We start from the raw sequence: 69,670 nt of genomic DNA on the forward strand, positions 1-69,670 counted from the left end.
CAGGAGAGCTGGGGAGGGACTCTGGACAAGGGCTGGGAGTGCCAGGCTGAGGAACAATGGCTTGGAGCTGGGAGAGTAGAGACTGAGCCTAGAGATGAGGAAGAAATTGTTGAGAGTGAGGCTGGGGAGACTCTGGCACAGGCTGCCCAGGGAGGCTGTGGCTGCCTCCTGCCTGGAGGGGTTGAGGGCCAGGCTGGATGAGGCCCTGAGCAAGCTGGGGCTGGGGGGGAGGTGTCCCTGCCCATGGCAGGGGGCTGGTTGAAGGTCCCTTCCAACCCATTCTGTGATTCAAGGACCTTGCTGTTGTTTGAAGGCATGCTGTGTGCCCTCCTTGAGGTCTCTGCCTGAAGTTCCCAAGCCCTTCAGGTCTCGGTGTCCTGGGGTGCTCAGCAGCTTGCTGAGCTGCTGGCTGCCAGCTACACAGCACATGCCTTTGCCCTGCAGGGCTTTGCAGTGTCGTGGCTTTGTTTCTTTCTGCTGTCCTGTGGTGGACAGGAATGTCATTGTCGTTGTCCTAGGTGTCCCTTCCTTGCCACTGCCTGCCCTGGAGGCTCTCTGCTCCTGCAGGAGTGCCTTCAGAAAGCTCTGCGGCCCTTGGCAATGAGAGGAAGTTGGCATTCAAGTACTTAATTTGTATGGCAGGTGGAGATCTGCAGATTGAACTTTGTGTTCATTGAGCTGCTGGAGTGGGTCTAGAGAAGCTGGTGAAGGGTCTGGAGAGCTGAGGCCGTGTAGTCTGCAGGAGGCTGAGGAGAGACCTCCCTGAGCGGAGGCTGCACTGAGGGGGGGGTTGGGCTCTTCTACCTGGTCTCAGGTGATAGAAGGAGAGGACATGACCTGAAATGGTGCCAGGGGAGGGTTAGGCTGGAGACTAGAAGAAACTTCTTCCCTAAAAGCATTCTCAAAGCCTAGCACAGGCTGCCCAGGGAGGTGGCTGAACCCCCATCCCTGGAGGTGTTCCAGAGAGGCAGAGATCTGGTGCTGAGGCCATCAGCCGTGGCAGAGCTGGGGAATGGTTGGGCTGATGCTTTGAGAGGTCTGTTCCAGCCAAGACATTTCTGTGCTCCATGCCTCTTTCCAAAGGCAAATTTCCAAATGGAAGAAAGGCGAGGCAACCCATGGGATGTTTAAAGAGGTTGCTAGGGCATGTAGAAGGAAAATTAGAGAGGCAAAAGCACATTTGGAACTCAAATTGGCCTCTGATGTGAAGGACAACAAAAAGTCCTTCTATAAATATATTAACAGCAAGAGGAAGGGCAGGGACAACCTCCACTCCTTGGTTGACATGGAGGGAAATGTTGTAACACAGGATGAGGAAAAGGCAGAGGTACTTAACACCTTCTTCACCTCAATTTTTACTAGCGGGAAAGAACGTCTACCAGACAGCTGGCCTGCAGAGCTGGCAGAAGGAGCCAGGGAGCTGCATAGTTTCCCTGTGTTCCAAGAGCAAGTGATAGGAGCTCTCCTCAGCAGCTTAGACCCCCACAAGTCCATGGGACCAGATGGGATCCATCCTAGGGTGCTGAGAGAGCTGGCAGATGAGCTGGCCAAGCTACTCTCCATGATTTTTCAGCAGTCCTGGCTCACTGGAGAGGTCCCAGAGGACTGGAAGCTGGCCAACGTGGTACCCATCCACAAGAAGGGCCGCTTGGATGAGCCAGGGAATTACAGGCCTGTCAGCCTGACCTCAGTGCCAGGAAAGATTATGGAACAAGTCATCCTGAGTGCAATCACTCAGCACTTAGAGGATGGCCAAGGGATCAGGCCCAGCCAGCATGGGTTTAGGAAGGGCAGGTCCTGCCTGACCAACCTGATCTCCTTCTATGATCAGGTGACTGCCTGGTGGATGTGGGCAGGCCTGTGGATGTAGTCTACCTGGACCTCAGCAAGGCCTTTGACACCGTTCCCCATAGCAAACTCCTGGCCAAGCTGTCAGCCCATGGCTTGGATGGGAGCACACTGCGATGGGTTAGGAACTGGCTGGAGGCTGAGCCCAGAGAGTGGTGGTGAATGGTGCCACATCCAGCTGGCAGCCAGGCACCAGTGGTGTGCCCCAGGGATCAGTACTGGGCCCCTTGCTCTTTAACATCTTTATTGATGATCTGGACGAGGGCATCGAGTCCATCATCAGTAAATTTGCTGACGACACCAAGCTGGGGGCAGGAGTTGATCTGCTGGAGGGTAGAGAGGCTCTGCAGAGGGACCTGGACAGGCTGGGCAGATGGGCAGAGTCCAAGGGCAGGAGATTGAACACATCCAAGTGCCAGGTTCTGCACATTGGCCACAGCAACCCCATGCAGAGCTACAGGCTGGGGGCAGAGTGGCTGAGAGCAGTCAGGCTGAGAGGGACCTGGGGGTGCTGGTCGACGGTAGACTGAACATGAGCCTGCAGTGTGCCCAGGCAGCTAAGAGGGCCAATGGCATCCTGGCCTGCATCAGGAACAGTGTGGCCAGCAGGAGCAGGGAGGTCATTCTGCCCCTGTACACTGCACTGGTTAGGCTGCACCTCGAGTCCTGTGTCCAGTTCTGGGCCCCTCAGTTTAGGAAGGATGTTGACTTGCTGGAATGAGTCCAGAGAAGGGCAACAAGGTTGGTGAGGGGTTTGGAACATAAGCCCTACAAGGAGAGGCTGAGGGAGCTGGGGTTGCTTAGCCTGGAGAAGAGGAGACTCAGGGGTGAGCTTATTGCTCTCTACAACTACCTGAAGGGAGGTTGTAGACAGACGGATGTTGGTCTCTTCTCCCAGGCAGCCAGCACCAGAACAAGAGGACACAGTCTCAGGCTGCGCCAGGGGAGGTTCAGGCTGGATGTTAGGAAAAAGGTCTATACAGCAAGAGTGATTGCACATTGGAATGGGCTGCCTGGGGAGGTGGTGGAGTCGCCATCACTGGAGGTGTTCAGGAGAAGACTTGACGGGGTGCTTGGTGCCGTGGGTTAGTTGTTTGGGCGGTGTTGGATTGGTTGATGGGTTGGACGCGATGATCTTGAAGGTCTCTTCCAACCTGGTTTATTCTATGTATTCTATTCTGTTTGCATTCTGTACTACAAAGTAGGTCACTGCTCCCCAGCACTGCCCAAAGGATGTGCCCTGGAAGTCCCCCTGGGGCTGCTCCCCCCCGCCCCCCCCCCCCGGGCTGCTGCTCCCCCCCTCCCCCCCCCGGCTGTGCAGGGCTGCTGGAGTAGGGCAGGACAGGGGCAGTGGAGCTGTGGTGCATTTCTGGCTGTGGGCATCAGCTCCTGGTTGCTTGAGGTCACTGTCAATGGTTTGTGACTAGAGCAAGGCCCAGCTGCTGTGGCAGTGAAGGAGCTGCTCCAGCTGTGGGACAGCCCTTCCCAAGAGGCACAGCTGGAGCAGGAGCCGGCCCCGAGTCACACAGCAGAGAGTGTTTTGGTAGCCTCTTTCACCTGAGCTGGTCAAAAACGTCTCCTCTTGCCCAGTTGCTCTCCAAGTAGATGCAGCATTCTCCAAGAAGAGCCCTTGCTGTCTGCTTGGGAGCTCCTTGCTGTGTCCTGGAAAAAATGCAGCACAGGCAGCAGGCTCTGGGGAGGAGGAGGAGGCAGCTCTGGGAGCCTGGCTGCCCAGTTCAGTGCAGTGCAGGCCCTGAGCTGCAGCCCAGGTGCCTGTGTCCCTTTGGGCATGAAAGGGGCACCTTCTGTGGCTTTGTGTCTGCCTGACCAGCTGCCTTCTGGGAGCTGCTGTGAAGCAGCCAGCAGTAGGAACCCAGGCAGAAGATGAGTTGGTGGCAAGGGGTCACAGCTTTCTGGGCTCCTGTTAGGGAGGCTCAGGCTTTTCACTGGGTTCCTCCTTTCTGTGGCCATTTGTGGTCTTGTGCAGAGGATTTGGCATGAGGATGGAAGCCTTGTCTTTAAGAACACCAAAGCCTACAAATAAAGAAACCTTTCTCTCTGGGTGCTTTGGAAATGATGAACACCAATGAGCATGGCAGAGTCAGGAGGTGATTGATGCCTGCTGAGCTGTTTGCCATGTGGCAGTACCTGTCCTGTTGGCCTCTTCCCTCTGCTCCTTAGGCTGCATCAGCAGTGACACTGAACTGGGGGGAATGTTGGTCTGCTGGAGGCCAGGAAGGCTCTGCAGAGGGACCTGGCCAGGCTGCATCCATGGCCTGAGGTCAAATTGTGTGACATTTAACAAAGCCAAGTTCTGGGTCCTGCACTTGGGTCACAACAACACCGTGAAGGCTCCAGGCTTGGGGCAGAGTGGCTGGACAGCTGTCTGGTGGGAAAGGAACTGGGGGTGCTGGGTGGCAGCAGCTGGAGAGGAGGCAGGGGGTGGGCAGGGGGGCAAGAAGGGCAGCAGCAGCCTGGGCTGGAGCAGCAGTGGTGTGGGCAGCAGGAGCAGGGCAGGGATTGTGCCCCTGGGCTCAGCACTGGGGAGGCCACAGCTTGAGGGCTGGGCTCAGCTTTGGGCTCCTGGCTGCAAGAAGGAGCTTGAGGAGCTGGAGCAGGGCCAGGGAAGGGCAAGAAAGGTGGGGAAGGGTCTGGGGAAGAGGGCTGGGGAGGAGCAGCTGAGGGAGCTGGGGGTGGGGAGTGTGGAGCAGAGGAGGCTGAGGGAGACCTCCTTGCTCTCTGCAGCTCCCTGAGAGGAGGCTGCAGCCAGGGGGGGTTGGGCTCTGCTCCCCAGGAACAAGGGCCAGGAGGAGAGGCAATGGCCTCAGGCTGCCCCAGGGGAGGCTCAGGTTGGACATTAATGCAAGGGGGCTCAGAGGTTGGAGCAGGCTGCCCAGGGAGGTGGTGGAGTCCCCATGCCTGGAGATGTTCCAGAGCTGTATGGCCAGGGCACCTGGGCCATGGTTAGTGGCTGTGGTGGTGCTGGGTTGATGTTAGACTGGATGAACTTACTTAGAGGTCTGTACCAACCACATCAGTGCCATGGTTCTGCATTTCTCTCTGCAGTGTTTCACAGCAGCTGTCTCTTAGGCTCTTCACTGGAAGCAGTGTTTTAGGTTTGCTGCTTTTGACACCTGAATTCCCAGCTCTGAACGTGCTGAAGGTGCAGCCTGTGCTTATCCCCTGTGGTTTTCAGTGGCTTATGCTTCATCCAGCTGCTCCTGGGAGCTTGGCTGCTGTCCTGGACTATTTGGTCACTTTTCACTCTGCATTGCCACAAGAACCAGTGGAAGACAAACCCCAAACTACCTTCAGCTTCCCTTTGCAGCACAGCTCAGAAATGCCCAAGGAAGATGCAGCAGTGTGGCCTCAAGGCTAAGAAAGGGAAAGATAACCTGGGGGGCAGGAAGAAGAGTTTGGCCAGCAGGGCAAGGCAGGTTCTTCTCACCCTCTGCTCTGCCCAGGCAAGGCCACATCTGGAGTCCTGGGTCCAGTTCTGGGCTACCCAGTTCAAGAGGGAACTGCTGGAGAGAGTCCAGGGGAGGGCCATGAAGATGATCAGGGTCTGGAGCATCTCTCTGATGAGGAGAAGCTGAGAGCCCTGGGGCTGTTGAGGCTGGAGGGCAGCCTGAGAGGGGATCTGATCAGTGCTGCTCAACAGCTAAAGGTGTTGGTCATGGGGATGGGGCTGGGGTCTTCTCAGTGGTGCTCAGTGCCAGGACAAGGGGCAGTGGGCACAAACTGGAACCCAGGAGGTTTCACCTGAACTTAAGGAAAAACTGCTTTGGTGTGAGGGTGCTGGAGGCCTGGGGCAGGCTGCCCAGAGAGGTTGGGGAGTCTCCTGCTCTGGAGAGCTTCCAACCCCCCCTGGAGCCATTGTGCTCCTGGGCAAGCTGCTGTGGATGCCCTGCTTTAGCAGGGGGTTGGACAGGATGATCTCCAGAGGTGCTTTCCAACCTCACCCTGCTGGGACTCCAAGGTTTTCCAGTTAATTGCTAAACTGACCACAGCCAGTTCCTGAACAGGACATTTAATGGTCCAAGTCAGAAGCCAAGGAGGAAATTGGTCACTGAAACCCAGTGAATTGTCTTCTGCATCATGAAGTGCTCACAGAACCCCAGCACTGAGGACAAGTCTTTCCTGCTGACTGCTTTCTTAGTGGCTGTCCATGACTGACCCTAAGCATTCCAGTTTACAGCCATGGACAGCAACAGCAATGGGAGGAAACACAGTTACTCAAAGCCCTTAAGAAGAAAATTGGCTTGGAGAACCCTTTCAGGGAAGAAGTTTCTTCTCCTCTCCAACCTAAAGCTCTCCTGGGGCAGCCTGAGGCCATTTCCTCTCCTGTCTCTTGTTGCAGTGCCCATCCCTGGGGGTGCTCCAGCAGCATGGAGCTGCTGCTTAGGGCCATGGTTTGGTGTTGCCTGCACTGCTGGGCTCAGGCTGGCCTGGGGGAGCCTGGAGGCCTCTGCCCCCAGCTCTGTTCTGTGATTTCAGAGAGTCAAAGAGGCTAAGCTGTGATCTGAGGGCAGGGGTACTGCCCATCATCTGCACAGTGAGGAGTGTCCTCTAGAAACCACACAGACTGCAAGTGGTGGGAACAAGGCTTTGGGAGAGACCTGAGATCCACCTCCCTTTGCATCCCTGGCTCCCAAGCTGTGGTGCAGCACTGGGAGAGCAGCTCTGAGTGACCAGCCTGGAGCACAGCTTTTTCTTTTTCCATCTCTGTGCCTTTCCAGGTGCAGGCCTGCACCACAGGGTCCTTGCCCTGCTGTGCTGCTACAGACAAGCTCTACCTAATGGCTCTGCAGCTCCAGGGAAGCCTTGCAGCAGTCTGCCAGCAGCTGAAGGGACCTCCAGAAACTCTGGGGGTGGACTGAGGAGCAGCTGTAGTGGCAGGACAAGGGGCGATGGTTTGAAGCTGGAGCAGGGGAGATTTAGGTTGGACATCAGGAGGAAGTTCTTTCCTGTGAGGCTGCTGGAACGCTGCAACAGGTTGCTCAGGGAGGTGGTGCAGGCCCCATCCCTGGAGACATTCAAAGTCAGGCTTGATGTGGCTCTGAGCAACCTGCTGTAGGCCAAGCTGTCCCTGCTGCCTGCAGGGGGTTGGACCAGACTTTGAATGGTCCCTGCCATCCCAGTGCATGCTCTGGCTCTATGCAGTGTGGGGTTTCGAGGCACAGGAGAGGCAGGGATCATGTCTTTCAGAGAAGTGAATGATGTAAGAGCCGTTGGAGACTTTTGCCTTGGGCATGTTCTGTGTGTGTGGGAATCAAGTGAAGCAGAAACCCACAGGTCTGACATGAGAGAGGAGAGAATGGCTCTGCCTGTGAGCTTCCCCTGGGGCTGGGGCAGCCTGGGCTGCTAGAAGATCCATAGAGTTCCAGAGTGTTCTGTGCTGGAAGGGAGCTCCAAGGCTCCTTCAGTCCAAGCCCCTGCCCTCAGCAGGGACATCCTCCACTGCAGCAGCTTGCCCAGAGCCCTCTCCAGCCTCCCCTGCAAGCTCTCCAGCCATGGGGCCACAACCACCTCCCTGGGCAACCTCTTGCAGGCTTCCAGCAGCCTCCTGGGGCACAACTTGTTCCTCACATCCAAGCTCCAGCTGCTCTGCTCTCATCTCAACCCATTGCCCCTGGGGCTGTCCCTGCAGCCCTTTGGCAGCAGTCCCTCTGCAGCCTGCTTGCAGCCCCTGCAGGGACTGGCAGCTGCTCTGGGCTCTGCCTGCAGCCTTCTCTTCTGCAGGCTCAACACCCCCAGCTCCCTTAGCCTGGCCTTCTGGCCCTCCTCTGGAGCCTCTCCCTCAGCTCCAGCTCCCTTCTGTGCTGAGGGCTCTAGCTCTGGCCCCAGCCCTGCATGTGAGGTCTCCCCAGGGCAGAGCAGAGGGGCAGGATCCCTCTCTCCAGCTCTGGCCACCCTGCTTTGGGTGTAGCCCAGGCTGCCCTTGGCCTCCTGTGCTGCAGTCTCTCCCTGCCTGCTCCTGGCCAGCTTCTCCCCCCCAGCACCCCCAAGGCCTTCTCCTCAGGGCTGCTTTCTCTGCCCTCCTCCCCCAGGCTGTGCTGGCAGTGAGGATTGTCCCAGCCCAGGGCCAGGACCCTGCCCTTGCTCTGGTTGAGCCTCAGCAGCTTCCCCTGGCACCACCTCTGCAGCCTGCCCAGGGCCCTCTGGATGCCCTCCTGTCCCTCTGGCCCATGGACAGCACCACTCAGCCTGGTGCCAGCTGCACACTGCCGCTGCTGCCTGCAGCCTGCTGCCTGCAGCAGGGATGCAAATATTGACCAGCACAGGGCTCAGACCCCTGGGGGACACCACTGCCACTGCTCTCCAGCTGGGCTTGGAGCCCCTGAGCGGCAGCCTCTGGATGTGACCACCCAGCCAATTCCTTACCCACTGAACAGCAAATCCACAGCTCTCCACCTTGGCCAGCAGGATGCCGTGGGAACTTGCCAAAGGCCTTTCAGAAGTGCAGATAGATCCCATCCAAGAGGTGTCCCTGCCCCTGCCTTGGGGCTGGAACTGGCTGATCTTTAAGGTCTCTTCCATCCCAAGCCATTCTGTGAGAGCTGGAGGTATAGGCTGCTGTCATGGAGTGGGGTCTTGTGGAGGGGAGAAGAGGAGGGATCTGCCTCTACTCCCTACCACAGTGCTTAGAACAAGGGAAGAAGTTAAGGAGAAGCAGGAAAAGCAAGTCCTGTTCAGTCCTCTCCACAGCTCCCTGAAAGGAGGCTGGAGCCAGGTGGGGTTGGGCTCTGCTCCCTAGTGTCAGGTGCCAGGAGGAGAGGAAATGGCCTCAAGTTCCATCAGGGGAGGCTTAGGTTGGGCATTAGAGGAAAACTTCCCTGCAAGGGTTCTGCAAGCCTGGCCCAGGCTGCCCAGGGAGGGGGTTGGATGCTCATCCCTGGAGGGGTTTCAGAGAGGCAGAGCTGTGGTGCTGAGGCCATGGCTCAGCCCCAGCCTGGGCAGAGCTGGAGGATGGTTGGAGTGGAGGAGCTCCAAGGGCTTTGTCAAACAGAACCATTCTGTGATTCTGTTTCATGTTGCTTTAAGATCAACCTGTTTGCACTCTTTGCTCAAGAGCAAGTTCTGTGCAGCTGCTGTGGTTGTGTGAGTCTGGGGTTGGTGGGAATGGACAAGGAGAAGGAGCAGGGATCTGTGATGAGGAAGCTGAGCCTGAGAAACAGCAGCAGAGTGGGGGTGAAAGAAGTTCCCAGCACTGTTATTTCACAGTGGCCAGAGCTGTTAGGAGATGATGAATCTGAGGTGGCAGAGCAGCCTGGGAGCTGTTTGGGATTGTAAGGAGATGAAGTGAGTCAGAGAGGGAAGGTGGAAGCTCAGGCCTGGGAAGAGCTGGAGACATCTCCCTGCCCTTCTGTGCCAGGGCTGAGTGCAGCCTTGGACTCCTTGGGGCTGGGGCATTAGGGGTTGTGACATGAGGACTGAAGTCAGTCAGCAACACCACCAGCATTGGCTTTCCCTGAGGGAAAAGGAGTCCTGACAGTCTCCTCTTGAGTGTCCTGCTGCCTGTTCTGCCTTGGGGTTCCACACAGCTGTGCAGGGATCCATTCCTGAGGGATCCTCAGGGAGTGCTGAGGAAGCAGAGCAGTGCTGGGCTCATGCATTCTGTGGCTCCCCAGGAGGCTGCTGTGGCTCAAGCCCTGTGCTACCAACCTCTGTCCATTGTACCAAGGGATTGTGTTCTCATTCATTCAATTTCCCTTCTCCCCCCTTCATGTGGCATCAAACCGGAAGATCCTTTCCTTATTTCATTAGAGGTTAGTTTGAGGTGCAGGTGAGGGAATGTGTAAGAGGATTGGAAGGTGCTGTTCAACTTGTGTGTGTCCTGTCTCAGCTGGAGTATTCCTGGAAGCTGTTTCTGAACTCTTAAGTCCAGAGGAGGGCACCAAGATGATCAGAGAGCTGTGGGGCCAGGCTGGGAGAGCTGGGGCTGTGCAGCCTGGAGAGGAGAAGGCTCCAGGCAGAGCTCAGAGCAACCCTGCAGCACCTGAAGGGCTCCAGGAGAGCTGGGGAGGGACTCTGAGCAAGGGCTGGCAGTGCCAGGCTGAGGAACAATGGCTTGGAGCTGGGAGAGGAGAGACTGAGAGTGGAGAGGAGGAAGAGATCCTTGAGAGTGAGGCTGGGGAGACTCTGGCACAGGCTGCCCAGGGAGGCTGTGGCTGCCTCCTGCCTGGAGGGGTTGAGGGCCAGGCTGGATGAGGCCCTGAGCAAGCTGGGCTGGTGGGAGGCATCCCTGCCCATGGCAGGGGGCTGGGGCTGGCTGATGTTGAAGGTCCCTTCCACCTTAAACCATTGTGTGTTACATTCCTCTGCTCGGTTTAGGAGGGTGCCTTGAGCACAGCAGGCAGCATGCCCCCGCTGCTGGGCGCTGGGGGCGCTGTGCCCCCGCTGCTGGGCGCTGGGGGCGCTGTGCCCCCGCTGCTGGGCGCTGGGGGCGCTGTGCCCCCGCTCCTGGGCGCTGGGGGCGCTGTGCCCCCGCTGCTGGGCGCTGGGGGCGCTGTGCCCCCGCTGCTGGGCGCTGGGGGCAATGTGCCCCCGCCGGGCGCTGGGGGCGCTGTGCCCCCGCTGCTGGGCGCTGGGGGCGCTGTGCCCCCGCTGCTGGGCGCTGGGGGCGCTGTGCCCCCGCTGCTGGGCGCTGGGGGCGCTGTGCCCCCGCTGCTGGGCGCTGGGGGCGCTGTGCCCCCGCTCCTGGGCGCTGGGGGCAATGTGCCCCCGCCGGGCGCTGGGGGCGCTGTGCCCCCGCCGGGCGCTGGCCTCCTTGGGAGCATTGCTTGGGGTCCGTTTGTCTCCTGCAGCCTGCAGCTTCCCTGGTGCAGCCCTGTTGTGTTCTGAGAGGGTAATGCAGCTGCTGTCAGGCTTGCAGGTAATGCCAGTGCCTCTGAACGCTGCCTTTGACCTGGCAGCCAATAACCTCTGCCTTGTGCTCTTTGCTGTGTTGTGGCTCTTTTGTTTGCCATAGGAAGCAGAGCTGGAAGAAGGACTTGTGGGTTTGGATCTTAGGAATGATTCAGATGTTCCTGATGTTCCTCCAGCCACAGACAACACTCCAGAGATCCTTAAGCCTGCTTTGTCAGGCTTGTCTGCCAGGTACAGTCAAACACAGAGCTCTGCAGTGTGAGAACTGCTGCCTGAAACCCTTACAGGTTGTGTTGCATCCTGCTTTCCATTGGCATGTGAATCAGAATTCAAGGGTTAATTTTATGGGATGTCCTTGATTTATTCCTGCTGTGACAGTCCCTGCAGTGTAGTATTTGTTACCTGAGGCTTGCCCATTGCACACAGAATCACAGAGCACATCTGTTGCCCGAGGCCTCCAAGCTCATCTAGTCCAACCCTTGACCCAGTTTAGGGTCAATCCTAAACCGTGGCCCTAAGCAGCAGCTCCATGCTGCTGGAGCACCCCCAGGGCTGAGCACTGCAGCACTGCCCTGGGCAGCCTCTGCCAGGGGCTGAGAACCTTCCAGGGCAGAAACATCTCCTGAGCTCCAGCCTGAGCCTCCCTGGGGCAGCTTGGAGCCATTGCCTCTTCTCCTGGCCCTTGGCACCAAGGAGCAGAGGCTGCCCCCTCCTCACTCCAACCTCCCCTCAGGGAGCTGCAGAGAGCAAGGAGGTCTCCCTCAGCCTTCTCCTCTCCAGCCTGAGCACCCTCAGCTCCCTCAGCCCTCCTCTAGCCCAGGGGCTCCAGGCCCTTCTCCAGCCTGGCTGCCCTGCTCTGGACAGGCTCCAGCCCCTCAGTGTCCTTCCTGCAGGGAAGGCCCAGAGCTGAGCACAGCACTCCAGGGGTGGCCTCCCCAGTGCTGGGCACAGGGGGATGGTCACCTCCTGGCCCTGCTGCCCACCCTGCTTCTGCCCCAAGCCAGGAGGCCTTTGGCTCTCTTGGCCCCCTGGGCACTGCTGGCTCCTGGTCAGTGACTGCCAACCAACACTCCCAGGTACCTCTCCAAGCTGCAGCTTTCTGCCCACACATCCCCAGGTCTGGAGCTCCCCATGGGGTGGTTGTGACCCAGGTGCAGGAGACCTGGCCTTTGGCGTTGTTGAGCTTCACACAGTGAGCCTTGGCTCAGGTCTGACCTCTCAAGGTCCCACTGCAAAGCCTCCCTGCCCTCTAGCAGATGGGCAGAACCCCCATCTTGGTGCCCTCTGCACACTGGCACACACTTCTGAGCAAGCTACTGCAGTGCTTAGCTGCAGGTGACTTACCTGTTTGCCATGGGCACTGCAGTCAAGTGGGCTGTGGGGCACTCACTGGCTTTGACATCCAGCAGGACTGTTTCTGGGGCTTAAAATCAAACTGTTTCATACCCCTAAGGGCAAGAGGTGGGCAGTATTTGTGTATGAATGGAAAGGGGAGCCACACAAACTCTCTGGGTGAGCTTTGCTAGCTTCTTGTGGCAGCATTTCCACTCCAGAGGATTCTTTTTTGCAGCTTCTGTTTTCATACTCTCTAAAGCAATGTTTAATTCTTTTTCCTGCCCTCTCTTTTCAGACCTAGAAACCTGGTGCCTCCAAAGCTTGTTCCCAGGAGCTTCAGGACTAGCAAATGCCTCTGGGGTGATAGCTGTTGGGCCCTGCACATGCATGGGGCCAGCAGAGCTCCTGGCACTGCTTCACACAGTCCCTTTATAACCCTTGGCCTGTCAAACACTCTTGGGGTGGCAGTTTGCACTGCACTTGAGGGAATGACCTCAAGCTGCACCAGCCAAAGGGCTGCCCAGGGAGTGGCTGAGCCACCATGGAGGGATTTATATGGCACCTGTGGACATGGTTTAGTGGTGGGCTTGGCCTGGGCTGGAAAGGAACTCCAAAGCTCCTCCAGTCCAAGCCCCTGCACTCAGCAGGGACATCCTCCACTGGATCAGGTTGCCCAGAGCCCTGTCCAGCCTCCCCTGCAAGCTCTCCAGGGATGGGCCCCAAGCACCTTCCTGGGCAGCCTGTGGCAGTGTGTTAGGTCAACTGTTGGATTCAGTGACCTGAAAGGGCCTTTTCCAAACTGAACGACCCTTGGCTCTGTGGGAGCAGGGATTTCTGTTCTGCTTTCTTTGCTGGCCATAAGCAGCTGCAAAGGTCTAAAAGGGCAAAAGAGTCCAGCTGGCTTGACCCACCCCTCCTTGGCACAGGTGTTCCTGTCCTGGTTCCAGTGCTCACACGAGCCCAGGGCTGCCTTCAGCAGCTAACCTGCTGGGGAGCGAGCGGCCTCGCTGCCGCGGGGCGTTGGTGCAAGTGGGTTTGTGGGGCTGTTCCTCTCTTTGGGAGCGTGTATGAACCTTGGCAGAGCTGGGCTCCATCAGTCTGGCTGATGCTGTGATGCCTTTGGAGAGCTCTGCTGGATTTGGACAGCAGTTTGGACACCAGGTTGAATAGCAAATGGCATCTGGGGCAGGGGGAAGAAGGGAGGTGACCTGAACTGCTGTTGTGGTGTGTCCTGTTGGGCTGGCTGGCTGATGCTGAGTCCCTTGCTCTGTGTTCCTTAAGCCCAAACACTGCTGGAGCTCCCCTGTGCCCGATGCCCTGCAGCCCTCAGCAGCAGCAGTGTTGGGGGCTGGCAGCTGCCTGCTGCTCATTCTCCTTTTGGTTTTCTTTTTTAATAGATGGCAGAACTGGTGGCTGCGTGGGATTCTCACTCTAGCCATGATTGCTGGCTTTTTTCTGATCATCTCCCTGGGATCATTCATGCTGATGCTGCTGGTAAGTTTGGTGCTTTCTGACATACAAGAGCTGCTGGATCCCTTTGTGCCCAGGAGGGCAGAGAGCAAACTGCAGAGGCAATTCAGAGCATCCTCTCCTGTGTCAGTGTAAATCCTTCTGGCAAGCACTGGGCTGATTCCTTCATTCAGAACTTTCATTGAGTCCAACATTAACCTAACACTGCCAAATCCGTGGCCCTGAGTGCCACATCTACATGGTTGCAACATATCTCCAGGGATGGGGACTCCACCACCTCCCTGGCAGCCTGTTCCAATCCCTGATCACCCTTGCACTAAAACCATCTTTCCTAATGTCCAGCCTAAGCCTCCCCTGGGGCAGCCTGAGGCCATTGCCTCTCCTCCTGGCCCTTGTTCCTGGGGAGCAGAGCCCAACCCCCCCTGGCTGCAGCCTCCTCTCAGGGAGCTGCAGAGAGCAAGGAGGTCTCCCTCAGCCTCCTCTGCTCCACACTCCCCACCCCCAGCTCCCTCAGCTGCTCCTCCCCAGCCCTCTTCCCCAGACCCTTCCCCACCTTTCTTGCCCTCCCCTGGCCCTGCTCCAGCTCCTCAAGCTCCTTCTGGCAGCCAGGAGCCCAAAGCTGAGCCCAGCCCTCAAGCTGTGGCCTCCCCAGTGCTGAGCCCAGGGGCACAATCCCTGCCCTGCTCCTGCTGCCCACACCACTGCTGCTCCATCCCAGGCTGCTGCTGCCCTTCTTGCCCACCTGGCCACCCCCTGGCTCATTTCTGTCACCTAGCACCCCCAGGTCCTTTCCTACCAGACAGCTGTCCAGCCACTCTGCCCCAAGCCTGGAACATTGCTTGGGTTTGTTGTGTCCCAGCTTCAGGACCCAGCACTTGGCCTCAGGCCATGGATGCAGCCTGGCCAGGTCCCTCTGCAGAGCCTTCCTGGCCTCCAGCAGATCAACACTGCCACCCAACTTAGTGTCATTTGCAAACTGGCTGAGGGAGCCTCAATCCCCTCTCCCAGGTCAGTGATAAAGTCATTGAAGAGAACTGGTCCAGTGCTGAGTCCTGGGGAGCACCACTGGTGCCCAGCTGCCAGCAGGAGGTCACTCCCTTGCCCACCACTCTTTGGGCTCAGCCATCAGCCAGCAGAGCATCCACCCACCCAAGCCATGAGAAACCAGTTTCTCCAGCAGGATGCTGTTGGCGACAGCCTCTGGAGCTGTCCTGAAGGCCAGACAGGTGCATCCCAGCCTGCCCCTTGCTCACTAAGCCAGTCACCTTGGCACAGAAGAGAGAGCGGTCAAGCAGGACCTGCCTTTCAGAACCCCCTGCTGCCCAGGGCTGGAGGATTTTCTTTGTGTGAAGAAACCACCAAAAAGCCCTTTGAAAGTGTCAGCATAGAGATGATTTCTGTTCCCACACTCCCTCCTTCAGTGGTCTGTTACACTGGGAAGTGGTGACACAGGAAAAGGGACTGAGCAGTCTGTGTGTTTGCTGCCTTCATGCTCATCCTCAAAGCTGCCCAGTGGTGAACCAAAGAGTGCTGAAGTTAGCATAGAAATGGAAGGGAGTTTCCAGGGCCAGGAGGAGGAGCAGAGGGCTGGAGCTGCTCTCTATGAGCACAGGCTGAGAGAGTTGGGGTTGTGCAGGCTGCAGAGGAGAAGGCTCCCAGGAGACCTTCTGGTGGCCTCCCAGGAGCTGCAGGGGGCTGCAAGAGAGCTGGGGAGGGACTTTGGAGGGGGTGAGGGAGGGATAGGAGTGGGGGGGCTGGAGCAGAACTAGGAGTGGGGGGGCTGGAGCAGAACTAGAAGTGGGGAGATGGAGCTTGGCTGTGAGGAAGAAGTTGTTGGCCAGGAGGGTGGTGAGAGCCTGGCACAGGCTGCCCAGGGAGGTGGTGGAAGCCTCCTGGCTGGAGGTGTTTGCAGCCAGGCTGGAGGTGGCTGTGAGCAACCTGCTGTGGGGTGAGGTGTCCCTGCCCAGGGCAGGGGGCTGGGGCTGGATGAGCCTTGAGGTGCCTTCCAGCCCTGCCAGTTCTGTGAGTCTGAGTTCTTCCTCTGTTCTGCCATCAAGCAGAACCTCTCTTTAAGCTGTTCATGAGCTCAGCATTTGAGATTGTTGCAGAAGGAAAAGGGAGGGAAAAAGTTTGATTCATCATTTCATTCCATGGGAATCAAAGAGTTCCCATTGAAAGCAGAGCTTTGGCTAAACCCAAGCCTTAATACTGAGACTGAGAATGCCCTGAGAGCTGTAGGAAGGGCAAGGCTGGGAGTCGAGGCCTGAGGCTGCTCTACAGAGCTGGGAGACTGCTTTGTGTTTGCCTTTGGAGCACAAGCACTGCCCCTGTGCCTCACTGTGAGCGCTGTTAGGGCCAAGCAGCAGACAGCAGGAGGGGGGGAGCTGCCACATGAGCTTGCTGTGGGGGGTGTGGGCCTGGTGTAAAGTGTGTGCAAAGCTGGAGCAAGGTTGGCTCCTGGGGGATGCAGGGGGGGATGCAGGGGGCGAGGCGACGCTGCGGTGCCCAGCGTGCAGCGGAGGCAGCGGCTGTGGGCGGCTCCTCGCTGCTGCCTCTGCACAGGGTTGCTGCTGCCTGGCATTGGGCAATGCCTGCTGCTGGGCAGGGTCACCTGCCTGGGCACAGAGCTGGCACAGAGTCCTCTGGGCAGCCCGGAGGCCGGCGGGATGAAAGGGCAGACGTGCGCGGGCAGGCCCCGGCGGGGTGAGGTCGGCAGCGCTCAGTTAAGGAGAAGCCTTCAAGCCCTGGGTTAGATGAGCTTTGCTGCTAATCATCAATGCTAATTGCCCCTAATGAGGTGCTTGCAAGAGGAAGCCCTGGCTGTCCAAAGCTGTGTCACACCTGGGGTTTCCATCGGGCCTGGAAAATTCCTTCAACTAAACTGAAGGACAAAGCCAAGGCAGAAGAAATGGAAGAGTGCTCCGGAGGAGTGCTGCTCCCAGCTGCTGACAGCCTGCTGAGCCAGGAGACTCCTGGGATGCTTTGGGTTGGAAGGGACTTTAAAGATTATAGACTCCCAGCACAGCTCAGGCTGGAAGAGGCCTCAGAGATCAGCTGCTCCTACCCCTGCCATGGACAGGGACACCTCTCAGCTAGCTCAGGTTCCTCAAGGCCCCATCCAGCCTGGCCTGCAACATCTCCAGGGAGGAGGCAGCCACAGCCTCTCTGGACAATCCACTCCAGAGCCTTGGCACCCTCCTAGTGAAGAAGTTCTTCCTCAGATCCAGTCTAAAGCTATTCTCCTTCAGTTTGAATCCATTTCCCTTCTCCTATCCTTGGACACTCTTGGGAAAAGTCTCTCTGCAGCCTTCCTGCAGGCTGCCTTCAGGTCCTGGCAGCAGCTCTGAGGTCCCCCTGGGGCTGCACAGCACCAGCTCCCTCAGCCTGTGCCCACAGCAGAGCTGCTCCAGCCCTGGCAGCATCTCTGTGGCCTCCTCTGGCCTCTCTCCAGCAGCTCTGTGTCCTTCTGCTGCTGGGGACCCCAGAGCTGGAGGCAGGATTGGAGCTGAGGTCTGAGCAGAGCCCAGGGGCAGAATCCTCTCTCCTGCCCTGCTGCACACCCTGCTCTGGCTGCAGCCCAGCACACAGCTGCCTGAGGGCTGCAGGAGGCACTGCTGGCTCCTGGGGAGCTGCTCAGCACCCAGCAGCCCCAAGGCCTTCTCTTCAGGGCTGCTCTCAGCCCACTCTGTACCCAGCCTGGATTTGTGCCTGGGATTGCCCTGACCCAGGTGCAGGACCTGGCACTGTGGCTGGCTGAACCTCATGCAGCTGGCACTGGCACATTTCTCCAGCCTGTCCAGGTTCCAACCCACTGCCATGACACCTTCCTTCAGACCAGGCTGCTCAAGGCCTTCCTCTTGTTTCAGGACCATGCTCTTGGAGCCCAGTGTGGGTTTTTATCAGCATGCCCAATGGGTTTTGAGGGTTTGGGGGTTTTAGAATGGAGCTTCAGATTTTCTTGGCCTTGCTTTGAAGCTGCCTATGTGGGACTGGGATTCAGAATAATGCAGGTTGCAGTGCTGCTCAGTGCCTTTGAGAAGCCACTGACAGGTGTTTCCCTCTCTTATTTTAGGTGCTGAGCATCCAAGTGAAATGCTACCATGAAATCATTACTATAGGTTACAGAGTCTACCACTCCTATGACTTACCCTGGTTTAGATCCCTCAGCTGGTGAGTAGCAAGCAAGGGTGTCAGGGAGTAGGGATGTGAAACTTCAGCCTTCATGTTCTTCACATTCTTTCATGGTGGAATACTTCTGGAGGCCATGTGTGGGCCCAGAACTTGACATCTGTCTCTAATCCAGGGATCTATAGGTATCTGCCACCTGGGAACTGGGACAGGCCAGTTGGCCTTTCACTGCCCCGTGGTGTTCCTTGCTGTAAATGTGGATCTGTGTTCACTTGTGTGCGTGCATGGCATCACAGAATGCATTGGGTTGGAAGGGACTCTAAAGGATTCTAAAGATCAGCTGGTTCCAGCCCCCTGCTGGGGACACCTGGGCAGGGACACCTCTTGCTACCCAGCTTGCACAAGGCCCCCTCCAACCTGGGTTTCAACACTTCCACGCTTGGAGCCTCCACTGCTTCTCTGGGCAGCCTGGGCCAGTGCCTCACCACCCTCATGGGCAGGAATTTCTTCCTCATGTCTCATCTCAGTTCAGCTTCTTCCAGTTTGAAGGCATTATCCCACATCCTGTAGCAAATGCCTTTGTAACAAATCCCTCTCCAGCTCTCCTGAAGCCTCCTTCAAATCCTGCTCTAAGGTCTTTCCACAGTCTTATCTTCTCCAGGCTGAGCAGCCCTAACTCTCTCAGCCTGTCCCCAGAGCAGAGGTGTTTCAGCCCTCTGCTGTTCATCTCTGTGGCCTCCTCTGGAGCCTCTCCAGCACCTCCAGGTCCTTGTGCTGGGGGCTCCAGAGCTGCCCCAGCCCTGCAGGGGAGGGCTGAGCAGAGCCAGAGGGGCAGAATCCACTCCCTGCCCCTGCTGCCCACACTGCTGGGGCTCAGCCAGCACAGGGTTGGTTTCAGGCACAAACATGCTTTAGGTCAGAGTTCAAGAGGTGCAGAGCCAAATCATCACCTGAAGTCTTACCTCAACTACCTGGAATTTTAATTGGTTTTAATTATTTTTGTGTGTCTGTTAACCTTGAGCAGGAACTGGAACAGGACCCTTAAGGGCTCCTCTCCACACACAGAGAATTCACATTCCATGCAGGTTTGAAATCCTTTCTGATTTTGCACTGGGTTCCAGGGCTGCACAAGTCCAGTGCTGAGGCATCTCCTGAAAGACAAATCAGTCTGGGAAATGCTGGATCCTTACAGGAGTGTCTGGGTGAAACTGGGGACTCAACTCTGAGTGCTGGGAGAGAAAACAAAGGCTTTTGGAGAGAGTCAGTGTGATGGGAAAGTGTTGGGCAGGTGAAGCCTCTGAGGTGCTTCAGAGGTAATTCTTCAGAGGTGGTGTTCTGGGTTGGGTTTATAAGGGAGTGTGGTGGATTGAGAGAGGGCCTGGCTCTCCCTCCCCCCCAGAGAAAGAAACCACAGCTAACTCAGTCAGAGAAGCAAAGCTGTATTTACAAGCATCGATGGCATGCAGGTTATAGATACACAATATACATACAGTATTTACAATATGGATAGAAATACACAGCAAAGGAGAAGAACACAACCAAACTCCCTCCTCCAGACAGAGAGGAGGGTTCCCCCCTGTACCCCTTCCCTCCCCCCACCTCCCTTTTTTCCCAAAAAGGGGTTAGAGAGAGCAAAGGCAGTTAGTAAGGAAGAGAGTTCTTGTTAGGCTTCAAAGCACATGCAGGGATTAGTTTTGCTTATCTCAAGGTCAGCTCTGGCTGGTTGCTCAGAAGCAGACAGGCTGAGAAGGCAGAACAGGCTGGAACTGAGAAAGATTCCCACTGCCCTACAAGTTAAAGCTGCACTCTGCCCATCCACCGATGAAATCCGTTCAGAATATCTGAGTGTTTTCATTCTGGTACCAAACCATTCAGCCAGAGTGTCCCAGCACTGTCCCTTGCTTAAAGGCACAGCCTCAAGCAGTCACAGGACTGAAATGCCCAAGTTCCTCCTTGGCTCTTCTCATGTTGCTTCTTCCTTTCTAGAAGCAGCCTGTCTGTGTGAGTGCTGCTGCTTCTGGGAATGCAGATCAGTGCTCCTCTGCTCATTCCTGGCTTACCCAGGGCACTGAGCTGTTACCTGCTTCATTCCATGCCTTCTGGATCCACAGCCAGAGCAGATTCAAACAGGACTGATTCTGCAGTTTTGCCAACAGTTCTGGAGCAGGAGATGTTCCTTCTTACCACTTAGTCTGCTTTGGCAACTGGCTACCAGCACTGAATTTCAGATGTGGAACTCAAAATTTACTCCTGCATTGCCATTCAGGTTACCATCAGAGCTCCTTTCAGTACAGCAACTTGCCACTGAGACTGAACATTGAATGAGATGAGAGGATCCTGCCAGTAGCCTGAGCATCAACTCTCACAATCACAGAACTGTCAGGGCTGGAAGAGACCTCAAGGATCATCCAGTCCCAACCCCCTGCCATGGGCAGGGACACCTCACACCACAGCAGGTTGCTCACAGCCACCTCCAGCCTGGCTGCAAACACCTCCAGGCAGGAGGCTTCCACCACCTCCCTGGGCAGCCTGGGCCAGGCTCTCACCACCCTCCTGGCCAACAACTTCTTCCTAAGGTCTGGTCTAAATCTCCCTTCCTCCAGCTTGGATCCATTCCCCCCACTCCTATCCCTCCCTCACCCCCTCCAAAGTCCCTCCCCAGCTCTCTTGCAGCCCTCTGCAGACCCTGGGAGTCCACCAGAAGGTCTCCTGGGAGCCTTCTCCTCTGCAGCCTGCACAACCCCAACTCTCTCAGGCTGTGCTCAGAGCAGCTCCAGCCCTCTGCTCCTCCTCCTGGCCCTGCTCTGGACACCTTCCAGCCCCTCCAGAGCCTTCCTGGCACAGAGGTTCTTTGGCTGGTTTAGAGATGGGAAGTCTTGGGAAGGGAAAGTTAACATCTGCTGGGGGAGAGGGAATTGGTACTAATTGCTCTGAGACTATCTGGGGATCCAGTCCTGAATCACAAGTTTTAGTCTTCTGTGGCTACCTTTGATGTGTTGCCTGGAGAGGTGCAGCCCTGAGGGGTTTGGGGGTTGCTGTTCTTTGTTTTTTTACTGAGTGCTGCCTTGGTGTTTGAGGGTCCCATCATGACTGAGCTCTGGAAGGCACAGAGAGTGAGCTTCTGCTGATCCTTAGGACTGAAAGGAGTCTCTTTGAAGATCCTTCAGGAAGGGAGAGCTGAAGGTGACATTTCACCTCAGCTGAACCTGGGGTGTGGACATGTTCCTGCAAAACTGGTTGGAAGCAGTTGCAGCAATAGCTGTGCTTAGTAACCAGCTGCTGGATTTAACCCTGTAACGTTATTGTTTGGTCAAGGAAGGTAAAAGGCAAAGGGCAAGGTGGAGTGGAGTGGGGGATGCAGCAGTAGCTCTTCCAGATGAATAGAGTAGAATTAACCAGGTTGGAAAAGACCTCAGAGCTCATCCAGTCCAACCTTTCCCCCAGCACCATCTGAGCAACTCAACCATGGCACCAAGGGCCTCAGCCAGGCTCTTCCTGAACACCTCCAGGGCTGGGGACTCCACCACCTCCCTGGGCAGCTCATCCCAGTGGCCAATTCCTCTTGCTGGGAAGAACTTTCTCCTCCCCTCCAGCCTCAACCTCCCCTGGCACAGCTTGAGACTGTGTCCTCTTGTTCTGCTGCTGGGGGCCTGGCAGAAGAGACCAACTCCCAGCTGGCTCCAACCTCCCTGCAGGGAGCTGCAGAGAGCAAGAAGGTCTCCCCTGAGCCTCCTCTTCTGCAGGCTAAGCAACCCCAGCTCCCTCAGCCTCTCCTCACAGGCTGTGCCCCAGACCCCTCCCCAGCCTTGTGCCCCAGACCCCTCCCCAGCTTTGTTGCCCTTCTCTGGACACCTTCCAGCAAGTCAACCTCCTTCCTAAACTGAGGAGCCCAGAACTGGACACAGGACTCAAGCTGTGGCCTCAGCAGTGCTGAGCACAGGGCACAAGGACTTCCCTGCTCCTGCTGGCCACACTCTGCCTGACCCAGGCCAGGCTGCCCTTGGCCTTCTTGGCCCCCTGGGCACACTGCTGGCTCCTCTTCAGCTGCTCTCCCCCAGCACCCCCAGGTCCCTCTCTGCCTGGCTGCTCTCAGCCCCTCTGCCCCCAGCCTGTGGCACTGCCTGGGGTTGCTGTGGCCAATGTGCAGAACCTTCAGGACAGACGGCAGAAGTGTAGTTACAGAAGGAGGTGATGGTTAAGGTTCCTTCCAACCCAAACCTCTCTGATTCATATTCCCAAGCCCCATGCTAGATTCACTGCCCTGTAACCTCACAGGGACTGCTGGGGCTGTGCCTTTGTCCTGTTTGTGAGGCAGAAATCACAAATTACCCTCACTGGGATGCAGGGAGAGAAGAGGCAGAATTGTTTGTGTCCCAACAGATGTGTTGGGATCAGAGTCTGTGTTTTAGAGTGGCTGAAAAGGGCTCCCAGTCCCTGCAGGGGCTGCAAGCAGGCTGCAGAGGGACTGCTGCCAAAGGGCTGCAGGGACAGCCCCAGGGGCAATGGGTTGAGATGAGAGCAGAGCAGCTGGAGCTTGGATGTGAGGAACAAGTTGTGCCCCAGGAGGCTGCTGGAAGCCTGCAAGAGGTTGCCCAGGGAGGTGGTTGTGGCCCCATGGCTGGAGAGCTTGCAGGGGAGGCTGGAGAGGGCTCTGGGCAAGCTGCTGCAGGGGAGGATGTCCCTGCTGAGGGCAGGGGCTTGGCCTGGAGGAGCCTTGGAGCTCCCTTCCAGCCCAGAGAACTCTGTGACTCTGTGCTGACTTAGATGTGTCAGTAAGGGTGAAATGCACTTCCCAGCTGCATCCTGCAAGGTCTGTTTGCTTCTGCAATTGCTTTAGAGAAAGGCAGAGATGTGGCTGGGCAGGGGGAGACACTGCCCCAGGAGCCTCGCCTGGGGTTCCTGCTTCAGTTGTGTCTTCATCTTGTTCTGCTTTTCCCTTTGGTGTGGTGGCTTTCTGCTGTGGCTGCCTTTGGTTTGGGGTTTCCTTTGGTTTGGTTTTGGGATTTTTTGGTTGGTTTGGGCTGGGGGGGTTTGGGCTGGGGGTTTCTGCTTGGTTGGGTTTTGTTGTTATTTTTTGGGGGTTCTTTGTGGTTTTGCTTAATTTTTGTTTGATTTGAAGACTGACACATCTCTGTTCCCCTCTTCCAATAACTGCTGGCTGCTGTAGGTACTTTCTGCTGTGTGTGAATTACTTCTTTTATGGAGAGACTGTGGCTGATTACTTTGCTACCTTTGTGCAGAGAAGAGAACAGCTCCAGTTCCTCATTCGGTACCACAGGTTTATCTCCTTTGCCCTCTATTTAGCAGGTAAGTGTGGGAACTGCTCAGCCACAAGAGCTTTCTGCTGCACTTGAGGCTGTGCTCCCTTCTTTTAACCACAGAAAACCAAACCAAATGAGAAAACCACTCCCCAGCTTTCTGCATCTTAGTTTGGTTTTGCTCTTGAAGCCTGAGGACTTGAGGTGCTTGCAGCTGTGTTGTGTGCAGCCTCCACACGTAGATGATCCTGGGAACATTGAGCTAAGAGTGCTCCAGGGCAGCTGGCATGAGGGCAATATTGGTTGCTGCAGAACTGGGGCTCGGCATCTGAGACCTTTAGCAGGCTGTGGAGGTGATTTGTGTGTCAGATTGTTGTGCTGGGCTGCTGCTTTACTGTGCAAATGTCCTGCTAGGTCTACAGCTATAAGGTTTACCAATGTGCTTTTAAACTCAGAATGCCTGAGGCTTTATTTTGCCTGCAAGATGTTCAGCTGCTTGCCTCCTGGATAGATTTCCATCTCTGTCCAGAGAGAGACTCTTTGGAAGCCTCTTCTCTAGGAAGAAGAGACCTAAGCTGGCAGTCTGGTGGGGTGTTGCTTTGGGAACATGCAAATGCAGTGCAGTGTTTTCAGCAGTGCAGGGCAGATCATTTTAGCCTAAAATTCAGTCGCCTGAAGGGCCAGGTTGGCTGAAGGGCCAGGATGCTGCTGTGCTTACAGGTATTAGTCCCTGTGCTCAAGGTGAGCTGCCAGGCCCTCCCTGCTGCCCTGGCTTTTAAACCAGGTACAAATTCTACTCACTGCTGAGACTGCAAACTTGAACCTAGCTTTGCTAGGCTTGAGCTTTTTCAGCTGGCTTTGGCTTGAGGAAACTAAACTAATGCCTCCTGACTGCTGAAGGGTCGTGAAGGGAGAGAGCAAAAGCAGGAGGTAGAGCATAGCTGAGCCCCTTGGTGGCCATTGCATTGAGCTGCTGGGGTGACTAAGGGGATGTCCCCAGGGTTGAGGGTCTTTTGAGTGCTCTGACCCCTGCTAGTGTGGGAAGTTGCCTTGCTGGGAGGAGAGGTGCTCCATTAGCCACCCAGAGCATTCCTTTCAGGCAGCTGCATTCTCCAAAGCCTGCCCTTCGTGCTTGCACTGCATGCAGCTGTGTGCCTGCCTGGGGCACAGGGGCAAGCTGGTCTTTGCCTTTCAGAGATTTCTGTTAATTATTCAAAGCCAGCTTCTCAGCTTGGTTTTCTGAGTGGTTTGTGAAGGTGGTGGGCTCCTCCCCTGAAAATGGATGTCTAGGATGAGAGCTTGTAGGTAATGACAGGGCTGCTCTGCACTGACCTGGCCTAAACCTTGTGCTCTGGTAGTTCCCTAGGGGCACTCAGTAGGTGCAAGGAGGTGCTGCCTGCAGCAGAGAGGTTCAAAGCTGCTTCAAGGGAGGCAAGTCAGTGCTCTGCCCCAGCGTGGTGTGATTACATGGGAGGTGGTGCCAACTGCCCTTGCTTTGTTTTACAGGCTTCTGCATGTTTGTCTTGAGCTTAGTGAAGAGGCATTACCGGCTGCAGTTCTACATGGTGTGTATGACCCCCCTTGCTCTGCTCACTCACCTGCTCAGGGGCACTGCAAACAGCTCTCTCCAGAACACAACTTAGAAGAGGGGTGTGGAAAATGGGCTTAAACCAACAGTAATGTGAGACCAAGTGGTATAGAGCTGTTGGTATCTGTTCACCTCGCAGCTTATGGCTGGTATGCCATGAGCCTTGGAGTGCATACAGGGTGCCACATACCAGGGATGTGTGTCCCTGGAGATTCCTGGAGGAAGGATGCATCTCCCTTCCAGGTCTGGAGCCAAAGAGTTCAGCATAGTGTGGGAAGTGGTTCTTGTGACTCAAGTGTTGCTTTGTAGAGGCCTCACTGAAATACTATGAAGGGAGCTTGATTTTAACCCCTGTGTAGGAGATTTATTCTGTGACACTTAACAGCACTTCTGGCCACTGCTGTGCTGTGCCTCTGCAGACCATTCACCTGGTAAAAGAGACCTGTGTGCTGATCTCCTGTGTCTGTCCAGCTAACAGACAGCATGGGAGCTAAGCAAGAGCACAAACCTCCTTCTAGTGTTTATCTTATGGGCCATCACAGGTGAAAAAAACCCCAAAGCTCAAACCAGCCAACCAAAAACCCCCAACCCCCTCAAACCAACCAAACCACCACAAACCAACCAACCAACCAGAAACCCCCAGCAAACAAGCCAAAACCCAACCCACCAAACCCACCCCAGCCAAAGAAAGCAGCCCTGACCCAGCCAAACCCAAGCAAACCCAGAACAAAAGACAACCAAAGGCAACCTCCCCCCCAGGTCCCCCTGACCCCTCCCCACCCATCTCCAGTGCAGGAAGGATTGAAGGATCAGAAGCAGCCATGCAGCGAAGCAGCCATGCAGCGAAGCAGCAATGCAGTGCAGCTCTTGGCTGTCAGAGCTTGAGCAACCAGGGCCTTGTACAACCTGCCAGGCTTCCTAAAGCTCAGGGGATGGTGCAGTTAACCCCTGCAGGGCTTTGGGCAGCACTTTACCACTGAGGATCCCCAGTTCCAGACTGGGATTTAGCTGAGCCCTGAAGGAGCAGGTGAAATACCTTCTGCTCCAAAACCCTTCACCCTGTGTGTGGAAGAAGTTGCCTGGCAGGGGGATGCAGCTTCTCTAGAGCTGGTCTTTTCTCTTGTCCTCTGCCAAAGCCAAGTCCTCATCTTCAGGCTGGCCCAAGGGAAATGGAACCACTTCCCAGAAGTTTTCTCTGTTTGCCTGTTTTGCCCTTTTGAAAAGAAGGCAGAAGCAAATCCAGGTCAGTTATGGGGCTTGGTGTCTGCAGGTGTGGCAGCCTGAGGAGTGCAGTGAAGCAGAGGGAAGCTCTGTGTGCAGGACAGGCCAGGATGGCAGCCATCTGCTCAAGCTTTTGCTGCAGGGATGCTTTCACTGGGAAGATTTTCAGGGAGCCTTAGGCAGTTCTTGTACAACCTCTCCACCCTTTCAACCCTGAAGTACTTGATGTGGTCCTCAGCAGCCTGAGCTAGTTGGAGATGTCCCTGCTCACTGCAGCTGGGTTGGAGCAGGTGACCTTTGAGGGTCCCTTCCTGGTGCAGTCTGTGATTCTAAGTTGGTGTGATCAGAGAATTCCAGAAGTAGATGGGAGCTGCCAGAGCAGAACAGGTGGTAAGAGGCTTCCAGAACAGGGTGTCCAAATATTCAAGCACCCCGACAGCAGAGTGCTCACCTTTGGGGTTCCAGGCAAAACTGACCAGGGCTTGGTGGGGAAGGTTTGGGGAAAACCAAAAGGTGTGGGAGAAGCTTTCCTGGTAAGTGTTTGGAAAGCACTGGATTGCTTGGGGGGGATGCAGAGTAAATACCAACACTGGGGGGACATAAGATGACTCTAGGGGCACTGCCTGTCAGTGCCCATGTGCACAGAGGTGACCCTGAGAGTAGCTGTGCTCCATCCATGGCCTGGGGTGGTGCTGAGAGCACCAGGGGTGTGCTGTGCCTCTCTGGTGAGCAGCTCATGGCCATCCTGCTGTGACAGGTCCAGTGCTGTGTAGCTGCAGTGGCACAGTGCTCACCTGTCCCCCCTGGAGGGGCTCAGGGATGTAGCTGCAGTGGCACAGTGCTCACCTGTCCCCCCTGGAGGGGCTCAGGGGTGTAGCTGCAGTGGCACAGTGCTCACCTGTCACCTCTGGAGGGTGGCAAACTGCAGGCTATCCAGTCCTGGTGGAGGTAGGTGCTGGGGAAGGCTGCAGAGAGCTGCCCTGTGCAGGCTGTGCAGGCACAGCTGCTGCCTTGCCAGCAGAGCTGGCCCCTGGCAGGTGTGGGAGCTGTGGGGCCTGGCCCGGCCTGCGGGGGGCGCTGCTGTCACTAACTGTTGTCCTGTTGTTGACAGTTTGCATGGACTCACGTCACTTTGCTGATCACTGTCACCCAGTCTCATCTTGTCATCCAAAATCTCTTTGAAGGCATGATCTGGTAAGGGCACAGCCACACCTGCTCTGTGCCTCTCTTGCTGGGGGAGCCTGGGGCTTTCCTGCACAGCTTTGCTTGGCAGGTGACTGTGGGAGCAGCACAGGGTGCCCAGGCAAGTTGTGGAGGTTCCAAGCCTGGAGGTGTTGAAGGCTGGCTGGGGTCTGGAGCAGGCTGGGCTAGTGGGGCCCAGTGACAGGACAAGGGGGAGGAGGCACAAGCAGGAGCTGGTTAAAGGGTGCCAGAGCCCTGGAAGGCTGCCCAGAGAGCTGGTGGAGTCACAGAATTGTCAGGGCTGGAAGGGACCCCAATTCCAACCCCCCTGCCATGGGCAGGGACACCTCACACTACACCAGGTTGCTCACAGCCTTCAAAACCTCCAGGGATGAGGCTTCCACCACCTCCCTGGGCAACCTGTGCCTGTCTCTCACCACCCTCATGGGGAAGAACTTCTTCCTAGGGTCTAATCTAAATCTCCCCTCCTCCAGCTTGGATCCATTCCTCTCAGTCCTATCACTCCCTGACACCTTAAAAAGTCCTTTACCAGCTTTCTTGTAGCCCCCTTCAGATCCTGGAAGGCCACAAGGAGGTCTCCTGGGAGCCTTCTCCTCTCCAGACTGAACAACTCCAGCTCTCTTGGCCTGTCCTCAGAGCAGAGCAGCTCCTCTGGAGACATTCCAAACCCACCTGGATGTGTTCCTGTGTGACCTTCTCTAGGTGACCCTGCCTTGGCAGTGGGGCTGGACTAGATGATCTCCAGAGGTCCCTTCCAACCCCTACCATTCTCTGTGCTTTGTGTCCCTGCCCATGGCAGGGGTTGGAATTGGATGGTCTTTAAGGTCCCTTCCACTCTAACCCATTCTGGGAGTCTATGCCGTTCAAACAGCATCAGTGTGTGTCTGGAAGGCGAGTCAGAGGCCTTGGGTGAAGGGTCCAGGATTGAATCAGATCTCTCTAACTGTATTGGCAGCCACCAGCAGGCTCCTTGTGCACAGCACTTCATTCCCTCCCAAGAAGCAGGCCTGTTTGCCTGCTGGGGGAAATGCTTGGGGTGGAAGCACATCCAGCAGCTCTGGTCCAGTGCCTTGGGGGCTTCAGTTTGCTCGGAGCTGCTGACGTTGGACCATTTGATTTGAAGTCCTCAATCTGACCACCTTCCTCTTTGGATTAAGCAACTCACATTGCTTAAAATATTTGAAGAGGTCAAGCCTTGGATCTTGCTGAGTCATCTCAATGTGGTCTGTAGAGCTCTGCTCCTGCAGTTCAACCTGGCCACTGGCATCCCCTCAGAGCAGGAGAGCCCTCCATTCTCTGCCTTCTTCAGGGGCAGGGGGAATGACAAGTGGAGAGGGAAGGAAGAAGCAAGTGGAAGATGATTCGTGTTCTTCCAAGGACACAACCCTCTGCATTCTCCTCCCGGGGCCTGTGCAGCTGGGGAGCTGATTGCAGCAGAGACCTGCGGCGAGTGAGGGAAACCCCAAAGCCTTGGGTGTGAACGAGCCAGGACGTGGCTGAACCTCGTTGCCTTTAGCCTCCTGTTTCTTGTGCCCTCTGGTGCTAGGCAGTTTGGCAGCTGGTCACAAATGCTGCTTTGGAAAGGGGAAGCAGAGGTTAGCAGGCCTGAGTAACATCCAGCTGCTGGCTTCATCTGAGCAGACGCTTCCTGCTTCGCTCGGGGAGCAAAGAGACTGCTCCAGACTGAGGAGAGGGAAACCACGCACGCCTTGTCACCTTTAGATGCAGCTGCCACCAAATCAGAGGAGGGATTTGCTTGCTGTGGTGTTAGCAGTGACATTAACCAGTGGCATGAGCCAGCAATGTGCCCTTATGGCCAAGAAGGCCAATGGCATCCTGGGGTGTGGCCAGCAAGAGTTAAAAAGAGGTTCTCCTCCCCCTCTACTCTGCCCTAGTGAGCCCATATCTGGTGTTCGGGGCTCCCCAGTTCAAGAAGGACAGGGAGCTGCTTGAGAGGGTACAGCAAAGAGCTACAAAGGTGATTAGGGGACCAAAACATCTCTGTTATGAAGAAAGGCTGAGGGGTTTGGGGAGTTTTAGCCTGGAGAAGAGAAGACTGAGGGGGATCTCATCAATGCTTCTCAAGGGTGGGTGTCGAGAGGATGCTCATGCACCAAAATCCTGTTTTAACTGGGAGTAGCCTGGATCTGGAATGGTCTTGTTTGGCCAAGGACAAAAACCAGCACAGCTGAATGTGCTGCTTGGGGGGGGGGGACCAGAGGGGCAGGCTAGGAGACAGAATTCCTTCTAAATACTGCAGGAAAGCCTCCCGGAAGGAGCTGCTGCTGTGGCAGTTTCTGCACTGTCTTTAGCTTCCAGCAGCTTTCCTGTTGGTTTTTATTTCTACAAGAACCTGTTCCTATCTTTCTCTAGGTTTCTGGTTCCAATCTCCAGTGTCATCTGCAATGACATCACTGCTTACATCTTTGGGTTCTTCTTTGGCAGAACTCCATTGATTAAGGTATGCTCTTAGGCACTTCCTCACAAGCTGCTGCAGCTGGTAGCATTTTTGCTACCTGTTCCAAGGCCTGGTGATGAAAGAAAGGCCGCCTGCTGTCCTGCAGAAAAAAATGCCTTTCTGCTCAGCTAAGTAAAAGCCAATTGACTACTCTGCTTCTGAAGGCTGGACAGGGCTCTGGGCAACCTGCTCTAGTGGAGGATGTCCCAGCTGACTGCAGGGGGTTGGACTGGATGAGCTTTGGAGATCCCTTCCAACCCAACCCATTCTGTGATTGTGAAGGTCTGTAAGTGGGAACTGGGGTTAATGCAGTAACACAGCCTGAGCTTATTGCATCATTTACAGCTCCAGTTTTGGAGCTCATGCAGGTTTAACTGCCTGCTTGCTGCACAGAAACTGCAGTTTGGAGTAAGCTGCTAGATTCTATCTAGCGTCCTAGACACCCCTTTGATCTCAGGCAGGCAGCACTGGTAAAGGCTCAGGCAGTGGTCTGGGGGAATACCCAAGGTCCCCCAGTGAGCCATGAGTTGTTAATGCCACACTCTGAGGATTCAGTGGGTTCTGATACTAAACTGCTCCTAAGTAAGAATGTGATGAGGATGGTGAATGAAATCTCTTGCTGCCTTGGTCTCTCTAGAGCTGAGGCTATCTTCTGGGTTGGTTTGTCAGGCTGTGTGTAGGAAGCTGGTGTCTGCCAAGGAGAGTCCCCAACAGTGGTTGTCAAGCCCCCAGGCTTCTGTCACTATCTAACCCTGCAAGTGCTGTCAGAGGTCTCCAGCAGAGCCCTAGCAAGCTCCTGCAGGCCTTCCAAGTCTTCTGCTCGGAGGGAGCTCAGCTGCTCAACCAGGTTCAGCTTTGGCTAGAGGCAGGCAGCAGCAGATGGGAAGGGAGGTCTCTGGTGCTCCAAGCCGCTCCGTGGCACCAACCAAACTGGGGCTCTTGCCAGGGACAGGTCCTAGCCACACTCCTGTATTTATCGTGTTCAATGGCTGCTGGCATTCAGTATTCCACATACACCTTTGGAAAACCAAGAAGGAGCTTAATTTGCACAAATAAAGCCCAGAAATGGAGTTAAAAAGGGCTCAGTGATGCAGCAGGAGGGGCTGACCCCATGTCCTTTGTGCCTAGCTGTCTCCCAAGAAGACCTGGGAAGGATTCATTGGAGGCTTCTTTTCCACAGTCATCTTTGGATTTGTTGTAAGTAATCACAAGACTTTCTTTGTGTAGCTTCAGCCTTCAGCTTCCTGATTTTCCCTGAAGTACAATTCCTGACAGCCTGGCTCACCTCACGCTGCTGAAGGTGTAGGGGTGAGGAGAATTCTGCTCACTCACAACTAGCTGGAGAGGTCAGGCAAGGCTTGCACCTCTCCTGAACAGGCTGCATTGCCATTGTTGCTATTACTGCTACTGTGTCTGGAAGAGGGACAGGAATAAACACTGGGGAGAGGCCAAGGGAGGCTATGAGGGTGATGAAGGGCCTCCTGTGTGAGGAGGAAAAGCTGAGAGCCCTGGGGGTGGTTAGCCTGGAGAGGAGAAGGCTGAGAGGGATCTGATCAATGTCTATCAATAGCTGAGGGCTGGGGGGCAAGCAGCAGGGGCCAGGCTCTGCTCAGTGGTGTCCTGGGACAGACCAAGGGGCAGTGGGCACAGACTGGAAGCCAGGAGGTTCCACCTCAACATGAAAAGAAACTTCTTTGGTGTGGGGGTGCCAGAAGGCTGGAGCAGGCTGCCCAGAGAGGTTGTGGAGTCTCCTGAGCTGGAGACTTTGCAGACCCACCTGGGTCTGGATGTGTTCTGTGTGCCCTGCCCTGGGTGACCCTGCAGGGGGGGTTGGACTCTATGATCTTTGGAGGTTCCTTCCAACCTCTAATGTTCTGTGATTCTATCTATTAGTTGCATCCCTGTTTGGATCTTAGAGTTCCTGCAAGCATTGTTTCTGCTTTGCCCAGCAGGACTCTGCTTTGCACACCTGGAGATGCAGCTTGCACTAATGATTTGCAGAGGAGATAACCACAGCATCTACTTTCTGATAAGGAGTTTATCAGCAGGGCCTGCACCACTTGTACCTGTCCAAGTGGGCAGAGGTGAGGGCTCAGATTTTAGTGAGGTGAGCTGCAGAGCAGGGAGTGGCTGAAAATGCAAAAGCATCTCTGAGAGACATGGACAGGAAACCACCTTGGGAAGTCCTCACCAAGCACACTGAATGTCCACCTCTGTCTGCCCTGTGGGGGCATTCTGCAGCTTGCTCAGGCTGGTTGCACTCCATGCTGGGTCCCTGTCCACAGGGCCATGCAGTGCAGGGTGACTGTTAACTCTAACAGCAGAAGCCCTTCTTAGGAGTCCTTTTCTCTTTCAGTTTGCCTATTTCTTGGCTCAGCATCAGTACTTTGTCTGCCCTGTGGAGTATAACAGTGACTCCAACAGGTTTGTCACAGAGTGTGAAGCTTCAGAGCTCTTCCAGATGACGACGTACTCCGTGCCACCAGTGCTTCAGGCTGTGCTGGGATGGGTAAGGAAGAAATCCAAAGGTTTGGTTAAAATGGAAATCTTCTTTCCTGGGTTTCTGAGCCTTTGTGAGATGGTGATGAACGCTGGTGAGGCTTGGAGGGTGAGAATTGGGTGGGTACCATGGGCCTCTCTGCTGCTGAGCTGGGGATGGAGGCCACCCAAGAAGAATTGAAATGTATTGCTGGAGTCACCCATGGAACCTGCCTCTGTTGCTGTGGCCTGAACCCTCTGGCTGCTGGACATGGATGGCACTTAACCAATATGTAGACAAAAAGCACCTTTAGGTTTCTGTGGAAAAGGGCCAAAGGCTTCTTAGGGCCCAAATTAGCAGCAAGCTTAACTAATCTGATAGAACCTCATTCAGTTTTCAGCTAGTAGGCAGCTGCTGTTGGGACTGTGCTTCACCATGTGTCCTGGTTTGAGGCCAGGCAGACCCTCTCTCGCCCCTGAGAGGGGCAAAAGAATGCCACTCCTCACACCAGTAGATTGCAGAAGTGATGGAAAGTGTAAATGGAAAGCAGGAAGTCTCTTACAGAAGCTGCAAGCACAGTGACAAAAGAATCCCAAAGCACACAGAGTCCCTTCCAGCACACCCAAAGCCTCCCAACACTTCCCCTTCTCTCCACCTGAGGGTCTACCCAAACCCCCAGGACTCTTTTCTTCCCCTTCACTGCTAGGCTGGTCTCAGGCTGGCCAGGTCTGAGACTGCCCCAACCCCTTCTCCGCATGACATTAGGCCCAGACAAGCCCAAGAGACCTCGAGATACTCCCCCAGCATTACCTGATAGGGAGCATCTCCCACGGGAGCAGAGAGGGTAGGAAGAGGAAGAGAAGGACTTTGCAGATGGATTTATAGGGAACAGGATATTATGGGTATAAAGCACACAGCTTCCTGTGTCCAGCTGCTGGGCTGCACCCTCAGGGCACCAGAGGTGTATGTGGCAGGAGCAGGAGGCACCTAGCCTGAGCTGCCACACCACGGAACAGCCTGGTGCCTTGGTGTCATAACTGGTGTGCTGTTCCATGAGGTGATGTCAGCAGAACCTTCTTCCTCACACCCAGCCTGTGAGCACCTGTGTCGGGATAAAGGATGTCACAGAATGGTCTGGGCTGGAAGGGAGCTCCAAGGCTCCTCCAGGCCAAGCCCCTGCCCTCAGCAGGGACATCCTCCACTGCAGCAGCTTGCCCAGAGCCCTCTCCAGCCTCCCTTGCAAGCTCTCCAGGCAAGGGGCCACAACCACCTCCCTGGGCAACCTCTTGCAGGCTTCCAGCAGCCTCCTGGGGCACAACTTGTTCCTTACATCCTGTGGTGGGTTGAAAGGAAAGGCTCTGCTTTCCCTCCCCCACTGAGTAAGAAACCGTGGCTAACTCAGTAATTAGAAAAGCAGACTATGTATTCACAAGCATGTATAGGAAGCAGATTCCATGTAACACCACAAATACAGGGATTTTACAATATATACAGGAATATGCAGCAAATGAACTCAACCAGAAACCAGACCCCCCACAGAGGGGCCTTCCCCCTGCGCCCCCTTCACCCCCCTACCTCCCTTCTCCCCACAAAGAGGTAGAAAAGGAGACAAGGGTGGTTAGCAGGACAGAAAAAAAAAGAGAGGCCTGGTACAGGAGTTAATTCTTATCTCTTAGTTGGCCAGAAGCCCAGAAGCAGTCCAGCTGAAAGGGACAGTGAAGAAAGGAAGACTGAAAGTCCCAGCTCCCCTGGGTCCAAGACCTTAATTAGCCAATGAAATTCGTTTAGAATACAAAATATTTTATAAACATTTATCCAGTGTGCCCCTTCCTTAAAGGCACAGCCTCAAACGGTCACAGTCCACCCCTTCTAAACAATGTCATCGGTCATTCGCACTGTCCATCCAATCTGGAACAATATTTGCAGTTCGTGAGTAAAGTTCATAGTCCACTCTGGCTATACTCAGATGTTGATGATTCAGAAGTCCAAAAATGTCAGGAAATAAGAAAATGGAAAACAGCTTTTCTCTCTGCAGATGAAACGAAGGAAAGGGGAACAGGAACACAGGGACTCTCAGTTGACTCAGGGGTCTCAGGGTTCGTGCACCGTAGATTGCTCAGGGATTCTTCCTTTGGACACGTTGTAGCTGTACCACAGTCTGAAGTCAAACTCTTTCAGCTAAAGTTAAATTTCTTTGTGTAATACACTGAATTTCACCATTCTCCTGCATTACCCAATAAGTGTGACCCGGACCTTCTGCTGAAACCACCCCTCGGACAGGTTTAGCCTCTCCTGAGGGCGAAAATACCCAAACAGTTTTACCTAACAGATTCTTTTCTCTAACAACAGGAACTCTATCACCTTCTACTTTCTGTAGCAGATCTGAATGTGCCAGTCCAGTTCGGTTCATTGAACCTCTACTATTCACCAGCCAGGTTGCTTGTGCTAAATGTTTCTCCCAGTTTTTCAAAGATCCACCTCCCATGGCTTTGAGAGTGGTCTTCAACAAACCGTTGTAGCGTTCGGTCTTCCCTGCAGCTGGTGCATAGTGAGGAATATGGAAAATCCACTCAATACCGTGCTCTTTGGCCCAGCTCTTTACAAGGTTGTTCTTGAAATGAGTTCCGTTGTCTGACTCAATCCTCTCTGGAGTTCCGTGTCTCCACAGGATCTGTCTCTCCAGACCCAGAATGGTGTTGCGTGCAGTTGCATGTGGGACTGCGTAAGTTTCCAGCCATCCAGTGTTCGCCTCTACCATAGTAAGCACGTACTGCTTACCAGAACGAGAACGTGGTAGAGTGATGTAGTCAATCTGCCAAGCTTCACCATACCTGTACTTGGACCATCTGTCACTATACCACAAGGGCTTAATTCGCTTTGCCTGCTTAATAGCAGCACAAATGTCACAGTCATGGATGACTTGTGTGATGGCATCCATGGAAATGTCTATGGATCTGTCACGAGCCCACTGGTATGTTGCATCTCTGCCTTGATGTCCTGATGAATCGTGAGCCCACCGAGCTAAGAATATCTCCGCTCGGTGTTTCCAGTCGAGATCAAGTTCAGAGTCCTTGTCTACTTGAGAAACTCTTGCAGCTAAATCTGCCTGATGGTTGTGTTGCTGTTCCTCAGTAGCTTTGCTCTTAGGAATGTGAGCATCAATGTGTCTCACCTTCACTGGAATTCTCTCGATTCGATCGGCAATGTCTTGCCACAGGTCGGCTGCCCAGATGGGTTTTCCTTTCCTCTGCCAGCCACTCTTCTTCCAGTTCTTTAGCCAACCCCATAGAGCATTGGCTACCATCCATGAGTCGGTGTAGAGATAAAGCTTTGGCCATCTCTCCCATTCAGCTACGTCGAGAGCTAGCTGGACAGCTTTTACCTCTGCAAACTGACTGGATTCTCCTTCTCCATCCTTCACCTCTGCAACTCGGTGTGTTGGACTCCACACTGCAGACTTCCACCTTCGCTTGTTCCCGACGAGACGACAGGAACCGTCTGTGAACAAAGCATATTTCTTTTCATCATCAGAAAGGTCATTGTAAGGAGGAGCTTCCTCAGCACGAGTTACTCTCTCCTCTGGAGGTTTAGCACAGTTGGTATCTTCAGGCCAACTTGAGATCACCTCCACCAGACCAGGTCTTTCAAGATTTCCCATTCGAGCTCTCTGTGTTATCAGAGCCATCCACTTAGACCAGGTGGAATCTGTGGCATGATGTGGTGTGGAACCTTTGCCTTTGAACATCTGTAATGGGTTGGGGCAGATGCCCTCCCCACCACAGGCAGAAATAGCGACTCAGGCAAACAGATTGCAAAAGTGATGGAAAGTTTAAATAGGAAAACAACACTAAAAACAACAATGAAAGTTTTACAGAGACCCACAAGCACCATGACAAAGAGAGAGACCCCAGAACATACCCAAGAACATCCCATCCCCACCTGGGGGTACACCCAACCCACCCCCCCAGGGCTCTTTCCCAACCCAGCCTTGGGAGGCAGCTTATGCCATTTTACCTAGGCAGCAGCAGGGGACGAAAGAGAAAGTGAAGACCCCGCATGGACTTTTTATAGGGGAGCAGGGCATTATGGGAATGGAATACCTGGTCCCTGTAACCACCCCCCTGGGCTGGGTCCACCCCTTGGGACCTCCCAGGTGTGGCCTGCACAGTGGCATCTGGGCCAGCACCCAGCCTAAACCACCACAACATCCAATTCAAAACTGGCAATCTGGGAGCTAGGCAAAGTTGTGATTCAGTTCCAATCACTTCAGAAGCTGCTTTCACTCCTTCATAGGCAGCTAGAATCTCTCTCTCTGTTGGAGTGTAATTAGTCTCTGAACCTCTGTAACCTTGACTCCAGAAACCAAGAGGTCGTCCACGTGTCTCACCTGGAGCTTTTTGCCACAAGCACCAGGTTGGACCATTGTCACCTGCAGCCGTGTACAAAATGTTCTCAATGTCTGCACCATCTCGGACAGGTCCCAGACCCACTGCTTGAACTACCTCTTGCTTTATCTGGTCAAAGGCTGCTTGCTGTTCAGGTCCCCAGTGGAAACTGTTCCTCTTTCGAGTCACATCATACAGAGGTTTCACAATCTGACTGTATCCAGGAATGTGTAGTCTCCAAAATCCCACTATCCCCAAGAAACGTAGAGTTTCTTGCTTGTTCATGGGATTTGCCATGGTAGAGACTCTATTTACCACATCCACTGGAATGTGTCGGCGTCCATCCTGCCACTGCACTCCCAGAAACTGGATCTCTGTGGTAGGACCTTTCACTTTGTCTCTCTTGATGGCAAAACCTGCATTCAGGAGAATGTCCATGATTTTGTTACCTTTCTTGAAGACTTCCTGAGCGTTTTACCCCAGACGATGATATCATCGATGAACTGGATGTGTTCTGGAGCACCACCTTCCTCCAGAGCATCATGGATTACTGCATGACAGATGCTGGAGCTGTGGATCCAGCCCATTGGCAGTCTGTTGAAAGTGTACTGGATTCCTCTCCAGGTGAAAGCAAACTGAGGCCTGCATTCCTCTGCTATGGGAATAGAGAAGAATGCATTAGCAATGTCTATGGTAGCATACCATTTGGCCTCTTTGGATTCCAGCTCATACTGGAGTTCCATCATGTCTGGTACTGCTGCACTCATAGGCGGAGTTACTTCATCCAGGGCTCGGTAGTCCACTGTCAGACGCCAGTCTCCATTCGGCTTTCGCACAGGCCACACTGGACTGTTGAAAGGTGAATGAGTTTTGCTGATGACTTTCTGACTCTCCAGCTGACCAATCAGCTTCTGAATGGGCAACAAAGAGTCACGGTTGGTTCTGTATTGTCTGTGATGCACAGTCCGAGAAGCAACCGGCAACTTAATGTCCTGAATCTTGTGTTGTCCCACAGCTGCAGAGTCATCAGAGAGTTCAGGTCTAGCAGACAGTTTCAGCTTTTGTCCATCAATCTCTACAGAAGCTACTCCAAAAGCCCATCTGTAACCTTTAGGGTCCTTGAAACGCCCTTCTCTCAGAAAATCAATTCCCAAAATACAAGGTGCATCAGGTCCGGTCACAACTGTATGCTTCCTCCACTGCTTACCAGTTAGACTTATATTAACTTCCACCTTACTTACCTCTTGAGATCCACCAGTGACTCCCAGAATAGTTATGGACTCTGATCCCTGATAATTTGATGGCATTATGGTGCACTGAGCTCCTGTGTCAACCAAGGCCCTGTACTTCTGAAAGTGTGAAGTGCCAGGCCACTGGATGTACACATCCCAATAGATTCTGTTATCTGTATTACCCCTCTCCTCCCCCTGGCGGGAGGCAGGGCACCCCTAATTATGGGGAACATGTCCACAGGTGCAACGAGCACACTGGGCAGTGTTAGAACTGGAGCCACTGTTGGAGCTGTCATCGTTGTCCTGGGGAACTGTGGAAGTAACAGCTACCCTTCTGGTATTGCTCCCCCGGGTTCTGCCACTTTGCAGTTCCCTCAGCCTCGTGAAAAGATTGGAAGCTGGTTGACCATCCCACCTGTTCATGTTCTCACCAAACTGATCACGCAGAGTTATCCAAATAGTTCTACATGATTGCCTTGGTGGTCTGGTTTGGTTTGACCTGTTTTGGAATGACCTCCTTGGAGGACGTCTATTCCTCACAGCTGAAACCTGCACCCACCTGGAGGAAGAATTGGAATTATCTCTCTGTGCCAATTGGGATATGGAATCTTTGATTTCATCCTTCAGCTCTCTCATGCAATCCTTCATCTCACTAGACAGAGCTTTAATGGCTGAAACCAAAGAAACAAATACAGGGATCAGACAAATACGTGATCAGTGAATTGGCCAACCGTAGGAGGATCTCCGCCATAATTCCTTGCTACAATTCTGCTTGCCAAAATGTTTGCATAATTGGAAGGAGCAAGTTTGATGAGCTTTTTAGCAAGACCAGCTGCCACAGGAATGTCGTCAGGATTCAGAGTGTCATGGTCACCATAGAGTATCTCTCTAATGGCAAACTCTCTCAGACACTTAATTCCCTCATCTATGGTAGTCCAGGGCTTAGGATTCCATGGAAGGTCATCTCGGGAAGGGTATCTCAGGGAAACCGCCATTAAAAGGCATATCCACAGATTAACCTTACCGAGAATCCTGGCTAGATGTCTATCTATTCCATTATCCTTTGAGAGAGTTCCTAGCTGAGCTGCTGACTTGTCTCCAACTATTAGAGCTGGATCACCTGTATCATAACACCTAGCAAGCCAAGATAGGATGGGTTCCTTATCTGTTCTGAGGTAATCTTTACGCACGTTTCACAATTCCTCCCTTGGTGATGAGCATTCTGTAACATCATCTTGGTCTCCATCTATCACATCTTCCTGAACGTTTTGTCCCCGTAATCCTGCTGTCACTCTCCTAAGGATCTCTTTAAGCTGAGAAGCACCACTGCCAGCTGCTGCCCTAGCTGCATCTCCATCCTGTGATGATCTCAATAACTCAGCTATATCTCTAAGACAAACCTTCTCTTTATCTCCAGCAGGCCTTTTCCTAGCAGAGGTTCCCTCACCAGGATCAGTCTCCTGCTCTTCTCCATTAGCTCCACTAGCTCCTGGATCAGCTTTGGCCTTTCCACCTCCGGTTTTTAAGACTGCTACTTGTTTAACTGGAGCTGTGTTTGAATTTACAGCCATCCTGATAGAAGCTGACAGGTCCTGACCTAAGCCAGCTGCTGTGGGGGCCCCTTCCGATCCTGTCATGGCGGATGGAAATTACTTTGCCTCGTTACCGGTCGCCATGTTGGGAATGGCCGCCGCCCCTGGCTGCTTGCCAGAATGATCAATAGTAGCATTTAGAGCAGATTTTCCAATAGATTTTGCTTTTTTCCTAACTGACACAGATTCTCCTCCCTCCTCGTCACTCGACGAATCTGGGGAGGACCTAGAGGGACGCCTGCGCTTCCTGGACTTTTGTTTGATGACAAAACATGGTTGAGAAACCTTTTTCTCTCTGTGCAGAGCCCACAGCAGATACACAATAATTATCAGCAACAGCAGGATTACACCCGTCAAATAAATCACCTTAGGATCCCAGCCAGCACTTAAAGTTACTCTTTGACCTCCTGGAACCTTAAACTCCCTTATCTCGATCGGCAAAGTGGAAGACGTTCTATTGCCGTAATTAGTGAGCGAAAAAAAACCCCAAACAGCGTTGATACAACAGCTGGATCCTGTGCATAAACCACAAATAGATCTTACGCATTAAATACCTACCTAATTGGTCTAACATCAATCCGACACAGTACCTGTAGATCAATATAGAGCACATGGAAAAGAGCAACTGCTTAAAAACCCACAGCACCTTCATTTCATTTCTCTGGCTGAGACAAGCAATAAATCAACTTAATTACCAGGCCCCACGTTGGGTGCCAAAAAAGGAATGTGGTGGGTTGAAAGGAAAGGCTCCGCTTTCCCTCCCCCACTGAGTAAGAAACCGTGGCTAACTCAGTAATTAGAAAAGCAGACTATGTATTCACAAGCATGTATAGGAAGCAGATTCCATGTAACACCACAAATACAGGGATTTTACAATATATACAGGAATATACAGCAAATGAACTCAACCAGAAACCAGACCCCCCACAGAGGGGGCTTCCCCCTGCGCCCCCTTCACCCCCCTACCTCCCTTCTCCCCACAAAGAGGTAGAAAAGGAGACAAGGGTGGTTAGCAGGACAGAAAAAAAAAGAGAGGCCTGGTACAGGAGTACAGGAGTTAGTTCTTATCTCTTAGTTGGCCAGAAGCCCAGAAGCAGTCCAGCTGAAAGGGACAGCGAAGAAAGAAAGTCCCAGCTCCCCTGGGTCCAAGACCTTAATTAGCCAATGAAATTCGTTTAGAATACAAAATATTTTATAAACATTTATCCAGTGTGCCCCTTCCTTAAAGGCACAGCCTCAAATGGTCACACATCCAAGCTCCATCTGCTCTGCTCTCATCTCAAACCATTGCCCCTGGGGCTGTCCCTGCAGCCCTTTGGCAGCAGTCCCTCTGCAGCCTGCTTGCAGCCCCTGCAGGGACTGGCAGCTGCTCTGGGCTCTGCCTGCAGCCTTCTCTTCTGCAGGCTCAACACACCCAGCTCCCTCAGTCTGTCCCCACAGCAGAGCTGCTCCAACCCCTGAGCATCTTGGTGGCCTCCTCTGGAGCCTCTCCAGCACCTCCAGGTCCTTGTGCTGCGGGCTCCAGAGCTGCCCCAGCCCTGCAGGGGAGGGCTGAGCAGAGCAGAGCTGCCCACACTGCTGGGGCTCAGTCCAGCACAGCCTTGGGTTCTGGGCTGCCAGCTCCCCTTGCTGCCTCCTGGGGAGCTGCTTCCTCACCCAGCACCCCCAGGGCCTTCTCAGCACTGCTCTCTGCCCATTCTCTGCCGAGCCTCAGTTCCTGGTCTCCTGGAGGTATGATGTTATGTTCAGAGGACACTTTGCTCGGTGCCAAAAGATGTTTGGCTTTGTCTTCTCCCCACAGATCTGACAATAAATCCAACTCTTCTGTTTGGTCAGCTCTATGGTTTACCCTAAAAGTGTGTTCAGATTAGTGCTCAGGGTGGTCAAGCTGTGGTGTTGGTCAGCCATGGTACGAGTCAGGGACACAAGGTAGAGGATTTTTCAGCTACAGGTGGTGGTCAAGACTTGTTAGGTAAGATGTGCTCTGCTTGTAGGGGTGAGGCCAGCAGGGTGTTTCCTCCGAGGCTGGAGCTTGTACCATTGACTTGCAAGGGCTCAAAGCTAACTTAGGAAGAAATCTGCCCAAACCCCAACCCCAGAAACCAGAAAGCCAAAACCAATCTCTAATCAAAACCCCCTAACCAACCCAAAATGCCTTAACCAACCAGAAGACACTGTTGGTCTGGTCTGTCAGGAAGGAGAGCACAGCTCCCTATTGCCAGTGAGCTCTTTAAGAGCCAGAATGAATCCAAACAAATTCCATGGAATCAAAATCATGGAATGGTTTTGGTTGGAAAAGTTCTTTGAGCTCATCCAGTCCAACCATTCTCTAACTCTACCAAGGCTGGGCCTTGGCACCACAGCTCTGCCTCTCTGAAACACCTCCAGGGATGGGCATTCAACCCCCTTCCTGGGCAGCCTGGGCCAGGCTTGGAGAGCCCTTTCTTCATGATTGTGAACAGCCTTAGGGCAAAAAAGATCTATTCAAATGTATCCCAAAGAGTATCCCTGGGGGCAAATTGTCTATCCCCTGTCACTGCTGTGTGTACATCAAGGTGACAGTGCGGTGGGCTAGTGCCAAACTCAATTTGAGAGCACTTGAAAGGAGCATCAGGAGTGCCATGAAGGTGACAGGTTTGTTTTGGAGGGCACTGGAGCAGCTGTTAGAGCAATACTAGGAAAGCGTCCAGCCCACAGGCACAGAGCTGCTGCTGGCAGTGGAACATCTCCCTGTGAGCACAGGCTGAGGGAGCTGGGGCTTGAAGCAGAGCAGCCTGAGGGTGACCTCATTGCTGGGGATAAAGATGTGCAGGGCTGGAGCCAGGGATGTCCAAGGACAGTACAAAGGGCACTGGGGGCAAGCTGGAGCAGAGGAGGAGCTACAGGAACAGAAGGAAAACCTTTGTCACTGTGAGGCTGCTGGAGCCTGGAGCAGGCTGCCCAGGGAGGTTGTGGAGTCTCCTGCTCTGGAGATGTTGAAAGCCAGCCTGGATGTATTCTGTGTGCCCTGCCCTGGCCGAGGGATTGGACAGGATGATCTCCAGAAGTCCCTTCCAATGCCTGACAGTCTGTGAAGTTCTGGCAAGCTGCTTATCTACAGAGAGCCAGGGAAGAGCAGAGAGCCCCTGCATACACGGTGGGGTCAGCAGCTGTGCTGGAGTCAGCTCAGGCCTGGCTGTAAACCACCCCACCGGTGGAGGTGAACTGCTCCAGCAACACCAAACATTTCCTCCTCTCCTTTGGGCCAGGCCTCCCAGCAGCTTCCTGCAGCCTGGCCAGTTTTCCTTTCCTTCCAGCATCACTGCAGCTTTGGGGAAATGTGCTCTGCCCAGGCCCAGCACACAGCAGCTCAGTGCTGGTTGTTTCTCTTGCAGGAAGTGGTGTCCCTGTACCCGTTCCAGCTGCACAGCGTCGCCCTCTCGACCTTTGCCTCCTTGATTGGGCCCTTTGGAGGCTTCTTCGCCAGTGGCTTTAAAAGAGCTTTCAAAATCAAGGTGTGTAGTGATCCCTGGGAGCTGCTCTTGGGTTGGTTTTCTCTTTGGCTGGGGCTGGGGTTTGGGTTCATTCGCTGTAGCACACAGAAGGGTGATGATGTTCCAGCTGGGTTTTAGCATCAGCAGCTTGTCATCAGAGAGTCGTGGAATGGTTTGGGTTGGAAAATGCCTCTAAGCTCATCCAGTCCAGCCATTCTCTAACTGTAGAAGCCTGGTGCTAAACCATGGCCCTCAGCACCACATCTGGGCTTCTTAGAAGCACCTGGTTGCAAGTGCTTCAGCAGCAGTTAACAGGAGAAGATAAAGCAATAGGTAGAATTGGATTCTGCAGGGCAGGTGTGGTGCTGAGGGGCATGGCTCAGCCCCAGCCTTGGCAGAGTTACCTGATGGGTGGACTGGGTGATCTCAGAGGTCTTCCCCAACCAAAACATTTCTCTGGTTCTCTGGCAGCCATTGGCTTCAGAGCTGTGCTATACCCTGATGCCCAGGCACGCAGATGTGCTCAGCATTGCAAACCTGCACCTTCCACTGTCCTCTTGTCTGTGTGAGACTGTGAACAAGTCACTTTATCTCTTCTGTTTCTCCTCATCCCCTGACTCAACCTCTGCAGTTAAAACTCCTTTAGCAAAGGTGGCTCTGCAGAGGCATTTAGGTGGGGAAAGACTCGGATCATTGAGTCCAACCATTAACCATGCTCCACCAAATCCCCACGCCCCCACATCCACGCTGCTTTTAAACATCTCCAGGGTTGGTGGCTCCACTACCTCCCTGGGCATCCTGTTCCAGTGCCTGATGACCCTTTCAGGGAAGAATTTTCTCCTAATGTTTAACCTGAACCTCCCCAGTGCAGCCTGAGGCCTTTCCCTCTTGTTCTGTCACTTTGGAGCAGAGCCCAACCTCCACCTCACTGCAGCCTCCTCTCAGGGAGCTGCAGAGAGCAAGGAGGTCTCCCTCAGTCTCCTCCACACTCAACCCCCCCAGCTCCCTCAGCTGCTCCTCCCCAGCCCTCTTCTCCAGACCCTACCCCAGCTTGGTTGCCTTTCTTGTGCTGACTTCTGGCTCCTGCAGTGCAAGCAGTGTGCCTGCAGGCTCAGCAGGCTGCTGCCAGGTGCTGCTGGCCTGCTGGAGTGCTTCACTGCAGCCACTCACCGTGGGCTTTGTCATTGTTGGGGTCTGCTGCCCTCCTGGTTCTGCGCACCCGGAAGGATTTTGCCGACACAATCCCTGGGCACGGAGGCATCATGGATCGCTTTGATTGCCAGTACCTGATGGCTACCTTTGTTCATGTCTACATCACCAGCTTCATAAGGTAGGAGCTGTGTGCTCAGTGCTTGCTAACTCCTTCATGTTGCAGCCCAGATGCAGCAGTGACTTCACATGAGCTGTGCCCTGTGCTGCTGGTGTAGCTGGGCCTGCGTTCCTCAGCCTGACCTGTGCGATGACAGAAGACAGAGGGCTCTTAAGCTGTTACTGCCTAAGGTTTGTGTCAGGTTAAAGCTGTACCTTGAGGAGTTTGTGGCTGCTGCTAAAGGTAACCTCTGTGCCCTAAATAACCACCAGGTTTTGTCTACCAGCATCTTAAAGGTTTTACTCAAATTTACTGACTACAGGGAGGTGTGAGGATGGGGCTTGGGGCAGGAGGGTTGCTGCTTCCCCTCTATGGTTGCTGAAGAATCCAGAGGTTGTGAGCCTGAAGCTCCTCCTGGCAGTTTCAGTGGCTGTTAGTCACTTGCCTTGGTATTTTCTGTTCAAGATGAAAGCTCAAGGACCTTATGTGCTGGGTGACTTGGTTCAAAACAGATTCTTTCTGCTTGTCTGACTTTTAATTCTGTTACCTGAGTTTGGCAATTTCAGCTTTTTCCCAACATCAGCTATGGTCAGAGAGAGAACTTCAAAGTCCTGCTCATCATCTCTGAACCACAGCAGCTTTCAAGAAGAAGCCACAGTGCTGACAGTTCTCTTGCAGTCAGTCTCTCTAGCTCCTGAGCCGGGGGCTGTGGTGTCCAAACTGGCACAGCCCTTAGTTCTGTGAGTGCAAGTAGGTACCTGATCAGCAACAGATTTTCTGCCTCATGTTTAGTCCAGCTTAGAAGCAGACTGCAAATCAGTGAGTAGCTAAAAATGAGGCTGTTAGTTAGGAAAATTTGGGCTAACTTCAGACTTTCTTTACTGACTTGGCCAGCTTGCTACTTACTACACTATGACACAGCTCAGCTGGCAACAGACACCAGGCTGTTGATGGAACTTGTGGAGTACAGTGACCACTGATGGATCAGTGCCAGAAGCCTTCTTCCTATCTTCATCTTGCCCAGGTGGCCAAGAAGGCCAAGGGCATCCTGGCCTGCATTAGGAATAGTGTGGCCAGCAGGAGCAGGGAAGTCATTGTGCCCTGTGCTCAGCACTGTACTCTACACCTTGAGTCCTGTGTCCAGTTCTGGACCCCTCAGTTTAGGAAGGACGTCAAGACACTTGAAGGTGTCCAGAGAAGGGCAACAAGGCTGGGGAGAGGCCTTGAGCACAGCCCTGTGAGGAGAGGCTGAGGGAGCTGGGGTTGCTTAGCCTGGAGAAGAGGAGGCTCAGGGGAGACCTCATTGCTCTCTACAACTACCTGAAGGGTGGTTGTAACCAGAAGGGAGGTGGTCTCTTCTCCCAGGCCCTCAGCAGCAGAACAAGAGGACACAGTCTCAAGCTGCACCAGGGGAAGTTTAGGCTGGAGGTGAGGAGAAAGTTCTTCATGGAGAGAGTTGTTAGCCATTGGAATGTGCTGCCCAGGGAGGTGGTGGAGTCCCTGGAGGTGTTCAAGAGGGGATTGGACATGGCACTTGGTGCCATGGTCTAGTCATGAGGTCTGTGGTGACAGCTTGGACTCAATGATCTTTGAGGTCTCTTCCAACCTTGGTGATTCTGTGATCCTGTGATCTGACAGCAAATACAAGAAATGCTTTGTAGCTTCTGCTCAGGTTGAGCTGAGGAGTCTGCCGAGCCAGGGCTGCTGAGGAGGGAGACTGGGGGAAATCCTTAGCTTGGTGCTGCATTGTTTGTGCAGCAAAAGGAAATTAGAAACCTGTTGAAAAGTTTCTTGGGAGCTGCTGCTCACCAAAACAATGTATGATTTTTTTTTCTCATTGACAGAGGTCCAAACCCCAGCAAACTACTGAAGCAGCTGCTGATCCTCCAGCCTGAGCAGCAGCTCAGTGTCTACAGAACCCTGAGATCTCACCTTGTTGAAAAAGGCATCCTGCAGCCGTCTCTGAGAGGGTAGTTTGTCAAAACAGAGTGTGGGAAGAAGCCTCCATCTGCAAGAAGCCTGTGGGAAAAGCATTGCAAGGGTGCAGCTAGGCAGTGGCTCAAGGGAGAGGGGTCTGTGGGCTGGGCGGGGGGAATGAGGTGAGCCTGAGTGCTGTGGCTTCCTGCGGGCACAGAGCAGATCTCTGACTCCTCTCAGCAAGGCAGAAGTTTGCAAAGCAAGAGAACTCCTGCTGTGTATTTTAGCTCCTGGAGTGGATGGCTGCAGCCTGCCTGCAGCACCCAGCCTTTGGCAGGCTTTGGATTGAGAATTGAAATAAAATTCACTCTTAGTTTTTAATGAGTTATTTGAAATGCTGTATCTTAGCAATAGGTTTGGCTTGTTTGGGGGGTTGGGTCTCCAGTGGTTACTGAGGCACAAACAGATGAAGCATTTTTATCTAGCCCAGTGCTGAAACTGCAGCTGACCAGAAGTCTTTATTAGCCTGGTCAGAGAGGTGCTTGGAGCCTGCTGTCTCAGACTGGCTGCATATGCTGAGTGGCCAGGAAGGTTTAATTCAGCTCTCTTTAGAGCCACACAGCTTTCTCAGGAAACTGTTGCATGCTTTCAAGAGAAGAGTTCTTTGCTGCAGGGTAGCTGGGCTGTTTGGGCTGCTGGGGTTAGTCTTAAGGATTCTAAACAAGTGTCTGGCTCCAAGAGCCTGGGGTGAATCTGGAATCTGGAAGCCCTTGGTTTCCATGCCCTGGAGACATTGAAGCCTTACTTCTTGTAAGGCTTCATTCAAGCCTTACTTCTTGTGCCTCCACTACTGTGGAGAGATGGAAAGGTTTCCTTCCATTTGAAAGCACTTAGGGGTCCTGAGTGAAAAGCACCCTGTAAGTGCTGCTTTGTTAAGGTGTGAAGGCAGGGAAGCTTTACCTCATGAATGTGCAGGGGGCAAGACAGGGTGCAGGGCTCTGCCTCTAGCTGGTAATTAGCAAGAAGATCCTGAAGCAAGCTTGGGTACCCACCAAAGTATTGGAGTGGAGGGTTAGTACAGACAGCTGTTCTACCATAGAGGTGTGAGGGAAGCTGAGGTTCTGTGATGCTCAGTCCTGGCTGGTTTCTGACAGTTTCCATCATATGCTGCAAACGAAAATACAAACCCTCATTGAAGTGACAAAGGTGGCTCCTGGGCAAGCAGAAAGCACAAGTGCCAGCTGGTGTCCTGGACCTTGGAACAACTGAATTTTATCAGCTGGTTGTCAGCAAGTTTCTGCAGGAGCAACAGTGTGGGAGCCATGCAGAGCTGTCTGTGTGTATGAAATATTAACAGGGGTGTGTGCAGAGAGAGCAAAGGTGAGAGAGAGTAAAGAGCTTTACTGCTGTGCTTGAGGAGCAAATCCTCAGGGTGGGTGGTAGCTGCATCTAGAAACCTCAGGCTGTTTCTGGTTGAGCACCCTGCAGCTGAGACTGCCTCCATGCACCCTCTTTTGCACTCGGGGAAAAGCAGCCCTGGGCATGGCTGTGAAACCAAATGAAGTCTGAAGGGATTCCTGTTGCTGTCAGACCAAGTAAATAAGGTCTGACCTGCAGGACTGTGTGGAGGAGCATCCCAAGAGAGGAAAAATGTCACCAGCCCCTTGTGTGACCTTCTTTGTGGAAGTGGACTGAATGTGAGCTCTTGCACTGGCAGGGCAGGACAGGCTGAGGTGAAGTGGTGGCACAGAGTGGAGAGGTGCTTCAGGAAGGAAGGGCAGGGAAAATGAGAGCAGCCAAAGGAGCAACCCTGGGAAGCTAAACTTGAGCTGAGGCTGTGGTGATGTGCAGGGCTTTGGGAGATGCCATGCTGGAGCTGCACCATCCTCATGGGTGTCAGAATAAGAATATATGGAATTAAAAATCTATACATAGAAAATACATATATATAAAGGTAATTTACTTGGGAAACTTGAACGTTTTTGTGTCATTTTCTAGCAGGTATAATAAGGAGAGGAACTCTATTTTAGCATTGAATACAAGAGAGCATTTGGAGTGAGCTGTGCTGTCTGCTTGCACAAGAGAGGCTGCTGCTGCTCAGTGCTCCCCGGAGGAGACCACCTCCGAGCCGGCTGGGCGCTGCAGGAGCTGTCACAGGGAGGTGGCGACAGCCACACTGACTCTCCCAAGCCTCTCGTTCCTCCTCTCAGCTTCAGCCTGACCAGCAGGGCAGCTGAGCTTTCTGCACCCTGCCCTGTGGCTGCCCTGCAGCGCTGTACACTGTGTGGATACTGTACGTGTGGTCACCTCTCCTGCCTGCTGCAGCTGGGCTGCTCCAGGCTCTCACTGGAGCAGGCACTGTAAACAAAACAGCAATAAAACCTGAGACAGAAATCCTCCTGCCTCCTGCTTCCTACAGCAGCTACAGCAGGCAGAGTTTGTGTCCTTGGTATGGTTCCTTAAGGTTGTGTTCCTAACAGCTGAGCCTGCTCCTCATTCCCTCCTTCCAGCCCCTCAAGACTTGAGGCCATCCTTGATGGCTGTTGGCAGCAGCTTGTGTGATGAGCCCCAAAAGATGGGCTTGGGTTGGAAGGGACCTGAAAGATCATCTAGTTCCAACCCCCCATGCTGGAGGCCTCATCCAGCCTGGCCCTGAAGCCCTCCAGGCAGGAGGCAGCCACAGCCTCCCTGGGCAGCCTGTGCCAGAGTCTCCCCAGCCTCACTCTCAAGGATCTCTTCCTCCTCTCCACTCTCAGTCTCTCCTCTCCCAGCTCCAAGCCATTGTTCCTCAGCCTGGCACTCCCAGCCCTTGGCCAGAGTCCCTCCCCAGCTCTCCTGGAGCCCTTTCAGGTACTGCAAGGCTGCTCTGAGGTCTGCCTGGAGCCTTCTCCAGGCTGCACAGCCCCAACTCTCCCAGCCTGGCCCCACAGGAGACATTCTGCAGCCTCTGATCATCTTTGTGGCCTCCTCTGGTCCCTCTCCAGCAGCTCCAGGTCCTTCTTGTGCTGGTGGCCCCAGAGCTGGAGGCAGTGCTGAAGGTGGGGTCAGAGCAGAGGGGAGAATCCTCCCTCAGCCTGCGAGTCAGATTTGTGTTTTTCCTGGACGGTGTGGAGAGAGGAGGAAGGGAATCTGGAGTTCGTGGGAGGGACTGGGAGAACACTGGGGGCATACTGGGAGCAACTTGGAGGGCACTGGGTGTTGCTGGGAGCATTAGAAAGGGATTTTAGGGTTAATGGGAGGGGTTAGGGGGCACTGGAAGACTGGGAAGGAGATTTGTTGGTTATTGGGAACACCAGGAGTGACTGCGTCATGCTGGAGGACACTGGGAGGCACTGAGGCAAACAAGATGGCCAGCAGGGAGGCCTCTGGCAGGTGACTCCCTGTCGGCCATGCTGGTTCCCAGGGTGTGCTGGGAGCTGCTGTCCTGCACAGCGCCTCCTGTCGGCCATGCTGGGAGCTGCTGTCCTGCACAGCGCCTCCTGTCGGCCATGCTGGGAGCTGCTCTCCTGCGCAGCGCCTCCTGTCGCCCATGCTGGGAGCTGCTCTCCTGCGCAGCGCCTCCTGTCGGCCATGCTGGGAGCTGATCTCCAGCACACCGCCTCCTGTCGGCCATGCTGGGAGCTGCCCTCCTGCACAGCGCCTCCTGTCGCCCATGCTGGGAGCTGCTCTCCTGCACAGCATCTCCTGTCGCCCATGCTGGGAGCTGCCCTCCTGCACAGCGCCTCCTGTCGCCCATGCTGGGAGCTGCCCTCCTGCACAGCGCCTCCTGTCGGCCATGCTGGGAGCTGCTCTCCTGCACAGCGCCTCCTGTCGCCCATGCTGGGAGCTGCCCTCCTGCACAGCATCTCCTGTCGGCCATGCTGGGAGCTGCCCTCCTGCACAGCGCCTCCTGTCGGCCATGCTGGGAGCTGCTCTCCTGCACAGCGCCTCCTGTCGCCCATGCTGGGAGCTGCTGTCCTGCACAGCACCTCCTGTCGGCCATGCTGGGAGCTGCTGTCCTGCACAGCACCTCCTGTCGGCCATGCTGGGAGCTGCTCTCCTGCACAGCATCTCCTGTCGCCCATGCTGGGAGCTGCTGTCCTGCACAGCACCTCCTGTCGCCCATGCTGGGAGCTGCTGTCCTGCACAGCACCTCCTGTCGCCCATGCTGGGAGCTGCTCTCCTGCACAGCGCCTCCTGTCGCCCATGCTGGGAGCTGCTGTCCTGCACAGCGCCTCCTGTCGCCCATGCTGGGAGCTGCTGTCCTGCACAGCACCTCCTGTCGCCCATGCTGGGAGCTGCTCTCCTGCACAGCGCCTCCTGTCGGCCATGCTGGGAGCTGCTGTCCTGCACAGCGCCTCCTGTCGGCCATGCTGGGAGCTGCCCTCCTGCGCAGCGCCTCCTGTCGGCCATGCTGGGAGCTGCTGTCCTGCACAGCACCTCCTGTCGGCCATGCTGGGAGCTGCCCTCCTGCACAGCGCCTCCTGTCGGCCATGCTGGGAGCTGCTGTCCTGCACAGCGCCTCCTGTCGGCCATGCTGGGAGCTGCCCTCCTGCACAGCGCCTCCTGTCGGCCATGCTGGGAGCTGCTCTCCTGCACAGCATCTCCTGTCGGCCATGCTGGGAGCTGCTGTCCTGCACAGCACCTCCTGTCGCCCATGCTGGGAGCTGCTGTCCTGCACAGCGCCTCCTGTCGGCCATGCTGGGAGCTGCTCTCCTGCACAGCATCTCCTGTCGGCCATGCTGGGAGCTGCTGTCCTGCACAGCACCTCCTGTCGGCCATGCTGGGAGCTGCCCTCCTGCACAGCGCCTCCTGTCGGCCATGCTGGGAGCTGCTGTCCTGCACAGCATCTCCTGTCGGCCATGCTGGGAGCTGCCCTCCTGCGCAGCGCCTCCTGTCGGCCATGCTGGGAGCTGCTGTCCTGCACAGCGCCTCCTGTCGGCCATGCTGGGAGCTGCTCTCCTGCACAGCATCTCCTGTCGGCCATGCTGGGAGCTGCTCTCCTGCACAGCGCCTCCTGTCGGCCATGCTGGGAGCTGCTCTCCTGCACAGCGCCTCCTGTCGGCCATGCTGGGAGCTGCTCTCCTGCACAGCGCCTCCTGTCGCCCATGCTGGGAGCTGCTCTCCTGCACAGCATCTCCTGTCGGCCATGCTGGGAGCTGCCCTCCTGCACAGCGCCTCCTGTCGGCCATGCTGGGAGCTGCTCTCCTGCACAGCGCCTCCTGTCGCCCATGCTGGGAGCTGCCCTCCTGCACAGCATCTCCTGTCGGCCATGCTGGGAGCTGCCCTCCTGCACAGCGCCTCCTGTCGGCCATGCTGGGAGCTGCTCTCCTGCACAGCGCCTCCTGTCGCCCATGCTGGGAGCTGCTGTCCTGCACAGCACCTCCTGTCGCCCATGCTGGGAGCTGCTCTCCTGCACAGCGCCTCCTGTCGGCCATGCTGGGAGCTGCTGTCCTGCACAGCGCCTCCTGTCGGCCATGCTGGGAGCTGCCCTCCTGCGCAGCGCCTCCTGTCGGCCATGCTGGGAGCTGCTGTCCTGCACAGCACCTCCTGTCGGCCATGCTGGGAGCTGCCCTCCTGCACAGCGCCTCCTGTCGGCCATGCTGGGAGCTGCTGTCCTGCACAGCGCCTCCTGTCGGCCATGCTGGGAGCTGCCCTCCTGCACAGCGCCTCCTGTCGGCCATGCTGGGAGCTGCTCTCCTGCACAGCATCTCCTGTCGGCCATGCTGGGAGCTGCTGTCCTGCACAGCACCTCCTGTCGCCCATGCTGGGAGCTGCTGTCCTGCACAGCGCCTCCTGTCGGCCATGCTGGGAGCTGCTCTCCTGCACAGCATCTCCTGTCGGCCATGCTGGGAGCTGCTGTCCTGCACAGCACCTCCTGTCGGCCATGCTGGGAGCTGCCCTCCTGCACAGCGCCTCCTGTCGGCCATGCTGGGAGCTGCTGTCCTGCACAGCATCTCCTGTCGGCCATGCTGGGAGCTGCCCTCCTGCGCAGCGCCTCCTGTCGGCCATGCTGGGAGCTGCTGTCCTGCACAGCGCCTCCTGTCGGCCATGCTGGGAGCTGCTCTCCTGCACAGCATCTCCTGTCGGCCATGCTGGGAGCTGCTCTCCTGCACAGCGCCTCCTGTCGGCCATGCTGGGAGCTGCTCTCCTGCACAGCGCCTCCTGTCGGCCATGCTGGGAGCTGCTCTCCTGCACAGCGCCTCCTGTCGCCCATGCTGGGAGCTGCTCTCCTGCACAGCATCTCCTGTCGGCCATGCTGGGAGCTGCCCTCCTGCACAGCGCCTCCTGTCGGCCATGCTGGGAGCTGCTCTCCTGCACAGCGCCTCCTGTCGCCCATGCTGGGAGCTGCTCTCCTGCACAGCGCCTCCTGTCGCCCATGCTGGGAGCTGCTCTCCTGCACAGCATCTCCTGTCGGCCATGCTGGGAGCTGCTCTCCTGCACAGCGCCTCCTGTCGGCCATGCTGGGAGCTGCCCTCCTGCACAGCGCCTCCTGTCGGCCATGCTGGGAGCTGCCCTCCTGCGCAGCGCCTCCTGTCGCCCATGCTGGGAGCTGCTCTCCTGCACAGCATCTCCTGTCGGCCATGCTGGGAGCTGCCCTCCTGCACAGCGCCTCCTGTCGGCCATGCTGGGAGCTGCTCTCCTGCACAGCGCCTCCTGTCGCCCATGCTGGGAGCTGCCCTCCTGCGCAGCGCCTCCTGTCGGCCATGCTGGGAGCTGCTGTCCTGCACAGCGCCTCCTGTCGGCCATGCTGGGAGCTGCCCTCCTGCGCAGCGCCTCCTGTCGGCCATGCTGGGAGCTGCTCTCCTGCACAGCATCTCCTGTCGGCCATGCTGGGAGCTGCCCTCCTGCGCAGCGCCTCCTGTCGGCCATGCTGGGAGCTGCCCTCCTGCGCAGCGCCTCCTGTCGCCCATGCTGGGAGCTGCTGTCCTGCACAGCATCTCCTGTCGGCCATGCTGGGAGCTGCCCTCCTGCGCAGCGCCTCCTGTCGGCCATGCTGGGAGCTGCTGTCCTGCACAGCGCCTCCTGTCGGCCATGCTGGGAGCTGCTCTCCTGCACAGCACCTCCTGTCGCCCATGCTGGGAGCTGCTCTCCTGCACAGCGCCTCCTGTCGGCCATGCTGGGAGCTGCCCTCCTGCACAGCGCCTCCTGTCGGCCATGCTGGGAGCTGCTCTCCTGCACAGCGCCTCCTGTCGGCCATGCTGGGAGCTGCTGTCCTGCACAGCGCCTCCTGTCGGCCATGCTGGGAGCTGCTCTCCTGCACAGCGTCTCCTGTCGGCCATTCTGGTTCCCAGGGCGTGCTGGGAGCTGCCAGCATGGTGCAGGAGCTGTGCGGGGAGCACTGGGAAGGCAGTGGGAAGGAGGCTTGAGGGTTACTGGGAGGGACTGTGGGGCCCTTGGTTTCACTGGGAGTACTGGGAAGGGACTGTGGGGTACTGAGTGGCACTGTAGTGTCACTGGGAGCCAGTGAGTGGTACTGGGAGGCACTGGGGTGTCTCTGGGAACTCTGGGAGGGATGGGAAGGAGGGTGGGAGCAGTGGTGCTGCTGGCAGAACTGGGAATGGCTCTGTGTGTTGCAGCAGCACTGGGAAGGGAATTCTCACAGGTGCTGGATGCACAGGCTGTGACTGGGGGAAGACACTAGGAGGAGATTTGGGTGTTGATGGGAGCACTGTGAGGTACTGGAAGGTCACTGGGGCCATACTGGCAGCAATGGGAAAGCACTGGAATCATAGACTCATAGAATTGTCAACGCTGAAAGGGAGCTCCAGGCTCAGCCAGCCCCAGCCCCCTGCCCTGGGCAGGGACACCTCACACCACAGCAGGTTGCTCACAGCCACCTCCAGCCTGGCTGCAAACACCTCCAGCCAGGAGGCTTCCACCACCTCCCTGGGCAGCCTGGGCCAGGCTCTCACCACCCTCCTGGCCAACAACTTCTTCCTCACAGCCAAGCTCCAGCTCCCCACTTCTACTTCTGCTCCAGCCCCCCCCACTCCTAGCCCTCCCTCACCCACTTCAGTTTGCTTGCAGCCCCCTGCAGCTCCTGGGAGGCCACCAGAAGGTCTCCTGGGAGCCTTCTCCTCTGCAGCCTGCACAACCCCAACTCTCTCAGGCTGTGCTCAGAGCAGCTCCAGCCCTCTGCTCCTCCTCCTGGCCCTGCTCTGGACACCTTCCAGCCCCTCCAGAGCCTTCCTGGCACAGAGGCTGCAGAGCTGGCCCCAGAGCTGCAGCTGTGGGCTCAGCAGAGTGGAGCAGAGGGGCAGAATCCCCTCCCTGGCCCTGCTGGCCACACTTCTCTTGCTGAAGCCCAGGGAGCATTGTGAAGAACTGGAAAGGGGATTTGCAGGTTACTGGGAGCACTGGGAGTGACTGGGAGGGCACTGGGTGTTACTGGGAGTACTGGGAAAGGATTTTCATGTTATTGGGAGCACTGGGACATCCTGGAAAGACACTGGATCCATATTGGGAGGGGTGGCAGGGGGGCACTGGGTGTTACTGAGACCACTGGGAAGGGATTTTGGATTTACTTGGAGCACGGGGAGGACACTGGGGGCTACACAGGGAGCAGGGTGGGAAATGGTTGTTACTTGGACAACTGGGAAGGGATTTTTGGGGTACTGGGAGGGATGAGGAGGACATTGGGGCCAAAAGGAGGAGTAGGAGGAACTGGGATGATCCTGGGAGCACTGTCAAGGAGATTTTAGGGATACTGAGAGCACTGGGAGGCACTGGGAAAGGATTTTGGAGTTACAGTGTGGGACTGGGATGACATTGGGATCACGGGTAGCACTAGGAAGGGGATTTGGGGGTTACTGGGAGCGATGAGGAGGACACTTGGGCCATACTGGCAGCACTGGGAGGAACTGGGAAGACAGTGGTGCCCTACAGGCATCACTGGGAGGATACTGGGAGTACTTGGATCACTGGGAAGAAGATTTGGGAATTACTGGGAATACTGGGAGGGACTAGAAGGTCACTGGGTGTTCCTGGGAGCGCTGGGAAGAGACTTTGGAGTTACTGGGAGTGCTGGGAGGCACTGGGGGGCACTGTGAGGGAGATTTGTTAGTTACTGGGATGTGGTGGGTTGAAATTCCACCCCCCCCAGCAGCAACTTTGCCAGGCCAACTCAGCTGGAAGCCAATGGAGCTGTATTTACAAACAAAATCTACACTCTACCGTGGAATGCACTGCATCTGTACACAATATCCAGGAGTTACAATATGATACAGGGATTTACAATTGGCAAACAACACAAAGCCCCCAGGTCAGAGACCAGAGATACTGTTCCACTGCCCCCACTGCCCCTGTCCCAAAAGAGAAAGCAGTGGTTAGGCTTAACTCAAACAGGGCAGCCAAGGTCAGATGAAAAGCAGGTTAATATCTGCCGAGCAAAGCAAGCAGAGAAGGGATCAGAAAAGAGAAAGAATTGTTTAGGCACAGCCAATCTTGTAGCAGATATGTCTCCAATGAATGTGTTTAGAATTATCTTTAGCTTTCCTTTTTACACCCACTAGTGATTTATTGATATTTTTCTACTTTTCCACTCAAGATCTGTAACTGCATTTTAAAGGCAGAGCCTAAACCCACCACAGCCCAGCCCTGCTAAGCAATTCCATCTAATCCAGAACAATAGCCACAATAACGAGTACCTAAAGCTCACAGTCCATCCTGGCTCTCCTCAAGTGTAGGTTATTCAGAAGTCCAAAACCCAGGACACAAGAAACCAGACAACAGTTTGTCTCTCTGCAGACGAGGCGAGGACACGGGGCAAGGACTCTCCAGTGACTCAGGGCTCTCCGGGCTCTCAGGGTCGTGCTCCGTAGACTCCTCATGGATTCTCCTTTGGGCACGATGTTGTGTCTGTACAACACTCTGAAATTAAACTCTCTCAGCTAAAATTAGACTCCTCTGTGCAACACACTGGATGTCACCATTCTCTTGCATTACCCAGTAAGTGTGACCAGGACCTTCAGCTGAAACCACCCCTCGGACAGGCTTGGCCTCTCCTGCTGGAGAAAATACCCAAACGTTTTTGCCCAACAGGTTCTTTTCTCTGTCAACAGGAACTCCATCACCCTCTACCTTCTGTAGCAGATCTGAGTGTGCAGGTCCAGCTCGATTCACTGAACATCTACTATTTACCAGCCTACAAAACCAAAGGGAAAAAAAAGGCAAGCAAGCAGCCAGAGGAGGAGGCAGAGAAAGAGCCAGAGCAAACCAAACATCTACAGTTTTTTACACCTGTGCTCCAGCAATGCCACAGAAAATCATCTGTTCCCAGCCTGATTTATCCAGCAACAGATCTGGAGACTTAAGGACAGGGACAAATGAGCTCTGGTGAGGAATTCTTGGGAATGAAATCAAGCTATGATTCAAGAAACACAAGAATTTACTTAAAAATCAAGTAGCAGAGTTTGGCTTGAACTCTAGCAAGCTGCTGAAGTGAGAACTGGACAAATAACAAAAGCAGTTTGCCCAAATGGATTGGATGATTCTACAGCCAGCTGGTAGTGATGAGGAGCCAGGGAGGGCTGTTGTAAAATGCTTACAAAGGACAGAGAAATAGCCTGCAAACAGGAAACAAATGAGGACTAACTGGCCTCTGAACAAGTATTTGATGTATGAAAAGAGATGGCAAGAAAATGAAAACCAGGGAGTATTTTGGGGTTTTTTTGAGACCAGCTGCTGCCTTCAACAAACCTTCATTCTGGGGGGGCTGTCCTAGAAGAGGACCAGTTCAAGGGATTTTAGTCCTCAGACACCAGGATCTGGCCTAGAAGAGAACCACTTCAGCGATTTTAGACCTCAGACACCATGATCTGCACTGTAAGAGAACCAGTTCAAGGGATTATAGACCTCAGGCACCAAGATCTGGGCTAGAAGAGAACCAGTTCAAGGGATTTTAGATCTCAGACACCAGGTTCTGGGCTAGAAGAGAACCAGTACAGTGACTCTGTATATTAGGGAGTCACTCTTTGCAACAGAGCTTGAGGTGGAAGATGAAGGGATTGAGAGCCTGTGGGTTAAAATCAGAGGGCAGCCTAACAAATCTGACATCCTGGTTGGAGTCTGTTACAGACCACCCAACCAGGATGAGGAGGCTGACAAATTATTCTATAAGCAATTGGAGGCTGTCTCAAGATCATCAGATCTTGTCCTTGTGGGTGACTTCAACCTCCCAGATATCTGCTTGGAACTTAATTCAGCAGAGAGGAGGCAGTCCAGAAGATTCCTGGAGTGCATGGAGGACTGCTTCCTGACACAGCTGTTAAGTGAGCCTAGCAGGGGTATCACAGTATCACAGTATCACAAAGGTTGGAAGAGACCTCCAGGGACGGTGACTCCACCACCTCCCTGGGCAGCACATTCCAATGACGAACAACTCGCTCAGGGAAGAACTTTCTCCTCACCTCCAGCCTAAACTTCCCCTGGTGCAGCTTGAGACTGTGTCCTCTTGTTCTGGTGCTGGTTGCTAGAGAGAAGAGACCAACCCCTTCCTGGCTACAACCTCCCTTCAGGTAGTTGTAGAGAGCAATGAGGGCACCCCTGAGCCTCCTCTTCTCCAGGCTAAGCAACCCCAGCTCCCTCAGCCTCTCCTCACAGGGCTGTGCTCAAGGCCTCTCCCCAGCCTTGTTGCCCTTCTCTGGACACCTTCAAGTGTCTCAATGTCTTCCTAAACTAAGGGGCCCAGAACTGGACACAGTACTCAAGGTGTGGCCTAACCAATGCAGAGTACAGGGCACAATGACCTCCCTGCTCCTGCTGGCCACACCATTCCTAATGCAGGCCAGGATGCCCTTGGCCTTCTTGGCCACCTGGGCACACTGCTGGCTCATGTTTAGGCATCTGTCAATAAGCACCCCCAGGTCCCTCTCTGTTTGGGAGCTCTTAGCCACTCTGACCCCAGCCTGTAGCTCTGCATGGGGTTGCTGTGGCCAAAGTGCAGCCCCTGGCACTGGGACTTGTTGAATGCCATCCTGTTGGCCTCTGCCCATCTGTCCAGTCGGTCGAGGTCCCTCTGCAGAGCCCTTCTGCCCTCTGACTGGCCAACATCTGCTCCCAGCTTGGTGTCATCTGCAAACTTGCTGATGACTGACTCAACCCCCTCATCCATATCATCAATGAAGATGTTAAAGAGGATGGGCCCCAGCACTGATCCCTGGGGCACACCACTAGTGCCTGGCTGCCAGCTGGCTGTGGCACCATTCACCACCACTCTCTGGGCTCGGCCCTCCAGCCAGTTCCTAACCCAGCACAGAGTGTTGCGGTCCAAACCACGAGCTGACAGCTTAGCCAGCAGTTTGCTGTGGGGGACGGTGTCAAAGGCCTTGCTGAAGTCCAGATAGATTACATCCACAGCCTCCCCACATCCACCAGACGGGTCACCTGATCATAGAAGGAGATCAGGTTGGAGAGGCAGGACCTGCCCTTCCTAAATCCATGTTGGCTGGGCCTGAGCCCTTGGCCATCCTTCAGGTGCGCAGTTATTGCCGCCAGGATAATCTGCTCCATCACTTTCCCTGGCACTGAGGTCAGGCTGACTGGTCTGTAGTTTCCAGGTTCCTCCATCCGTCCCTTCTTGTGGATGGGGACCACATTGGCCAGTTTCCAGTCATCTGGGACCTCTCCAGTGAGCCAGGGCTGGAGGAAAATGATGGAGAGCGGCTTGGCAGCTCATCTGCCAGCTCTCTCAGCACCCTAGGATGGATCCCATCCGGTCCCATGGACTTGTGAGTGTCCAAGTGGCTCAGCAGGTCCCGAACTAATTCTTCATGGATTTCTGGGGCATTACACTGCTCCCCAACCCTATTACCCAGCTCAGGAGGCCACTCATCCTGGACTCCTACCTTGCTGTTAAACATCGAGGCAAAGAAGGTGTTCAGGACCTCAGCCTTTTCCTCATCTTCAGTCACCATGTTCCCCTCCAGGTCCAGTAACGACTGCAGGTTCTTCTTGCCCTTCTTTTTAGCATTGATATATTTGTAACAATGCTTTTTGTTGTCTTTCACAGAGGTGGCCAGCTTCAGTTCCAGCTGGGCCTTTGCCTCTCTCATTTTATTCCTACATAGTCTAACCACTTCCTTAAACATACCTCGAGAAGCCTTCCCCTCCTTCCAAAGGTGATACAGCCTCTTTTTTTCCCTTAAATCCTTCAGGAGCTGCCTGTCCATCCAGGCCGGTCGCCTTCCCCGCCGGCTCATCTTTCGGCACATGGGGACCGCCAGTTCCTGTGCCTTCAAGAGCTCCTGTTTGAAGTAGGTCCAACCCTCCTGGACCCCTCGGTTCATGAGGGTTGGTACCCAGGGAACTTTACAAATAAGTTTCTTAAAGAGGCTGCAGTTTGCCCTCCTGCAGTCCAAGGTGAGGGTTCTGTTGGTGCTCCTCCCTAGCTCCCTGCATATTGAAAACTTCACTATCTCGTGGTCACAGCACCCTGGGCAGCCTCCCACGGTCACATCTCCCCCCAGCCCTTCCCTATTGGAGAGCAGCAGGTCAAGCAGAGCCTGTCCCCTGGTAGGCTCACTTAACAGCTGCATCAGGAAGCAATCCTCTATTCGCTCCAGGACTTTCCTGGACTGCCTTCTCTCTGCTGAATTAAGTTCCCAGCAGATATCTGGCAGGTTGAAGTCCCCCACCAGGACAAGATCTGATGATCTTGAAACAGCCTCCAGTTGTTTGTAGAATAATTCATCAGCCTCCTCATCCTGGTTGGGTGGTCTATAACAGACTCCAACCAGGATGGCAGATTTGTTGGGCTGCCCTCTGATTTTAACCCACAGGCTCTCAATTCCCTCATCTTCCACCTCAAGCTCTGAGGCAGAAAGTGTCTCCCTAATATACAAAGCCACCCCTCCTCCTCTTCTCCCTCGCCTATCCCTCCTAAAGAGCCTGTAGCCCCCCAGTGTAGCACTCCAATCGTGCCTGTTGTCCCACCATGTTTCTGAGATGGCAACTATATCATAGTTGCCCTGGTGGATTAGGACCTCCAGCTCATCTTGCTTATTGCCCAGGCTGCGTGCATTGGTGTACATGCACTGCAGCTGGGCTCCCCACCTCTCAACTGACCCTAGCTTGTGCCCTACTCTTACCTCTGCAGAGGGACCGATGTCTTCACCCACCCCCTTCAGACCTAGTTTAAAGCCCTCCTAATGAGCCCTGCCAACTCTAGTGCTAGGACTCTCTTGCCCCTTCTAGATAACTGCACCCCATCAGGACCCAGCAGGTCAGGTGCAGTAAAAGTTGCCCCATGATCAAAGAAACCAAAGTTCCTCCGCTGGCACCATTCCCTGAGCCACTTGTTGATGGTGTGGGTTCTCCCGTTCCTCTCAGTGTACTCCCCTGCCACTGAAGGAACTGAGCAGAACACCACTTGAGCTCCTGCCCCATCAATCAATTGTCCAAGGGCCCTGAACTCCTTCTTAATTGCCCTGGTGCCCTTCCTGTCGATCTCATCACTCCCAGCCTGTATCACCAGCAGAGGGTAATAGTCAGAGGGACTGATGAGCTTGGGGATTCCCCTTGCAATGTCCCTTACCCGCGCCCCAGGTAGAGAGCAGACCACCCTGTGGTATGGGTCGGGACGACATATGGGTCCCTCAGTACCCCCCAGGAGAGAGTCCCCAACAACTGTAACCCTTCTCCTTTTCTTTGTGGAGCTGGTCGTTATAGCTGGTGGTGGCCACTTGGCCTCAGGCTTGGCCTTAGGCTGCTCCCCGGAGCTGGTCGTTACAGCCGGCAGGGACTGCTTGGCCTTGATCTCCCCTCTGGATGGCTGCTCCTCAGCCCTCTCATCCCCACCGCCCTCAGCCTGCAGGGCCTCATACTTATTATGCAAGGGCAGCGGAGGAGGAGGAGAGGGCCGGGGTGGATTTCTCTTGCCACCCTTGGCAGGGACCTGTGTCCATCCCTCTCCGTTTTCAGGGGAAGGCCGTGCCCGAGTCCTCTGCTGCCAGGGGCACACAGTCGCGGTGTTGGGGGCTGACAGGGGCTGGGGTCCTCCTCCAGAGCGCTCCCAGCTGGTAGCTTCCACACCTGCAGCCTGATCTCCCATCCTGCCCTGTGGAACATCCAGCTTCCATTCCTTGCTCCTCAGCCAGGAATCTTCCTTCTTTATGCTGTCTTGGCGTCCTGGGAAATGGACACAGCTGAGTTATCTGAGTTTCAGGCCCAGTGCAAACAGCTGACAGCAGGGCAGAGCTTGCAAACCGTGCCAGTGCCTGCTGGCAGCAGCCAGCCCCAGGGCAGCAAAGCAAAGCAGGCAGGGAATTTGACTGCTCTTTGCATGGCCTCTTGAGCAGAAACCAAGTTTTCCCCCACAATCCAGTAGAGTTCAGAATCAAAGCACAGCATTTCCAGACTCAATATCTTGATTTCCAGCTGAAACTTGTTGATTATCATAGGAAGACAACTATTTCAACCTAAAAAAAAAGCAGATTTCTGGCCTAAATTGTCAAAAAACGAGCAGAAACTAAGTTTTCCCCCAAAATCCAGTAGAGTTCAGAATCAAAGCACAGCATTTCCAGACTCAATCTGTTGATTTCCAGCTGAAACTTGCTGATTATCATAGGAAGACACCTATTTCAACCAAAACAAAGCAGATTTCTGGCCTAAATTGTCAAAAAACTAGCAGAAACCAAGTTTTCCCCCACAATCCAGAAGAGTTCAGAATCAAAGCACAGGATTTCCAGACTCGATCTGTCGATTTTCTGCAGCAACACCTTGATTTTTATGAGGAACCTGCAGTGTCAGCATCAAACCAGCAGAATTCTTATCTAAATCCTCACATAACCTGCAGAAACCAAGTTTTCCCCCACAATCCAGTAGAGTTCAGAATCAAAGCACAAGATTTCCAGACTCAATCTGTCGATTTCCAGCTGAAACTTGTCATTTTCCATGGCAAGACACCTATTTCAACCACAAAAAAAGGAGAATTCTGGCCTAAATTGTCAAAAAACGAGCAGAAACCAAGTTTTCCCCCCCAATCAAGGAGAGTTCAGAATCAAAGCACAGGATTTCCAGACTCAATCTGTCGATATACAGCTGAAAGCTCTGGATTATCAGGGGAAGACACCTATTTCAACCTAAAACAAGCAGATTTCTGGCCTAAATTGTCAAAAAACAAGCAGAAACCAAGTTTTCCACCACAATCTAGTAGAGTTCAGAATCAAAGCACAGGATTTCCAGACTCAATCTGTCGATTTTCTGCAGCAGCACCTTGATTTTTACGAGGAACCTGCAGTGTAAACATCAAACCAGCAGATTTCTTATCTAAATCCTCACATATACCTGCAGAAATCAAGTTTTCCCCCACAATCCAGTAGAGTTCAGAATCAAAGCAAAGGATTTTGAGACTCAGTCTCTCGATTTCCAGGTGAAACTTGTTGATTATCTTAGGAAGACAACTATTTCAACCTAAAAAAAAAGCAGATTTCTGGAATTAATTGTCAAAAAACGAGCAGAAACCAAGTTTTCCCCCAAAATCCAGGAGAGTTCAGAATCAAAGCACAGGATTTCCAGACACAATCTCTCGATTTCCAGATGAAACTTGTTGATTATCATAGGAAGACACCTATTTCAACCAAAACAAAGAATTCAGAATCAAAGCACAGGATTTCCAGACTCAATCTGTCGATTTCCAGATGAAAGTTGTTGATTGTCACGGGACGACGCCAATTTCAACCAAAAAAAAGCAGAATTCTGGCCTAAATTGTCAAAAACGAGCAGAAACCAAGTTTTCCCCCACAATCCCGGAGAGTTCAGAATCAAAGCACAGGATTTCCAGACTCAATCTGTCGATTTCCAGATGAAACTTGTTGATTATCATAGGAAGACACCTATTGCAACATAAAACAAACAGATTTCTGGCCTAAATTGTCAAAAAACGAGGAGATACCAAGTTTTCCCCCATAATCGAGTAGAGTTCAGAATCAAAGCACAGGATTTCCAGACTCAATCGGTCGATTTCCAGCTGAAACTTCTGGATTATCAGGGGAAGACACCTATTTAAAACTAAAAAAAGCAGATTTCTGGACTAAATTGTCAAATAACCTGTAGAAACCAAGTCTTCCCCCACAATCCAGTAGAGTTCAGAATCAAAGCACAAGATTTCCAGACCAAATCTGTCGATTTCCTGATGAAACTTGTTGATTATCATGGGAAGACTCCTATTTCAACATAAAACAAGCAGATTTCTGGCCTAAATTGTCAAAAAACAAGCAGAAACCAAGTTTTCCCCCACAATCCAGTAGAGTACCGAATCAAAGCCCAAGATTTCCCAACCCAATCTGTCGATTTTCTGCAGCAACACCTTGATTTTTATGATAAACCTGTAGTGTCAACATCAAACCAGCAGATTTGTTATCGAAATCCTCACATAACCTGAAGAAACCAAGTTTTTCACCAAAATTCAGTAAAGTTCAGAATCAAAGCACAGGATTTCCAGACTCAATCTGTCGATTTCCAGCTGAAAGTTGTTGATTATATTAGGAGGACACCTATATCAACATAAAACAAGCAGATTTCTGGCCTAAAGTTTCAAAAAACAAGCAGCAACCAAGTTTTCCACCACAATCCCTTAGAGTTCATAATCAAAGCACAGGATTTCCAGACTCAATCTGTTGATATCCAGGTGAAACTTGTTGATTATCATGGGTAGACACCTATTTCAACAAAAACAAGCATATTTCTGGCCTAAATTGTCAAAAAAGGGCATGTAGGAGGAAAATTAGGGAGGCAAAAGCACATTTGGAACTTAAACCGGCCTCTGATGTGAAGGACAACAAAAAGTCCTTCTATAAATATATTAATAGCAAGAGGAAGTGCAGGGACAACCTCCACTCCTTGGTTGAAATGGAGGGAAATGTTATATCACACGATGAGGAAAAGGCAGAGCTACTTAACACCTTCTTTACCTCAATTTTTACTAGCGGGAAAGAACGTCTACCAGACAGCTCGCCTGCAGAGCTGGCAGAAGGAGCTAGGGAGTTGCATAGTTTCCCTGTGTTCCAAGAGCAAGTGATAGGAGCTCTCCTCAGCAGCTTAGACCCCCACAAGTCCATGGGACCAGATGGGATCCATCCTAGGGTGCTGAGAGAGCTGGCAGATGAGCTGGCCAAGCCACTCTCCATCATTTATCATCAGTCCTGGCTCACTGGAGAGATCCCAGATGACTGGAAGCTGGCCAACGTGGTGCCCATCCACAAGAAGGGCCGCTTGGATGAGCCAGGGAATTACAGGCCTGTCAGCCTGACCTCAGTGCCATGAAAGATTATGGAACAGATCATCCTGAGTGCAATCACTCAGCACTTAGAGGATGGCCAAGGGATCAGGCCCAGCCAGCATGGGTTTAGGAAGGGCAGGTCCTGCCTGACCAACCTGATCTCCTTCTATGATCAGGTGACCCGCCTGGTGGATGTGGGCAGGCCTGTGGATGTAGTCTACCTGGATCTCAGCAAGGCCTTTGACACCATCCCCCATAGCAAACTCCTGGCCAAGATGTCAGCCCATGGCTTGGATGGGAGCACACTGCGATGGGTTAGGAACTGGCTGGAGGGCCAAGCCCAGAGAGTGGTGGTGAATGGTGCCACATCCAGCTGGCAGCCAGTCACCAGTGGTGTGCCCCAGGGATCAGTACTGGGCCCCATGCTCTTTAACATCTTTATTGATGATCTGGACGAGGACATTGAGTCCATCATCAGTAAATTTGCTGACGACACCAAGCTAGGGGCAGGAGTTGATCTGCTGGAGGGTAGAGAGGCTCTGCAGAGGGACCTCGACAGGCTGGACAGATGGGCAGCGTCCAATGGCATGAGATTTAACACATCCAAGTGCCGGGTTCTGCACATTGGCCACAGCAACCCCATGCAGAGCTACAAGCTAGGGTCAGAGTGGCTGGAGAACAGTCAGGCTGAGAGGGACCTGGGGGTGCTGGTCGACGGTAGACTGAACATGAGCCTGCAGTGTGCCCAGGCAGCTAAGAGGGCCAATGGCATCCTGGCCTGCATCAGGAACAGTGTGGCCAGCAGGAGCAGGGAGGTCATTCTGCCCCTGGACACTGCACTGGTTAGGCCGCACCTCAAGTACTGTGTCCAGTTCTGGGCCCCTCAGTTTAGGAAGGATGTTGACTTGCTGGAACGAGTCCAGAGAAGAGCAACAAAGTTGGTGAGGGGTTTGGAACATAAGCCCTGTGAGGAGAGGCTGAGGGAGCTGGGGTTGCTTAGCCTGGAGAAGAGGAGACTCAGGGGTGACCTTATTACTCTCTACAACTACCTGAAGGGAGGATGTAGACAAACGGATGTTGGTCTCTTCTCCCAGGCGGCAAGTACCAGAACAAGAGGACACAGTCTCAGGCTGCGCCAGGGGAGGTTCAGGCTAGATGTTAGGAAAAAGGTCTATACAGCAAGAGTGATTGCCCATTGGAATGGGCTGCCTGGGGAGGTGGTGGAGTCGCCATCACTGGAGGTTTTCAGGAGACGACTTGATGGGGTGTTTGGTGCCGTGGGTTAGTTGTTTGGGTGGTGTTGGATTGGTTGGACGCGATGATCTTGAAGGTCTCTTCCAACCTGGTTTATTCTATGTATTCTATGTATTCTATTCTAAAATGAGCAGAAACCAAGTTTTCCCCCACAATCCTGTAGAGTTCAGAATCAAAGCACAAGCTTTCCAGACCAAATCTGTCAATTTCCAGATGAAATTTGTTCATTATCATGGGAAGACACCTATTTCAACATAAAACAAGCAGATTTCTGGCCTAAATTGTGAAAAAACTAGCAGAACCCAAGTTCTCCCCCACAATCCAGTAGAGTTCAGAATCAAAGTACAAAATTTCCAGACTGAATCTGTTGATTTCCAGCTGAAACTTGTTGATTATCATGGGAAGGCACCTATTTCAACATGAAACAAGCAGATTCCTATCCTAAATTGTCGAAAAAAAAGCAGAAACCAAGTTTTCCAACAAAATCCCTTAGAGTTGAGATTCAAAGCACAAGATTTCCAGACTCAATCTGTCGATTTCCACATGAAACTTGTTGATTATCATGGGAAGACACCTATTTCAACATAAAAGAAGCAGATTTCTGGCCTAAATTATCCAATAACCTGTAGAAACCAAGTTTTCCCCCACAATCCAGTAGAGTTCAGAATCAAAGCACAAGATTTCCAGACCAAATCTGTCAATTTCCAGATGAAACTTGATGATTTTCATGGGAAGACACCTACTTCAACATAAAACAAGCAGTTTTCTGGCCTAAATTCTCATAAAACGACCACAAACCAAGTTTTTCCCCACAATCCCGTAGTGTTCAGACTAAAAGCACAAGATTTCCAGACTCAATCTGTCTATTTCCAGATGAAACTTGTTGATTATCATGGGAAGACACCTATTTCAACATCAACCAAGCAGATTTCTGGTCTAAATTGTCAGAAAAAGACCAGAAACCAAGTTTTCCCCCACAATCCAGTAGAGTTCAGAATCAAAGTACAGGATTTCCAGACTCAGTCTGTTGATTTCCAGCTGAAACTTGATGATTATCATGGGAAGACACCTATTTCAACATAAAACAAGAAGATATCTGGCCTAAATTGTCAGAAAACGACCACAAACCAAGTTTCCCACTCAATGCAGTAGAGTTCAGAATCAAAGCACAGGATTTCCACACTCAATCTGTCGATTTCCACCTGAATCTTGTTGATTATCATGGGAGGACACCTATTTCAAAATAAAACAAGCAGATTCCTGGCCTAAATTATCAAAAAAAAAGCAGAAACCAAGTGTTCCAACACAATCCAGTAGAGTTCAGAACCAAAGCACAAAATTTCCTGACCCAATCTGTCGATTTCCTGCAGCAACACCTTGATTTTTATGAGGAACCTGCAGTGTCACAATCAAGCCAGTAGATTTCTTATCTAAATCCTCACATAACCTGCAGAAACCAAGTTTTCCCCCACAATCCAGTTGAGTTCTGAATCAAAGCACAGGATTTCCAAAGTCATTCCGTCAATTTCCAGCTGAAACTTCTTGATTACCTTGGGAAGACACCTATTTCAACATAAAACAAACAGATTTCTGTCCTAAATTGTCAAAAAACGACCAGAAACCAAGTTTTCCCCCACAATCCAGTAGAGTTCAGAATCAAAGCACAGGATTTCCAGACCAAATTTGTCGATTTCCTGCAGCAAAACCTTGATATTTATGAGTAACCTGCAGTGTCAACATCAAGCCAGCAGATTTCTTATCTACATCCTGACATAACCGCAGAAACCAAGTTTTCCCCCACAATCCTGTAGAGTTCAGAATCAAAGCACAGGATTTCCACACTCAATCTGTCGATTTCCAGATGAAACCTGTTGATTTTCATGACGAACCAGTAGCTTCAACATCGAACGAGATTTCTTTCCAAAATGCTCACATAACTAGCAGAATCTGTTTCCACCACAAGCCAGCAGAGTTTGCAATTAAAGCACAAGATTTCCAAACTCCATCTGCCGATTTCCAGCAGAAACGTGTTGATTTTCGGGGCAAACCAGCATTTTCAACAAGAAACAAGCAGATTTCTTGCCTAAAAAGTCACATAACAACCAGAAACCAAATATTCCACCAAAACCCATAAGAGTTCAGACTCAAAGCACAAGATATCCGGACCAAATCTGTCGATTTCCAGCTGAAACTTGTTGATTATCATGGGAAGACACCTATTTCAACATAAAACATAACTAGCAGAATCTGTTTCCACCACAAGCCAGCAGAGTTCGCAATTAAAGCACAAGATTTCCAAACTCCATCTGCTGATTTCCAGCTGAAACGTGTTCATTTACAGGGGAAACCAGCATTTTCAACAAGAAACAGGTAGATTTCTTGCCTAAAAAGTCACATAACCAGCAGAAACCAAATATTCCACCAAAACCCATAAGAGTTCAGACTCAAAGCACAAGATATCCGGACCACATCTGTCGATTTCCAGCTGAAACTTGTTGATTATCATGGGAAGACACCTATTTCAACATCAAACAAGCAGATTTCTGGCCCAATTTGTCAAAAAACGAGCAGAAACCAAGTTTTCCCCCTGAATCCAGTGGAGTTCACAATCAAAGCACAAGATTTCCAGACTCCATGTGCCGATTTCCAGCAAAAACGGGTTGATTTTCAGGGGAAACCAGCATTTTCAACAAGAAACAAGCCTTAGGAGTGACACATAATCACATAATCACATAATCAGTAGAAACCAAGATTTCCACCACAATCCAGTAGAGTTCAGAATCAAAGCACAGCATTTACAGACTCAATCTGTTGATTTCCAGCTGAAACCTGTTGATTTTCATGAGGAATCAGCATTTTCAACATTGAACAAGGAGATTTCTTTCCTAAATCCTCACATAATTAGCAGAATCCGTTTCCACCACAATCCAGTAGAGTTCAGAACCGAAGCACATGATTTCCAGACTCCATCTGCCAATTTCCAGCTGGAACATGTTCATTTTCAGGGGAAACCAGCATTTTTAACAAGAAACAAGCAGATTTCTTCCCTAAAAAGACGCATAACCAGCAGAAACCAAATATTCCACCAAAACCCATAAGAGTTCAGAATCAAAGCACAATATTTCCAGATCAAATCTGTTGATTTCCAGCTGAAACTTGTTGATTTTCAGGGGAAACCACCAGTAACAATAATAAACAAGCAGATTTCTGGCCTACATGGTGACAGAATCAGCAGAAACCAAGTTTTCCACCACAATCCAGTAGAGTTCAGAATCAGAGCACAAGATTTCCAGACTCAATGTCTCAATTTCCTGCTGTAACACCTTGATTTTCATGAGGAACCACCAGTTTCAACATCAAAAAGCAGATTTCTTACCTAAATCATCACATTACCTGCAGAAACCAAATCTTACACCACAATCCAGTAGAGTTCAGAATCAAAGCACAAAATTTCCAGAGCAAATCTGTTGATTTCCAGCTGAAACTTGTTGATTTTCATGGGAAGCCAGATGTTCCAACATCAAACAAGCAGATATCTTACCTAAATTCTCTCATAACAGGCAGAAACCAAGTTTTCCACCTCAATTCAGTAGAGTTCAGAATCAAAGCACACAATTTCCAAACTCAATCTGCCGAATTCCTGCTGAAACTTGTTGATTGTCTTGGGAAGCCAGCTGTTTCAACATCGAACAAGCAGGTTTCATTCCTAAATTCTGACATAACCAGCTGAATCCGTTTCCACCACAATCCAGTAGAGTTCAGAATCAAAGCACAAGATTCCCAGACACAATCTGTCGATTTCCATCAAAAACTTATTGATTTTCATAAGGAATCAGTAGTTTCAACACCAAGCAAGGAGATTTCTTACCTAAATCCTCACGTAACCAGCAGAAACTGTTTCCACCAGAATCCAGAAGAGTTCAGAATTAAAGCACAAGATTTCCAGACTCATTCTATTGATTTCCAGATGAAACCTGTTGATTTTCGTGAGGAACCAGCAGTTTCAACACAGAACAGTGAGATATCTTACCTAAATCCTCACATAACCAGCAGATACCAAGCACAAGATTTCCAGACTCAATCTGCCAATTTCCATCTGAAACTTGTTGATTTTCATAAAGAACCAACAGATTCAACATCGAACAAGGAGATTTCTTACCTAAATCCTCAAATAACAAGCAGAATCCAAGTTTTCTTACCTAAATCATCACATAACCGGCACAAACCAAATATTCCACCACAAACCATAAGATTTCAGAATCAAAGCACAAGATTTCCAGACTCAATCTGTCGATTTCCAGCTGAAACTTGCCAATTTTCATAAGGAACCATCAGTTTCAACATCGAACAAGGAGATTTCTTACCTAAATCCTCAAATAACAAGCAGAATCCAAGTTTTCCACCACAATTTGGTAGAGTTCAGAATCAAAGCACAAGATTTCCAGTCTCAATC

The 69,670-nt window shown here is 53.3% G+C and overlaps 1 protein-coding gene across 1 annotated transcript; it reads left to right on the top strand.

Moving 5' to 3' along the window:
- Nucleotides 1-10,831: 10,831 nt before the first annotated feature.
- CDS1 (CDP-diacylglycerol synthase 1) lies at nucleotides 10,832-46,110 on the top strand. Its single transcript, XM_009905027.2, has 12 exons — nucleotides 10,832-10,947; nucleotides 13,449-13,545; nucleotides 17,594-17,691; nucleotides 22,817-22,956; nucleotides 24,414-24,472; nucleotides 26,828-26,910; nucleotides 29,293-29,380; nucleotides 30,506-30,574; nucleotides 31,734-31,886; nucleotides 42,440-42,559; nucleotides 43,765-43,868; nucleotides 45,692-46,110. Exons 2-12 carry the CDS (start codon nucleotides 13,489-13,491, stop codon nucleotides 45,819-45,821), a joined length of 1,101 nt encoding a protein of 366 aa, XP_009903329.2. The 5' UTR covers nucleotides 10,832-10,947; nucleotides 13,449-13,488; the 3' UTR covers nucleotides 45,822-46,110.
- Nucleotides 46,111-69,670: the final 23,560 nt, after the last annotated feature.

The sequence above is a fragment of the Dryobates pubescens genome, chromosome 24, assembly GCF_014839835.1.
Source record: "Dryobates pubescens isolate bDryPub1 chromosome 24, bDryPub1.pri, whole genome shotgun sequence".
In the NCBI taxonomy this organism is placed as follows: Eukaryota; Metazoa; Chordata; class Aves; order Piciformes; family Picidae; genus Dryobates; species Dryobates pubescens.

Coding starts and splice junctions, on each gene's coding strand:
- CDS1 (XM_009905027.2), top strand. CDS start 13,489: ATGATTGCTGGCTTTTTTCTGATCATCTCCCTGGGATCATTCATGCTG. Junction 26,911..29,292: donor CTCTTTGAAGGCATGATCTG/GTAAGGGCACAG, acceptor ATCTTTCTCTAG/GTTTCTGGTTCCAATCTCCA. Junction 42,560..43,764: donor AAAGAGCTTTCAAAATCAAG/GTGTGTAGTGAT, acceptor CGCACCCGGAAG/GATTTTGCCGACACAATCCC.